Below are 55,412 nucleotides of genomic sequence, written 5' to 3'. Positions count from 1 at the left end.
TAACAAAGTGAAGTGTATCTATCTTTCATTTGAGAATCAGCATGGGCGGGCACACACACACACACACACACACACACACACACACACACACACAATTCTAAGCCAAATAGTAATAAACCAAACCTAGTAACAGTGGTCCAGTGATTACACTCTGTGAGAAGCTGGATTCAACCAAAATGCAAAGGGCCTAACACAGAAAAAGATGCAGATATCAGTTGTCATTGAACGAAATGTTACAGGCTGGCAAGATGGCTCAGGGGGTAAAGTCACCTGTCTCTAAACCTGACAACCGGAGTTCAATTCCAGTCCCCATGGGATGGAATGAGATAATGGATTCCCTCAAGCTGTCTTCTGGTCTCCAATGCCTGCCCCCCACATATATACAGTCACACATAAATAAGTAAATATGAATTAAATATTTTTATAAAGAACACAGAGAACCACAAAGATGGCTCAGCACACAGAGCACTTGCTGATGATTCAGTTGACCTGAATTGGGATCTTAGCAGCCACATCAGGTGGCTCACAGCTACTTAACACCAGTTCCAGGGGAAGCATAATGGCCTCTGCAGGCAGTGCTCACACACACACACCCATACATACACATACACATACACACACACACACACACACACACACACACACACACACACATACTGACACACACAATCACACACATGCACAGACACACACTTCACTCACACACACTCACACACACATTCTAACACATCCACAGACACACAAGCATTTATACACATACTACACACACACACACTTGCATGCACACAACAGCATACTCACAAACTCACACACATGCTTGCAAATAAAGCACTCACACACACATTCAAACACACATGAATGTATTATGAATTCTAATTGGTCTTTTGTTTTTGTTTTTGTTTTTGTTTTTCAAGACAGGGTTTCTCTGTGTAGCTTTGCGCCTTTCCTGGAACTCGCTTGGTAGCCCAGGCTGGCCTCGAATTCACAGAGATCCACCTGCCTCTGCCTCTGCCTCCCGAGAGTGCTGGGATTAAAGGCATGCGCCACCACCGCCCGGCTCTAATTGATCTTAACAGTAAAAACCTAGAGACAGATATCAAGGTAAATAGTGAAAGATCAGAGAGACAAAGGGGCAAGCCTCAGTCACCTCTTAGCTCACCTACTCCTCAACCTGTCTCTGCCCACCTTATAGTCCTCTCTCCAACCAGCAATATCACTTCCTGTTTCCTTCTCCCTAGTGCTAGGATTAAAGACTTGTGCCTCCCAAGTACTGGGATCAAAAGCATGAGATCCCAAGTACTGGGATTAAAGGTATGTGCCACCACTACCTGGCTTCTGTGGTTAACTAGTGGCTACCTCTGCATTATGATCTACAGGCAAGCTTTATTTGTTAGAGCACAAACAAAACATCAACACATTCCCCCCTTTTTGTCTAAAATTAAAAAACAAGGCTATATCTAATATATGAAAAACTATATACAGTATGTACAATAACTATATATAATAAATATAGGCAATAAATACATCAACAATGTCTAGTCCATTAACAATTGACAAATCCAGTGAAAATATTCCATATCTATCCTATCTTGGTGAGTCCAAAATGTTGTACCTAATTCACTTTCTATTCTAACTTGCATTACCAAAACCAATTTTTAACATCTCTCAACTTTATACACTTTACACCTCTTTAGTGAATTTCTTTTCTGAATCTGGTAACAAGGAAAACTATAACTATAAATATGAAGACTTCAACTCCATCAGAGACCTGAGAAGGAAATAATATTACCTAAGTAAGCAGCAAGTGCAAGCAAGGAACTTCCAAAAAATGTGACAAATGACAGAAACAGCCAGCTGCCTGGAAAGTCATTCAAGCTTCCTTTGCAACATCCGGGAATCCGTCTTTGACCTACAGGCCTAGAATATCTGACAGACTTGAACCAAATTTTCCCAAGTCCCATCCCTGAGAAAATTCCTCCCAGAGTCCTGGGGAAGACACCACATTGGTGTGGTGTATCTGAGGGAAAGGAATCTTCATGCACCTTGCCCTTTTGTCCATTTACTTTATTCTTCTATGACAAAATTCTATCTATACAGCTTCAGTTCCATCCTGACTCTCAGTTCTTCTCTGTACCTACTTTTTCTGTCCCCTCATAGCCCTGGTCATAACTAATCCCTTATGCTTTTGATCTCATCTTTGTCCCATGTTCCTTCATCCACCATCCATCTTTTCTTCCTCTTCTCCTCTCCTGACCTGATTCACCTAAAATCTACAAGAAACTTGTCCTTGCTCCCCACTCCTCAGCCTGAGCCATTCTGCCTTAACATCTACAGAATCTCTGCCTTCCTCTCTTTGGCCATGCGGTTCTGTCTACCATCTACTGAAAAACTACCTTGTTCTTTCTCTCCCAGCCATGCATGATTCTCTCCTTGGAATCCTGCCTCACCCTTCACTTCACCTGGATATGCAAAAACCTTTGTTCTCAGTCAATAGTTCTGGAATGCCATTAGACCTGAAGGCAAGGGATGGTCTGAGCTATTCTGTCCCTGCTAGTCTTTCATAGCTTTATTTTGGGCTGGGCCTACCTAAAGGAAAAATTTGTAAAAGGCAGATACTCATTCAAATGCTAAAAAGGTGGTGCCAGGAGCTCAGAGGAAACAGGCTCTGCCTATATGACTTTATCCAAGTACTGGCCCAAGCAGGGTGCTCATACATACACATTCTATGTATGGTGCTCATACATAATTCTATGGAAATTATGAGCACAAGAAATTCATAGCAAGGCAAAGCTGAGTATTAAAGATATATAACACCAAATATTCTGTGATAAATGGCTTCACTTTTGACAGACCCTTGGTTGGTCAAAGTATAGCTTATTATATACAGCTGGACTCCCTATAACAGATTCTTGTGGCTTGTCACAAGTCTTATCTGTGAAGCAGGATATTCTGAAGTACTGATTGTCCTGCCTTGTGTTGGCTGTGAGACCAAAATGAGCCATCTTAGAAATAAGACCAAAATGCTTTCACCCTAAAACTAAGGCCTGAGATATCTCCTTTTAGGTACAGGCCATGAGTTACTAAAACAAGTCAGTCCAGATTCCAGAAACCAGGAAGTGTAAAAGTACAGAGTCACAAGATATTCACGAGGTAATGCCTGCCAGACTATGGAATGTCCTCTCCCTGGTTTCCAGGGTAACTGACCATAAAAATGCCCCCACCTGAGGGCAGCCAATAAGAAATGGTGGTGGGCAACCACTCCCTTAGAAGTAATTTCTAGAAGCCCCTAGAAGCGAGCCAATCAGAATTGTACCTGTACTAGCACCCCTAAATGATGTAACCTTGTGATTTTTCCCTTTAAAAACTGAGCTTGCGGACAGGCAGGCGCTTCCTCCAGCCTCCACTGCATTGGATGTATTGGACGAAGTCCCTGCCTAGGCTTGTATTGCTTTTGGATATCCAGAATTAAACCTTGCTTTTGCATTCCGGCATGCTCGTCTTTGGTGGTCTCTCTGGGGGTCACGATCTGGGCACAACATTGGCAAAATTCCACAGTCCTTTCTTTTGTGTCTTACTTGTCCCATTTGGACAGCAACTGTCAGTAGTCCAGGCAAGGGCACTTTCTTGCCCAGTGGCTCTAACTTTTGCCACAAAAAAAAGTAAACTTCATGTGGAATTTCTTCAATGCTATTCATCTTCTATGAAGTAGATTGCTGTTGCCAGGAGCAGACATGTCTCATCGTCAAAAAAAAAAAAAAAAAAAAAGAAGAACCTATGCTATTAAAACATCTTAAATGCCGTATTCTGTAGATCTCTCAAGTGTTTCAAGACTACTTGTCTATCTAAAATATCTCTGTTTGACCTTGAACATACCAAACATGACTACAAGTTTGATTGTAGTAGATGACTAACTACTAACTTGCATTTCCTTATTATCCTAAATAGTTTGTAATAAAAATTTCAAGGACTAGAAATTTGTATTATGCTGTTAAATGAGTTGTATAGGTACAATACATTAAACAAGAGTAGAAATGTATGTATTTATGTTCTAACCACAATAATCTCAAATTTTTATCACTGTACAAGCTAATGTAAAATATTTAATACTAGTAGTTCCTTTTAAAAAGTAGCTTCAATAATCTACCTTTTTATATTATCATATCTATATACCCTTTTTTAATTTTCAGAATAGATTCAATAATCTACCCTTTATCCTATCATTTCTATAACCCCCCTTTTTCCTTTTTTTTCTAAACAAGAAACCTGAATCTTCTCTCCTTTGTTCAGCTTTTTAAAAACTCATTACCAATAACAACTTGTAACCAACCACCGTAAACAATGACAAATACCCATAACCCATTGAAAGACCAAAAACCACCCACCCCACCTCTTGAGAATGTGGGCATCATGTTCTTAAAATTACCTCCTGCTGTCTGGGGGTGATGACATCTTTAAGAGACTCTGAATAAAAATTGGATTAACTATCAAGTCCTGGGAGAGCTAGCTGTATCATTTATTGTCCAGTCTCTGCATAACTGGAAAATGCAGGGCTTATCTCAAGTCCTGGTTAGAACAGTCTGTGAGGCTGGATCATTTTAGTTAGCCACCTTAAAATTGTCCTGAGCAGTTTGTAGTCCAAAGACGATTTTGGGGTGATGTTTTTCAGCTTAGTGGTGCTATCATAGTCCTGGTGGAAATGTCATTGTGGGGCCCCATCATCCTTTTGAAAATTTCAAAGGTCATTGTTAGGCATGGTCATGGTTCACTGCCAAAATCTTAAACATTTTAATTGTCATATTCAGCAGATATCAAAGAGGCTAAAGGATCAATATTTGTTATGTACATCCAAGTACAAAAACGTAATTCCTAATTACTTGATAGAGACTCAAACCCAAAATAATGTACAGGAGGCTAGAGGAAGCCTTTTTCTAGAATTAGTTAGTTTACAAAAAATAAATCTTAAAAGTTTGGGGTTAATATTTATACTTTAGGAAAAGCTTTAAGGAGTTAACATAAAAACAAAGGATTATGAGATTAGCAGCAATAAATAGTCCTTAATTTTTGTTTTTCTTCTGTCCTATATCAGGTGGCTCTTCTGACACAAGACAGAGCTTTTTTTACTTTAACAAGTATGCTTGGGTTTAGAGAATGAGAGAGCCACAGTCCAACTCCAAAGCCAGCCTTAAATTCCAATTGGACTGGGACTACAAAATACCATTTGCATGATATGTCTGTAGAGAACAGCAAAAACAAACATTTAGGAAGTTTTATGAAATTTTATCCTGTTGGAGATGTGATATACCAATAGGCCAATCTACTGTTTTTCTTGGGACAACTTTTCTGGATGATTTGTCCTTTATCTTCACATGTCTCATTTTTCAAGTGGTCTTCAGATTTCTTCACTGGATGTCTTCATTCTCCTGAAAAGACAAAAACAAAGCCCTTCCCCAGCCCTAATTTTGGGGAGGTTCCCTTTTGGCAAGTTATATCTGATCAAATGAGAAGCATTTGTTAGTCATATAAATTAGTTTAGATTGAAATGTCATGCTGTTTGATGAACTATCACCTCTTCTAAATCAAGAGGTCTCCCTTGTTGAAATGTAATCTTTATCATATTTGCTTTATGGTTTCTCCTGAAAGTTTTGTTTATATCTTCTATAGCTGTTCTGTCATCCAGAGCAGTATGGCTTTTTTTTACACTAGGCATTGGGTTCTTTAATTGCTCTGGGAAGGAGTTTCCTCCATGATGACAGGAAACAACTAAACCAAATTTGACATGGGGGCCTGCAAGAGACCCCTCAAGGCATTTCCTGATGGCAAAGGGTTACCTTGACTGTCCTTTGTTGATCTACATTTATTAGTCCAGTGTCTGCCTTTGCCAAACTTTCCACATACTGCAAATGGAAGGGGTGTTCTGTTGGGGTTATTCCCAGAAACATCAATGTTTATAGGAATGCTTTGTTTACAATCCTTTTCTAGGTGACCTTATTTACCATAGTTGAAATATCTGACATTCAGACACATTGCTCTCCCTTTATGCTGAGGGGAGGGGCTTGGTCCTGCCTCAACTGAGTGTATCAGGCTTTGCTGTTCCCCTATGGGAGGACTTACCCTTTTGGAGGAGAGGATGATGGATAGGTAGAGGGAAAGGCTGTGGGGTGGGAACAGGAAGAAGGATGATAGGGGATCTGTGTATGTAAAATGAACAAAATTTTTCTTTTAAAAGAAACATCTGGCCGGGCGGTGGTGGCGCACGCCTGTAATCCCAGCACTCGGGAGGCAGAGGCAGGTGGATCTCTGTGAGTTCAAGGCCAGTCTAGTCTACAGAGCTAGTCCAGAACAGGCTCCAAAGCTGCAGAGAAACCCTGTCTCGAAAAAAACCCCCCAAAAAAGAAAGAAAGAAAGAAACATCTGACATTTAGATTTTTTTCTTCAAACCCCAGGAAATCACCTCTCCTATCCAAGCATCACCATGATAAAGAGTCAGTATAGATTGTTTCTTGTACCAATTCCTCCAAGTGTGCTGATCTTGCCTCTAATGGCCTAATTACGCTTTTGCATTGTGCAGTAGCATTTCAAAAGCCAGAGATTCAATTACTATGTGTCTAGCTTCTGAATTTGGTATAATTCTATTTACTGCTGAAGTAAATATTTGTAAGAAATCAGTGAAGGTTTCTTCTTTTTTTTTTTTTTTTTTTTTTTGGTTTTTCGAGACAGGGTTTCTCTGAGTAGCTTTGCGCCTCTTCTGGAACTCACTTGGTAGCCCAGGCTGGCCTCGAACTCACAGAGATCCACCTGGCTCTGCCTCCCGAGTGCTGGGATTAAAGGCGTGCGCCACCACCGCCCGGCGGTTTCTTCTTTTTTGTTTTTGACTTTTGGAGACAGAGTTTAACTGTGTAGCCTTGGCTGTCCTGGAACTCACTCTGTAGACCAGGATGGCCTTTACCTCACAGATATCCACCTGCCTCTGCCTCCCAAGTGCTGGGATTAAAAGTGTGTGCCACCACTGCCTGGCAAGTGAAGGTTTCTTTTGGGCCCTGTATAACTTTAGTAAATGACTCAGTTTTCTTTCCTACTTCTGCAGTTCTGTCCCAAGCAATCAAGGCTGCTGAGTGGCATAAAACCAGGTTGTGGTCATCATATAGCGATTTCCTTTGTGCATTATCATAATATCCCTCTCCAAGATGTTGGTCTTGGGGGATCTCCATATCTCTTACATTACTTTGTTGTTCAATGGTCTTAACCTCATCTTTCCAACTGGTCCTCCACTTTAACTGACAGGATCCAAGACTGCCATAAACAAGTCTCTCCAGTCTTGAGGGATAAGTTGACCATGAGTTTAACATCTGCTTCACAAAAAGGTGAATGCATGTCATATGAAACTATCACTTCCTTGAATCTCCTCAAATCTAACAGGAGTTACGCAGGAGTCCTTTCAGATATCTATCATTTGGCAGTTCCTGTAAGGCTACTTGATAAGTGAAGGTGGCTGTTTGAAAACCTTAAGGTGTCCTCTCTAACCTTATAAGGCAACGCTGAGATTGGTTCTCCTTAAATTCCTTTGTCTGGGTCTGAATACCTCTATAATCTGTTTTAATCATTTTTTTTCTAAAATTTTTATTGGCACTCATATTAACCAACTTTTTAAAATATTAAACAAAAATGTTCAAACAGATAATGTTTATAATTGACATTACATAAATGTGGTGATATATTGCTTGTAACCTAAGAAATAAAAGCTTGTGGAGATCTGAGGACAGAGCTAGCCACAGAGTTAGTTATAGAGGTAAGACAGTGGCAGAGATCTCCCTGGATCTCTATGAGTTCAAGGCTATGCTGGGTTACCCAAGATTAATTCAGTCTAAAAGAGAAACAGCCAGGCAGTGGTGGCCCACACCTTTAACTCCAGCACTTGGGATCACACACCTTTAATCCCAGAGCTAGGATATCTGAGACTGAAGTGATATGGTTGGGCAGAGAAAGGAGTATAAGGTGGGAGGAGAGAGGAACTTGGACTTTTTCAGGCTCTTGCAGGCTGAGGAGTTAGTGAGTTAAGAGGTGACTTGCTCTCCTCTGATCTTTCAACTTTCACTCTGATATCTGGCTCCAGGTTTTTATGAAGATCAATTAGGATTTGTGCAACATCTGGCATCTTACTTTTGGGGCATGAAATTTAAAAAAAAAAAAAAAAAAACCTGCTGACCTGTGGTTTTGCAGCTACTGGCACAGGCCAATGCTACAAGCAGCCAGAGTCTCCACTCTGCCTGGGTTGAAGTCCCTACCCTGCCAGCTAAGTTTTTGTTGCAGCCTCTCTGCAGCAAACTCCATAGGTTTTAGGCCTCCAAATTCCAAAAGAGTTAGCCAATTTCACACATTACTCTGTGCAGACAGCTGACTCCAGAGGTGCAGGCCCAAGCCCAGGCTCAGGCCCAGGCTCAGATCAAACATGCCAGAATTAGCTGCTTTTGCACCTTCCCCTACTGGCTCTTTGGCTTCTCCCCTCTTTCAGTGTGTCGTGGCTTTCTCTGGGCCCTCCTTTGGCTGCTGCCACACCGTCATCTGAATCGTCATTGTCAGCAGATTTGGTGAGTCAATTGGGATTTCTTAAAGTGGGAAATTAGTGAAAAGAGAGTTTTTTCCTACATTAAACAAATGGAAAACACTATTACAATGGAAGAAGTTTGATCTCTGTTTGATAATACACTAGACAGTCTGAACATGGAACAATTAAATGAGAGGATAATTAAGTTAGATGAGATTGATGTAAAGTCAATTATAAACATTATCGGTTTGATCATTCTTATTGTATGCCTGAAAAAGTTGGTTTATATGAGTGCCAAGTTGGTTGGTTAGAGTGCCAAGACACAAGCCTTAGAAAAACATATTAAAACAGATCATAGAGATATTCAGACCCAGACAGAGGAATTTAAAGGAGAACCAATCTCAGCATTGAGTTATAAGGATACAGAGAAACAGCCTAAGACTTTCAAACAGCCAACCTGAATTTATCCAGTAACTTTGCAGAAACTGTCAAATTAGCCATCTGCATAGGAGGTGAAAGGACTCCTGTACAAATGTTAGATTTGAGGAGATTCAAGGAAGCAATAGTCTCATATGGCATGATTTTGTCTTTTGTGAAGCAGATGTTTAATTTGTGGTCAACTTGTAATAGAATTACCCCTCAAGACTGGGGAGATTTGGTTACAGCAGTCTTAGGGGCTGGTCTCAAATTACAATGGAACACCTGGTGGATGAGGCTAAGACCATTGAACAATGAGGTAGGCCTAGAAGTATGAAAATTTCCCGAGATCAACTTCATAGATTAGACAATTATGTTTATATACAAAGACAATCTTCATATGATGACCACACCCTAGCTTTATGCTGCATGGTAGCCTTGAATGCTTGGGACAGAATTGAAGAAGTAGGAAAGAAAATTGAGTCATCTACCAAAGTTATACAGGGCCCAAAAGATACCTTTACTGATTTCTTACAAAGACTGACTTCAGCAGTAAATAGAATGATACCAAATTCAGAAGTTTTACAAATAACAATTGAATCTCTGGCTTTTGAAAATGCTAATATACAATTCAAAAGGGTAATTAGGCCATTAAAAGCAAAGTCAGCACCCTTGGAGGAATCGATTGGAGATACAATCAATATTGAATCTCATGATCATGATGATGCTTGGATAGGAGAGGTTATTTCCAAAAGTTGGAAGAAAAATCATAATGTCAAATATTTCAATTGCAGTAAACAAGGTCACCTAAAAAGGGACTGTAAACAGGGTGTTCCTAGACACAATGTTCTTTCAACAAAACAACAAAACGCCCCTTCTTTCTTGATTATGCAGAAGGTATGGCAAAAGTAGACATTGGACTACTGAATGTAGATCAACAAGGGACAGACAAGGTAATCCCTTGCCTTTGCTGTTGGGAAATTCCCCAAGTGGCCTCTCCCAGTCCCCCATGTCAAATTTCATTCAGTCCTGGCATAACTGGATGTCAGCATGTAGAAGACTGCAAATAGATCCATATCTGTCACCATGCACATAACTCAAGTCCAAGTGTATCAAAGACCTGAACATAAATCCAGTTACTCTGAACTTGATAGAAGAGAAAGTAGGAAGTAGTCTTGAACACATTGGTACTGGCGATCACTTCCTAAATATCATACCAGTAGCACAGACACTGTGGATAAATCAACAATTAATAAATGGGACCTTTTGAAACTTTTGTAGGGCAAAGGACATGGTCAATAAGACAAAATGACAGATTACAGAATGGGAAAAGATCTTCACCAACTCCACATCTGACAGAGGGCTGATCTCCTGAATATATATATAAAAGAACTCAAGAAACTAGACATCAAAATACCTAACAATCCAATTAAAAATGGGCTACAGAGCTAAACAGAGAATTCTCAACAGAAGAATCTTAAATAGTCGAAAGACATTTAAGGAATTGCTCAACAACCTTAGTCATTGGGAAATGCAAATCAAAATGACACTGATACACCATCTTACACCTGTCAGAATGGCTAAGATTATAACTGAAGACAGCTTATGTTGAAGAGGATGTGGAGCAAGGGGAACACTCCTCCACTATTGGTGGGAATGCAAACTTGTACAGCCACTTTGGAAATCGGTATGATGGTTTCTCAGAAAATTGGGAATCAACCTTCCTCAAGACCCAGCTATACCACTTTTGGGCATATACCCAAGGAATGCTCAGTCATACCACAAGGATACATCCTCAGCTATCAGCATTATTTGTAATAGCCAGAAACTGGAAACAACTTAGATGCCCCTCAATTGAAGAATGGATAAAGAAAGTGTGGTACATATACATAATGGAGTACTACTCAGCAGAGAAAAACAGGACATCATGAAATTTGCAGGCAAATGGATGGAATTAGAAAAAAATCATCCTGAGTGAGGTAACCCAGACTCAGAAAGACAAACATGGGATGTACTCACTCATAAGTGGATACTAGATGTAAAGCAAAGGATAACCAGACTGCAACCCACAACTCCAGGGAGGCTAGCTAGTAAGGAGGACCCTAGGAAGGACATATGGAACACCCAGTGAAGGAGAAATAGATGTGATCTATGTGAGGAAATTGGGGATATGGGGGTAATGGAGAGCAAAGGATGGAGGAAGAGAACATAGGGAATGGGAGGTTCAAGCTGGAACAGGGACAGAGTGGGAGAGCAAGGAAAGAGATACCATAATAAATGAAGACATCATGGGAATAGGAAGAAACAGAGTGCTAGGGAAGTTCCCAGGAATCCACAAAGATGACTCCACCTTAGACTACTAGCAATAGTCGAGAGGGTACCTGAACTGGCCTACTCAGGTGATCAGATGGCTGAATACCTTAACTGTCATGATAGAACCCTCATCCAGTGACTGATGAAAGCAGATCCACGGCCGGGTGCCAGGCCAAGCTCCAGGAGTCCAATCGATGAGAGAGAGGAGGAATTCTATGAGCAAGAGATATAGAGACCAAGACTAAAAAAAGTACAACAACAACTAGCCAAACTAGTGGAAACTCATGAACTATGGACCATGGAGCCCCAATGGTACTGGACTAGGCCCTCTGGATAGGAAAGACAGTTGTTTAGCTTGAACTGTTCAGGGGGCCCCCAGGCAGTGTGATTGAGACCCATCCCTAGTGCATGAGCTGGCTTTTTTGGTGCCTAGTGCCTATGGTGAGACTCTTTGTGCCGACTTGGTGCAGGGAGGAGGGGCTTGGACCTGCCTCAACTGAATGTACCAGGCTCTGCTGACTCACCATGGGAGACCTTGCCTTGGAAGAGGTGGGAATTGGGGGTGAGTTGGCGGGAAGACTGGGGGGCAGGAGGAGGAAGGATGGGAGAATCTGTGGTTGGAATGTAAAATGAATAGAAAATCTCTTAATATTAAAAAAAAAGAAAGGGGAGTCTCAGCTAAAATTGCACAAGAAATAAAGCTATCCACAAGCCAAGCCATCTCACTTACCCAAAGTATGATGAATGCAGTCTCAACTTGGCAGTTTGGGTTTTTTCCCTGCAAAAAGGGATTTAACATCATGCATGATGCTTAAATGTTCTACCATTGAGCTATATTTCCCAGCAGTATTTGTGCTGTTTACTTCCATAGAATTGAATTATATATAAAGAAAACATGGAGACGCAATACTGTATATTAAAGGAATGCTCCAAAACACCTGGAATCTCCCATCTACTGACATCCTTATTGAAGTAACATGTACTTTTTTTAAAACAGGGTCTCAGACTGTAGCTCAGGCTAGCTAACTTAAACTTCCTACGTAGACAACATGGTCTTGAACTTCTGGTCTTCCAGTCTCTACCCCTGTAGTGCTGGGATTAGAACCACCACCAGGCCCTGTTGTGTGATGTTGATGATCCAGCCCACATCTTTGTGCATACTAGGCAAGTACTCTCTCAGGTGAGCTACATCCCCACCCCAGAGCACCCTACTGTACTTATTTTTGATTAATAAACTTTGTCGTCTGACAGCGTTACACGTGTATCTGATGCATTCTGACTAATTCCCCACTCTCTCTTCCTTCACTTCCACCCTCGTCAGCCTCACTTCCTCCCCGCAAATCTCTTTCCCATGTTCGTGATTTGTCTTGTGTCCTGCAGACTTTGACTAGTGCGGTCTGTGTGACTGTGGGTTTAGAACTGTCCGTTAGAGCCTGTGGGGTCACCGCCCACCAGTGAGCACACGACTGAATACATGGCCTCCCGCTCTCCTGGAACCTGCGAGGTTTCAATAATGTTCGGTAGTAAGTGGTGAGGTCTGTCTCCTTCTCATGATGACCCCTGTCACAGAGTGAATTTTGGCGGGTAGAAGGAGTACAGGAAATTGGGTTTTGTTGTTGTTTTTTCCCCCTAGACATAGTCTCATGTATCTGAGGCTGGGCTGAAACTCTCTACACAACTTTAAACTTTCTCTTTGAACTTCTGATCCCTCTGCCTCTACTCACTGAGTTCTGGGATTACAGAAGTCTGCTACCAATTACGTGGTGCTGGGGATGGAGCCAGGGCTTTGTGACTGCTAAGCTGTCACTCTACCATCTGATTCTCATCACTACTCTTAGATTTTCTTTTTTCTCAAACAAAGAACCAAACATCAGTGGTCTCAAATAAAAATAAAAACTTTGAACAATACATCAGCTATATTGGTATGCATAACTCACACACTGCATGATTTACCCATTTACAGTGTAATTTTCAATGATTTTCATTATGGTTTGTTTTTTTTTCTTCCAGAGCTGAGGACCGAACCCAGGGCCTTGCGCTTGCTAGGCAAGCGCTCTACCACTGAGCTAAATCCCCAACCCCTCATTATGGTTTTATATGGTTCTGTAAAGCTACACAGCCAGTGAACTTTAGAACATTTTCATCACTCCAAAAGAGCTCCCCTAACATTTACTAGTAACTGATCAGAGGGATTTTAACAGACATACCCCAAACACATACACACACCACCCACTTCATATTAGCTTTCTCGACACTTTTTATTGAGAGGCATAGCTGTCAGGGGACACTTACCAGCTTGAGTCTCGTTTCCTCACTCTGTAAAACATGACCTCATTGAACCATGCTGAGCAGCTGGTCCACTGGGACATACTAGACCCGGCCACCACTCCTAGCTCAACTTGACAGGTCTGAATGATGATTCTATTACATAGTGGTGACTACTGCCCAGAATATTCTCACAATCTAGTAAGGGGATGCAAGAAGACCCTCAGTGGTGGGCTAGAGGGAAGGAAATGATATATGTGTGGGAGTCATACCTTGGGGAAAGCGATTTTATTTGTTAGGGTCACAGGTGAAGACAGATTCAAAGGGACTATTTTTTGCTGAGTTGAGTTGTGAAAAATGATAATGGGTCTTTCATGGAGTTACAAAGATATTCTGTAAAGGTCTGCGTGCAGATGGATGGAATTATTTTAGCTTTATATCTCACATTTTTTAATGAAGCCAGCCTTGATGAGAGGGCATTTCATGTCAATGAATTTGTTTGAATTTCTAATAAAAAACAAAGAACCTTTGGTCTTCCTGAAATGACAACACTCTTTATTGATTCTGCAGAGGATGTTAACTCACAGGAGGTCAAAACAGGGTGTGAAAGAACTTTATGATCTGTCAAGGTGAAGAGGATACCAAAGTCCAGGTGACATAGAGGTGATTTATCTACTGGCTGGAGCCCTGGCCCCACCATCTTCCCAGGGTATAAACACTGCAGGCTGCAGCACCGTTGGGCAGAAGGGAAGCCCTGCAAAGGGTAGCACACACAGCTGGAGGGAGAACACAGGGGGTACACTGCTGACAGACCAAGTTTGGTTCCCTGGCTACAGAGGGTTGATACATAAAGGGCAATAATGGATTTCATGCTATTTCTCTTTCCAGGGTGTATGGAAATTGGACGTTGAGTGCTATAAAAAGTATGGAAAAATATGGGGGTGAGTATTCTGGAAAGTTCTGTGGAGTTGATCCTTTAGGAAGATGTACTCTACATGTGCAAGGACAATGCCAGTCCAGGACTGTAGTCATGCACCTCTCTGTTGTATGGTGATGCCATGTGTCATTAAGTACCATGGCTCCCAGGTCTAATTATCTTCAGAACATTGAACACTGTGACTTTTTGACAGGCTTTAGTGTTCCATGGACTCTGGGCCTTGTGTTTTGTTGCTTTGGTTTGGTTTTGAGACATGGTTTCTCTGTGTAATAGCTCTGGTTGTCCTAGAACTCACTCTGTAGACCAGACTGACCTGGAACTCACAGAGATCCACCTGTCTCTGCCTCCTGAGTTCTGGAATTAAAGGTGTGAGCCACCACCATCTCCAGGTAAGACTTTTGACAGAAGAGTATATCATTGTGTCCTGTCTAATTGAACAGATTTTGGAGATCCAATGTATTTAAAAACCAAAGTGTTCTTCCTTGGATCTACATCTTCAATGGTTCTGTAAAGCGGCTGAGTCAGCAGCAGGAACTGTTCCTTGTCATTGATGCTGGAGTTTGGGTAGATCTTTGGAGTGGGTGTCATCATATGCTAGGAGACACAAACAAGTGGGAGGAGGCTCTGGCTCTTCCTGCCTCTTCATCTCTTCTCCTCCATCCTCAGACCACAGGCCTGAACACAGGGTCTGCTGATTTGATGTAGCCCATAAAGACCATGTCATTCAATGCCAATAGCAGGCTTTGCTGTCTGTCCAATGGCCCTATGTGAATGTCTCCTTGCAATATTATTGCTTTTCAACATTTGATCATGTATTCTCAGCTTTTCACTGACCTAATATCATATAATATTAATAATTAATTAATTAATTAATCCATTTATTACTATTTGTTTATTTGTTTGTTTGTTTGTTTGTTTGGGACAGGATCTCTTTAAGTAGCCCTAATTGTCCAAGTCCTGGAATTGTAGACCAGTCTTGCCTTGAACTCAAAGATATGATTGCTTCTGCTTTCTAAGTGCTGGGATTAAAAGTGTGTGCCACCATGCATGGCACTAATATTGTTTTTATATGAAAAATTTTGCTGATATTTTTCATTAGTTTTGTGTGTCTGTGTCTGTACCAACGAATTTAATTGGATTTACAGAAGCATGAGAGAGCAAGAGGTTATTTACCCTGACACAGACTTCTTGCCCTCCCCCAGCAACTGCTTCCTTTTTCCTTTTTTGTTATACTTGTTTATTTATCAGAGAGGGCATGTGTTCCCTGGCGCACATGTAAACGTCAGAGGACAACGTGTGGCAGTCTGTTCTCCATTCCCCCGTGTAGATCCCAGGGGCTGAACTGGAGTTCACGGGCGTTTTCCTTCCCATGCCAGGGTTAGCTGTGTGTAAATCCTCAGGCAGGCTCAGGCCCCTGAGCTTCCTGCTGCGGTGTTGACAGTCAAATCACCCACAGGGCCTGTGGAGGTCACCCCAGCTGCAGTGAGTTCCAGACCAGGGAAGACAGCACTTTGCAGCTCTCCTCTCCCCGCCTGGCTCTCAGGGTCTTTCTGCCCTGCCTGCCACACTATCTGAGTCTTGGGGAAGTTGGTAATGGCGCCTCATTGAAATTCTGTGTTTTCATTGTATCAAAACTGAAGGCTGGTGCACTCTAGCCAGTCATTCTACCACCAAGCTATAGCCCAAGCGGAGAATGAAATATTTTAGTATTTTTAAGATTATTTTTTAATTTAATTATTTAAATTTCAAAGGATTTTTTACTTTAAAATTATTTAATATTGATACTAATATTTTATTTTAAGTGTTTAATTATTAATGTTTACTATAAAATTTTATTTATTTACATTTGATTTCTTTATATTTTATATTCTTTAGTGTTTTGCCTGCATGTATGTCTTTCTGAGGGTGTCAGAAGCCCTGGAACAGAGTTACAGACATTTGTGAGCTCCCATGTGGGTCCTGGGAACTGATTCCAGGTCCTTTGGAAGAGCAGCCAGTGCTCTTAGCCACTGAGCCATCGCTCCAGTCCCAATATTTTATTTTAAACATCTATTTCTATTACTTTTAATTATGTGCATGTGTGTGTGTGTGTGTCTGCACATGAGTGCTGATGGTCATGGAAGCCAGAGGCATTGGATCCCCCTGGAGCTGGAGTTGCAGCTGTTGTGAGCCATCCAAGTGGGTGCTAGGAACCAAACTCAAGCCTTCTGCAGGAACAATATGTGTTATTAACTATGGTGCCATTTCTCCAACCCCTTACAATATTTTCAATATGCAAATATCAGAAAATGATATAAGCAACTCTCATATATTCACATCTAGACTTAAAAATTCCATTTGTTGTGTCTTATTATGATGTCATTTGGAAGTGTTGTTGGGTGTTTCATATTGCTCCAGACACTTAAGTAATGAGAGTTACTCCAAAATTTAATTTAGGCTCCCTGGCAGCAGGGAGGAACAGTTTCTGTGAACTGAACCTCGGACCTCTGTTCAGAAGCATATTTACTGAGAGTACAGGAAAGTTGTGTTTGGGGTACAACAAGTTCCTCATGTCAAAGTCCCCTTGATTTATTCTACATGTTCTCTGAAGGAAGCCATCACACCCCTGCAACCTCAGTCCTTATTGTGCACTGTCTGCAGTACCCAATAATTCAAGACCTCCAAGCATGCCTGGACAGTCTTGTGACTAAAGTCATGCAACAGATGGAAAACCCCTTCAGAAAAACAACTCTATCACAGAAAACAGTCACTGTTCTCTACTATGATTTCATCAAGGTCTAGGTACCTTCAACAACCAACTAATACATTCTGCTTTTTTTTTGGAGCTGAGGATCGAAACCAGGGCCTTGTGCTTGCTAGGCAAGTGCTCTACCACTGAGCTAAATCCCCAACCCTACGTTCTGCTATTACCCTAGATACACTGAGAAACAAATTTTTCATTATAATGTTTATCCAGGATACAATGACTCTATTAGATTCCCACTACATTTCCTTTTGTTTAAGCTGTTTTATTACCTTCAAGATTATGCAGTCACACAGTGAAGATACCCCTTTATGTATCATATTGTCTCACAGTCTTAGATAGATAAGCCAGAATACATTTTCCATCCAGTAAAATTACTACAGTGAAAACAAGTATAACAAATTTTAGGATAAGAAATCTATTAAAATGAAGCACAGTGGGGCTGGAGAGATGGCTCAGCGGTTAAGAGCACTGGCTGTTCTTCCAGAGGTCCTGAGTTCAAATCCCAGCAACCACATGGTGGCTCACAACCATCTGTAATGAGATCTGGCGCCCTCTTCTGGCCTGCCGGCGTACACGCAGGCAGAACATTGTATACATAATTAATAAATAAATCTTAAAAAAAAAATGAAGCACAGGATTGAATGAAGCTAAGGGATCTGCAATGCTTTCCATGACTTCTATTCCGGACACATCAGATACCTCAATTGAAAAAGCTTCCTTCCTTTCTTGTTGTAAATCATCAATCATTTGAGAAGAATTAGGGTGATCCAACAAATGCATTTTAACCCTTTCTAATCATGATTGCTTTCATTAACCTTAAAGATGTAATGCAATAAGATGTCACATTCTAATCACATTTTAATTTAATATGTTCCCTCAGTGTCTCTAACTGATCTCCCATTAGGATACAACTTGTCTCAAATCAGCTGTTTCATTGACTACCTAACTGTCTATTCTATTTTGCTGAGCCCAAATTCTGCACATGTTTATGCCAGTCTTTAATAAATTCAGCAGTCTGAATTTCCTTATGAAGGGCCAGTCCAGCTGACACAGTAGTAGCAGTTAATGCAATAATTCCCATAACCATAGCACCAATCAATCCAATCATCTTATGAGTTCTTCTTAATATTCTCTCAGAGACTTTCTGGACTAGAATCATTACAGGTTAGCATGTCATGGCCTCAAAAACTTCACTGGCATCCAAACTGTTAGCCTTGCTCCAAGAATGTATAAACATTCAGAGGTGACATCTAATGACATACTAGCATTAATGCAAGTATGAAGAGTACCGTGTTCCAAGAGATGCTATAGTGATTAGGGTGCCATTGTTTAGGCCCTTTCAGTAATACATAAGGTAATGGTACACGTGCTACAAAGTGGTGACTTTGATTTCACCTAAAGGACAAAGTTTATGTGCCATCATTAATATTTAACCTTCCTTTCCATAGTTTAAAAGGATGTAAGGCACTTGTTCATTTCTCCAAATAAGTCTGAACTGAATTGCCAAAATACCACATAAAACTGACATCCCAACACCATTCCATTGCATAGGTTCATCAAGAGTACAACTAATTTCTCTAATTCCATTCAAACCATACCTTTGCCATCTCAATTCTGAGTGAGAATACTTTCCTTGTGGGAAGCCATAGGGGCTTCAGTCAATGACTTTTACTTGGGAGATATTAATAAGTGTAGCTGGAAGTTTTCCTGTGTCTCGGTCTGCCGGCAGTCAGGACAAATTTCTCCCACTCATGTCCCCCAGACAAACACACAGAGGCTTATATTAATTATAACTGTTTGGCCATTAGCTCAGGCTTTTTACTGACTAGCTCTTACACTAAATTAACCCATAATTCTTATCTATATTTAGCCACGTGGCTTGGTACCTTTTCTCAGTTCTGCCTTGTCATCTTGCCTTTTTTGTGGCTGGCTGGCTACTTCTGGCACAGCCTTCCTCTTCCCAGAATTATCCTTGTCTGCTTATCCCACCTATGCTTCCTGCCTGCCACTGGCCAATCAACATTTCATTTATCAACCAATCAGAGCAATACACATTCACAGCATACAGAACAACATTTCACAGCACAACATGACTTGGGATGTCTACTCCCATTCCTCAGGTCCCATGCAGGCCTCCATGGCCCACATGCAGCAGACACCTGCCTTCCCAGAAGGCTGTCTGACCTGTACATCAACACCACCTCTGTGGGTGGTTTTAACCCCTTCAAACTGGGCTCTGGTTGAAAGCAAGAGCTTCCAGTCCTGGGACGGGACAGGCTGATGACCACCTTGATGGGCTGTATACGTGCAGGCTTCTTTATCTGATTGTACTCATCAGTGAATGGATGCCTTTAGCGTTCTAAAATGTTTTGGTTCATTACTGTATACTGTGTTCTTTCATTTTCTTCTTTGTGGTATGGTGGTTACAGCCCAGGGCCTTGCGAATGCCTTTAGCCTTTTCCCACTCTTCGTTTGTTTTTTTGTTTGTTTGTTTGTTTTTTGGGGTTTTTTTTTGTCATTTTTGGACACAGTCACAAAAAGTTGCCCAGACAAGCTGTGAACTTGGGACCCTCCTACTTCTGCCTCCCAACTAAATGGGATTACAGGCTTGAGCTAACAGCTCCAACCGGTATTCTTTGCTTTTTAAAATTGTTACAATTTGTGGATGTATGACAGAGAGAGTCTGTGTGTGTGCAGGCCTGGCAGCAAGTGTCTTTATCTACTGAACCATCTTGCCAGGCCAGTGTTTTTCATTAGTGCATATTAACTGTCTAAAATGGGTCTCCTTATGACATTCTCATACATGTGTACAATGTACTTTGACAATTCTTACTTTATGTCACCCTCTTTTTTGTTGTTGTTTTGTTTTCTTTTTCTTATTTGTTTGAATCAGGGTTTCTCTGTGTGTCCCTGGCTGTCCTAGAACTTGCCTTGTAGACCAGGCTGGCTTCAAACCCACTGAGATCCACCTGCCTACCAACAGCTGGGATTAAAGCACGTACCACCACTGCCCAGCTACTGTCTCCTTCCTCCCTTCTATTGGTCCCTGAACTGCCCAAATACTCTCTTCTACATTCATGTTGTCTTTTCTTCACATCTCTTTTCCACAGATCAGAGAAACAACCCCTCTTCCAGACACTAGCTTATTTTAAATCAAATCCTCTCCAGTTTCATCCATTTTCCTGCATAGACCATAATTTTGCTCATCTCTGCCTTAATCCTTGTTCTATTGGTGTGAATAGACACCATGAGAAGACAATTCTTTTTTTTTAAAAGAATCATTTATTTAATAGGGGGCTTCCTTTCAGTTTCAGAGACTTAGTTCTTTAGCATGGCAGGCATGGTGCTGGAGACTTGTCGTGGAGAGCTACATCCTGATCCATAGGAAGAGAGAGTGACCTGATGTGGCATTTTAAAACCTCAAAGTCCAAACCCAGTAACACACTTCCTCCAACAAGGCCACACCTCCCAATCCTTCTAATCCTTTCAAATAGTGCCACTTCCTATCAACTAAGCATTCAAATACATGAACCCATGGAGACCATTCTTATTCAAACCAACACAATCTCCATAAGTAACCCATAAGGTTTTGGGTTGTTTTTTGTGACAGGGTTCTCTCTGTATCCCAGGCTGGCCTGGAACTCGCTATGTAGTCCAGGCTGAACTTGAACTCACAGAGACCTATCTGTCTCTACCTCTTAAGTACTGGGAGCAAAGGCATGCACCACCACACCCAGTATAACTCATAAGATTTTAAAATGCCAGTATCACAGAGCTGGAGTTGGAGCTCATTTGGAAAAAGGCTTACCTAGTATGTATAAAGCCCTGAGTTCAATCCCTAGCAACTCATAACCCAAGCAAGGCTGCAAATACACTAATCCTCAGGAGGTAAAGACAGAAGGATAAGACATTCAAGGTCACCCACTGCTACATAATTTTAGGCCAACCTGGACTATATGAGATCCCATCTCAAAAAAATAAGCCACAGGACTAGAGAGACAGTTTAATCTACTTGCAGAGATCCTGAGAGTTGGATTCCAAGCCCTCATGACAGACAGCTCACAATTGCCTATAACTCCATCTCCAAGAGGATCTGATGCCTCCGGCCTCCATAGGTACCTTCACTTACATGCACATACTCAGCTATACATAATTTAAAATAATAATCTTATAAAAACAAAAATTGAGGCAGAATCTGGATGGGTGCCTCCCCATCCCCACCAGTCAGGTCACATTTAAAGAACAATAATCCCATAATCGATGGGATGATCTGTGTGTCAGAAGCACATGGCAGGACTCAGCAGTGCATCATACTCAGTTTCGGAGTGGACAGGCAATGGAGTGCTTCACTGACGTGGCTGAGGGGAGCCAGGCCACAGAGACCTATGCATATCTCTCCCCACAGAGCCCAGAAGGGTTCTCTACCCACTTTTGGGCCTCCACTCCCTCAATGTCATCAGCCTCCAGACTCATGCCCTAACACTAAACCACTCTAAGGAAAAGAATTTCTTCCTCACCCCCACACCCTTCAGAATCTCCCAGAGAAACATTCTGATTGGCTCAGCTGGGGTCACACATTTCATTCCACTCTGGCCAAGGAGATTAGTTATGACCCAGGTGGCATGAGTGAGCTACACTCCAGTGACCAGGGAGCTAGGATCACCTAAGAAGCCAGGACTTCACACCACAGACACAGGGCAGAATAAGCAGGCAGTCTTTTCTTCTTTATTGATTTACTCTGGGTGTTTGTGTGTGGTATATGCATGCCGTGTGTGTGCACATGTGGGAGGGAGCACATGCACCCGTGCAGGTGTCTTCCTTGATGATGATGATCTGCATCAGCACCATTTGAACAGAATCTCTCCCATCATGGAGACCAGGCTGGCCAAAAACTCTGAGTTTCACCCGGGTCTGCCTTCTCAGCACTGGGATTAAAGGTGTGCACCACCACACCTGGCTCCATCTTATTTTTTGAGACAAAGGCTCTCACTGAATATGGAGCTCAGCATTTCTGCTGGAGTGGCTGAGCAGTGAGCTCCAGGTGCATCAGTGCACCTGGTTTTCACACGGGTGATGAGGATCAGGCCTGAGCAGGTCCTCAGACTTCAGCAGCAAGCACTTTACCCACTGAACCCTCTCCCCAGCCTCAGATCGGATTTTTTAAAAAACGTGTGTGAGTGTATGAAGTGTGTATGTCATGTGTGTGAGTGCATGTACACAACTGCCACAGCACTCATAGGGAGGTCAGAGGACAACTTGGATGTCAGTCTTAGCCTTCCATCTTGTGTGAGGCAGGAGGTGAGCTTCTGGGGATTCTCCTCTATCCAATGAGGTTAGAGACACTGGTTATATGTCCAGCTTTTCTTTGGTGTGGGTTCCAGGGATTTGAATTCAGGTTTTCACACATGCACAGCAAGGGCTTTACTCTCTAGGTCATATCCCTGAGCCTTGATCTTAACTGCTGAGTTAAGATCTCTCCAGGCCCTTTATTTTATTTTTTTTGTTGTTTTTGTTTTTGTTTTGTTTTTCGAGACAGGGTTTCTCTGTGTAGCTTTGCGCCTTTCCTGGAACTCACTTGGTAGCCCAGGCTGGCCTCGAACTCACAGAGATCCGCCTGGCTCTGCCTCCCGAGTGCTGGGATTAAAGGTGTGCGCCACCACCGCCCAGCCTCTCCAGGCCCTTTAGAATAGCTGTAACAACACCATACCCAACACAAGTACTTTCAGAAATCTTTTTTTAATTTATTTACAATGCATAATTTATTCACAGAGATAGGATTTTTTTATTGTGTTTAAAAGCATTTGAGGCCCGGCATGATGGCAAATGCCTAAAATCAAAACACTTAGGAGGTAGAGGCAGGAGACTCAAGAGTTCAAGGTCATCCTAGACCACACAATAGGTGTAGGGAAAGGGGATTGGCTAAAGAAACCCACCCTGACCCTGGAGCCCAGAACTAGGGAAAGAAACACATCCTGGATCTGGGACCTGAGCCCAGAACAAGGGAAACACAGCCTGGGTCTGGAAACTGAGCCAAAGAAAGGAACACTTTATCCCCAAACCCAGAACCAAGGAAACATACCCTGACTCTGAAACCAGTACCAAAGACATACTCTTGGTCCCTACAATCAGAGCCAGTGAAAGAAATGTGCCCTGGCCTTAGAATTAGGAGTCAAAAAGCTAAGAAAGGCCAGGGAAAGAAACTGGCTCAGATCAGAGCCATCTCTGCCCATGGCCAATTGATCAGTGAAACCAACCAATCACAGAAAAGGAAAGTAGCACTCTGGCCCTGGAGCCCAGAACCAAAAGAAACATTCTTGGTCCCTAGAATGAGAGCCAGTGAAAGAAATATGCCCTGGCCTTAGAATTAGAGTCAAAAAAAAAGAAAAAAAGAAAAAAGAAAAAACACATACACACAAGAAAGGCCAGTGAAAGAAAGTTTGGCTCTTAAATCAGCCATCTCTGCCCCAACCCACAAAACTGACCAATCCTTGAGCAGAAGAAACTAACCAATCTTTGGTTGACTCCACCCCCAAGAGATCCTATATAAACCACCCTGCCTGGTCAGTTGTGAACTGTTCTCTCCACCCTGGCAGAGGCAGCCACTCTCCTGAACTCCTCCTTCCCAAAGACATCTCTTACTCAAAAGTTTTGGGTGTGAAGATCTTCATTTGCCAGTGCAGACAAGAACCTTGCTGAAACATCCCTCAGGGGACTGAGCAAGGTGGAGCTGAACAGAACAATAGCACTATATCTCAAAACAAATAAACAAAAAAATCAGAAGAAAATAGATTATCCCTCCTAGATACCCAGAATAAATATATTTTAATTACTTAGTCTTATTTTTGTGTATATGAATGTGTCTACCTGTGGAAAGGGTGTCAGATTCCCTGGAGCTGGAATTGTAAGCTGCCTCATGTGGGTTCCAAGAACTGAATCCTCTAAAAGAGCAGAAATTGGCCGGGCGGTGGTGGCGCACGCCTTTAATCCCAGCACTCGGGAGGCAGAGCCAGGCAGATCTCTGTGAGTTCGAGGCCAGCCTGGGCTACCAAGTGAGTTCCAGGAAAGGCGCAAAGCTACACAGAGGAACCCTGTCTCGAAAAACCAAAAAAAAAAAAAAAAAAAAAAAAAAAAGAGCAGAAATTGATCTTAACTGCTGAGCCATCTCTCCAGGCCCTTTAGAATAGCTGTAACAACACCATACCCAACACAAGTACTTTCAGAAATTATTTTTTTTATTTACAATGCATAATTTATTCACAGAGACAGGATTTTTTTTTCTCTGAGACAGGGTTTCTCTGTCTGGTCCTTGCTGTAGACTAGGCCAGCCTTGAACTCAGGGAGATCTATGTATTTGTCTTTAGGAAAGTGCTAAGTTTTAGGCCTCCTGAAGGCCTCTCCACCATCGCAACAAACCGAATCAGAACGAATCAGGAAAAGTCCAGGTTTAAAGGGTAAAGCACTCCTGGGCTATTCCCCAGCTCCACAGAAGAGAAGGGGATGAGACTGGAAGAACCACAAGTCTGTTTTCAGGGATGCCTCTTATATATCCCCTGAGGGAGTCCTCCTGAGCCTCTCTGTGAGAGGAGCTGTGTTTGGCGGGCTTTGAAGAGGTGGGTTTAGGGAAAGAGATGGAGAAGGGAACCAAAGTGGGTCTCCCACCAGACTCCTTCCAAACAAAATGTGACTGCTGATTTCATGTGTTATCCTCACTGAACTAGGGAATGCCCAGATAGTCAGTACAGTCACTTCCAGGTGTGTTTGTGAAGGTGTTTCTACAAGGGAATAGTGGTTAAACCCATAAACTGTACAAAGATTTGCTCTCATAAACACCAGAGGTACAGCAGTTCACTGAAGGTCTGTGATAAAGGTCTGCTATAATCTGATTGTGGAGCTCGGGAGTGTGGGTGAAATCTCCCCTGAATGGAAGAGCAGATAACTAAGCCACAAAGATAAACCAGTTGGGTCAGCTTCTCATCTTTGGTCTGGTGAGGCTCCCACTCTGGGGGTGGACACATAGACTGGGATGACATCATTCACGAGGCTCTCCATGGGCTGGACCCAGCTTCGAAGATACTGATCCAAAGCCTAGATTTCCTGTAAAAATTCTTCAGAACAAAGCTCAAGAATTGGGTATGGCTGGGCACATTTAAGAAAGTCAGGAGTCAGGAGCAGAGGCAGGAGTTTCACAAGTTTCTGGCTGGCTTGAGTTACATAGCAAATTCCAGGCCAGTGTTGGCTGCACAGTGAGGCCGTCTCAAATTAAACACACACACACACACACACACACACACACACACACACACACACACACACACACACACACACACACAAGGCATGCAGTCACTTCAGAAAAGTGTGTAAAGGTAACAGGGCTCTCAACCCACTCACCAAGAGGCTGTCAAAAGCTCTTTGTCAGAAAACAACAACAACTTTGCTTACTCCCAGTGGGATACAACCAAACAGGATCAGACATCTGCAACCAAGAGACAGGACAGGGTGGGGGAGGCCCCACCCTCTGCCTCCAGGAGTCCTCCCTCAGGGCGAGCACCCCTCAGACCCAGGTCCTGGCAGACAATGCTCAGCCTCCATCACTGTCAGGACCTGGGCCACTGAGCATGTGACAAAAATCTGCTTGCACTCCCGGGTTCCATCTAGGCGGCTGGGGGTCTAACTCGATGGAGGATTGTCAAGGTGCCGGGTCCAGAATGGGATGTTTTGGATGTCCATGGTCATCACCCATGGACTTCTACACCTGCCCATCTTCACTTCACTGGACCTGGAGTCTGGTTTGCAGTCAACTTCCTCATCGTCATGGCCCCAAGTGCCTCAATTCCTCTCAATTCCCCAGGCCCATAGACCCTGCGGCCTGAACTCCATGCAGTTGTTCTTCACCCAGGCCCTCCCAAACCTGCAGAAGTTGTTCCATTGAGTGAAATAGGAAAAAAGGCCCTAGAGCAAACCAGAAATCCTACTTGTTAGTGATGAAGCAGGGGAGGAAAAAGCGAGGGAAAAGGTGAATTGTTCATATTGATATTTTATTCAGAAACAGTGGCTGTCATTTGTGGGACACTTAAGCTGACTGGTCACTAATCCCCACGCGCCTCTTTTACTCTTCTACATGCCGGGTACAAAGAAGCACACAAAGGCAGGGGTTGCACCCTGCACCTCAAACCAGAGCCCAGGCATCTAATGAGACTAATGAAGGGCAGTGGGAGACTGCGCATTTGTAACACGAGCAAAAGAGGCAGCTTATACTTTACACCTCGTTGCCAATTTACAAACGTGGGTGAAATATAAAGGACTTGTCCTTTCCAAGTAAAGAGTGAAGGGAAACATCAGCAAATTAAATTCCCGTGCTCATTATTTTTTTGTTTTGTTCGTTTTAAGAACTATTGTAGTCTCAGAATCATTGGCTCTTATTCTCAAGGGAGGACACAAACGTTGAGACAGATGCCAGTTTGGTGACTCCAACAGTAAACAGTTCCTACAATTCTTTAGTCAGGTCTCCAAATTCAGGATCTCCATCCCCTAGACAATTCAAGTTTTAACAGCTAAATGTTCGTTCATTCATTTTTTTTTTCTTTAACTTCTGTGAATTGGTCTTCGTACCTATGTTTATATTAACTTTGGGGGAAATTTCATTTTATATTTTACTTATGTGTGTGTGGAGAGCAAATATACCACAACAGACTTGCTGAGGCCAGAGGACACCTTGGTGAGGGTGGTTCTTTCCTTACACTTTTCTGTGGGTTCTGGGGTTAGAAATTAGGCCATCAGGCTTTTGCAGCAAGCATCTTTACACTGAACCATCCTGCTGGCCCAATTTATGGAGGTTTTAAAATATATTCGTGTGTGTGTGTGTGTGTGTGTGTGTGTGTGTGTGTGTGTGTGTGTGTGTGTACTTACATGCATGCAGGTACCCACAGACTGTCAAACACCCCAGAGCTGGAGTTAGCCTGAAGTTGTGAGCCACCTGACACAGTTGCTAGGACTCACATGTGTGGTAGCACCTACCTTTAATCTCAGCACTCAGGAGGCAGAGCTAGATGGGTCTCTGAGTTCACGGCCAGCCCAGTCTACATAGTGAGTTCCAGGACAGCCAGAGCTACATAGAAAGAATCTGTCTAGGAAAAACAAAAACAACAGAAAAGATTTATTAAAAGATTGTTTATGTGTATGGTATTTTGCCTGCATCTACGTCTGTGTAACACACGTTTGCAGTGCCCATGGAACTCAGAAGGTGTCAGATCCTCAGGAACTAGAATTATAGTTATGAGCCACCACGAGGGCTGGGAACTGAACCTGGGTCCTGTGAAACAGGAGCAAGTGCTTGTAATACACTGAACCATCTCCCAAGCCTCATTTTTAATAATTTATTTTTAAAAATTGTACTTGGGTGTGTCTGTGCATAGCAGGAATGTGGAGTCTAGAAATGGAACTGGGGTCATCAGACTCGGCAGCAAGCATCCTTACCAGTTGACCCATCTTACTGGCCCCATGAACTTTTTGAGCTCTTACTATGTGGCTGGTACCCTTTACATTTATCTTTCACTGTGCTTCTATTGCATAGGCAAGTTATATAAAATCTCAAAAGTGACACTTTAATAGAGTTGAGCGAAGCCCATGTATGTCTACATCAAAGCACTCATTAATAACTTGCAGTTCTCTTTATTCCTTGGATTAATTCACTTGATTAGGTTAACTGCCCACATTGGCTAGCACTGATGTTATACACCAGGCAACTAGATAAGATGGCTGGAGGGAGCCATATTTTCAGATGTGGGAATGTCACTACACTTTGCTGAAGTGACTATCTAGGGCATCCTTTTAACTTCCATAAACCTAAGTGGGACTGGAAATGTAACAAGAGCAGAGCATTTGCCTAAAGAAGCCTGGATTCAATGCCATTTGAGACTTGGTGCGTTCAGTTGTTCACATCTACTTCCTAGGATTTTTTTTTCCCTCTTAGAATTCCCTTATTCAGCACCTTCACATGCCAGACTCTTGCCACTTTCTGTTTCGATTTGAGGCTACTTCACATGAATTCATACCTACTACTGAAACCTGGTCACAGCAGGGGAGATCATGTGAAGGCCTAGACCTGACTTTACAGGCTCCATCTTAGGGAAAGGGCCACCATCTCAGACCACCTGCTGTACTCAGTTCCAGGAACAACCTCAGGAATGTGCCATGGCAACTTGAACAGATACAGGGAAGTAAAGTTTAACAAGATTCAGATACTCCTGCAGACATCCTGTCTGCAATTTATGGCCCTTGACGATATCTAGATAATCCTATTGAGCAGCCCAGATAATCCTGCTCAGCAAGTTGTGGTTCCCCGCCAAAAAGTCTAATCCAATGGTTTCAAAATGTGGTTTTGCACCCAAAGTCTAGACCAATAGTTTCAAAAAATCACCTTGCCCCGTATCCCTTCTACCCAATCCCAAGCATGTAATTCCCGGCTTGTGGTTTTTCCCTATAAAAACTCTCTACACCTGGGCTCATGGCCGCCACATTTCCATCATCTGCTGTGCAGTGGCCCAGGTTGAATCCTTAGGTGCTTGCATCGGAAACTGGCTCCTTGGTGGTCTCTGGGGGTTTCATGAAAGGAGTACAACAGTCACAGGCCCAAGAATCTGTTACTGCTGTCTTACAAAATGGTCCTGTTGTCAAAACATTGTATACATGTATGAAATTCTCAAGGAATAAACAATATATTTTAAAATAAACTTTAAAAGTTGGTAACAAGGGCTTAGTGCATAAGAGCATTTGCTGCCTTCCCAGAGGAAATTCAATTCCCAATACCCACAGGGCAGCTCACAATTGACTCAACTACAGTTCAAAGGGCTTCAACACCCTCTTCTGGCCCCAAGCATTGCATCAAACGATGCACAGACATACCCAAAGATTTCTGTCTTCAATCCCAACACCTGGGAGACAGGAAGGGTGGGTATGCCAGCAGGGACAGTATAGTGAGACCTTGGGGTTTTTTTGTTTTTGTTTTTGTTTTTTTAAGACTTATTTACTCATGTATTTTATGTATGAGTTCTCTGTCTTCACATCAAAAGAGAGAATCTGATCCCATTACAGATAGTAGTGAACCACCACATGGTTGCTGGGAATTGAACTCAGGACATCTAGAACACTCAAGTGCTCTAACCACTGATCCATCCCTCCTTCTTCCCAGAGTCTGTCTTTAAAAAAAAATGCATTCTCATTGTGGTGTTTTGAATGAGAATAGCACCATAGAGCTTATATATTTGAATGTTTGGTTGCCAACTGGTAGACTATTTAGGAAGGATTAGGCAGTTTTGGAGATGTCTCATTGAGGTCAGGCTTTGAGGTTTCAATAGCCCATGACATTTAAATTAGCTCAATTCCACTGCCTCCTGCCTGTAGATCAGGATAAAAGGTCTCAGCTACTGTTCTAACACCATGTCTGGTCTGCCTACAGCCACATTCCCCACCATGATGATCGTGGACTCACCCTCTGAAACCGTAAGCAAGCCTCTAATTAAATGCTTCCTTCTCTAAATTAGTTGCCTTGGTCATGGTGTCTCTTCAGTGATTGAACTCTAACCAAGACATTCATTTATAAGGTTTGGACATTCTACCCTTTTCATTCAACACACTCTTCCATGGCTCCCTACAAGTCTTTCTATCATGTGCACAGGAATCAAGCTTGCTTACCTATTTTGCTCCAGGTCAAGAGTTCTATGTCCATCAGCTAGTTTTGGCCAACAGAAAAAAAAAAGCTAAGAACAAATTTGAAAAGCTGAGAAATGAACAAGAGAAAATGCTGATGGGGCAGGGACGTTTGGGCAGGAGAAAGGAAATTGTGTGTTGGGGGGGCGGGGGAGGTGACTGGTAATCCATTGTGTCAAAATTATCTTAAGTCTACCAATTACTTTCTTTGGAATCCTTTGTATCAGCTGGAGCTAACAATACTGAATCACTAGGGATAACATAGGCAGAGCTTCCAAGAAAACCCTGTGGTCTGGGAATCAGCCATAACACACCCTGAGACATTAACTTGCTGTGAGACCCTAAGATCTTCAATCTCTTTGCACTTCAGCGAATCTGTAATAGCCCAGCTCTCTTGCAGAACTATGGTGAAAAGCAAGCTTGAATGCATATATAAGAGTGTGCATGCAGTAAATGAAAACAAATGAGTCAAGTGTCCAGCTAAGATTTCTTCTCTCCCTCCCCAAAGACCAAAGACTTAATAGAAACTCACACTGTCATTATACCAACTAAATGTCTACTTGAATAGACAAGTTACTTCAAGAACTATTTTGGCATTCTTTTAAAATTTGCTTTACCTACCAAAACATTCTTAGTAATCATAAATTGTTTGCTTGTATTTTATGTCCTGAAGCATCCCAGCTGGATCAACACTCACTCCAGGTGCTAGAGACCTGGTTCTGTGGTTAAAAACATTGGCTGCTCTTGCAGAGAGCAGGATTTTGATTCTCAGCACCCATGTGGTGGCCCAAAAGTATCTATAAGTCCAGTTTCAGAGATCTGATGTCTCTGCTGGTCTCTATGGAGATTCACTTCTTATGAGTGAGTCTCACAGAGGAATTTGCTGCAGGCAGGAAGGTGAGGAATTCCAAGTTGCCCACTGCTTCCGGCCAGAGCCACTAGGCTCGGTTCAAAACAAGAGTCTAAGAGCGTTGAACACACCTTTATTCAGGTAGAAGTACAAAAGCATGTTTCTAACCCAAATGCATACATGTGATTTTTACAGATTCTGCTACTTAGGGATAAATCAATCCTCTGCCTCAGTCACCACAGGTGACTATTGGTCTCTATAAGTAAGAGTATACAAGTTTGATAGGGACAAAAAAAAAACATGCATTTTTCATTTGCTTTTACATTTAAATCAATTTGATATATGTCGATTTTCTTGCCTTGATGACATCAACACTACGCTTGCTGATGGCAAAGAAGTAAAATACAGTGGTAAGACTATCCTAGAGGTTAGCCACAAGGTTTACAGAGTGAGCAATTTATTTTAGATATTGGTTGAGGATCCTAGTGAACATTACAACATCTGAACTATGGAAGCCTCAACTGCTTGATTGACAACTAGAATTTTAAATAATACTTTTCTTATTCATAAAATGTTATGAATTTTAAGATGAAAAAAATGCTTTGACACCATGTAAAGAATCATGAACTCTATGTAGTATAGGGCAGGGACCCTGAACTCAACACCTGTGATCACTTCTATAAATCAAAACAGCCATGATCTTTTATATGGCCTATAGATTCTATTAAAATACAAAAATAAAATCCAGGCACAGGAGCGCATGCCTATAATCCCAGCTACTTGGGAGGCAGGAAGATTTCGTGAACCCAGGAAATCAAGGCCAGCCTGGGCAACAAAGTAAGACTGCATCTCAACACAAAGTATGGCAATGCACAAACGATTATGCACAAAGCCCTATGCTTCAAAATACTACCCTGGGTTGATGAAGGGAGTGGAGGGAGACAGATAAAGAAGCAATCCTAGTGGTTACAAGTTTACCAGGAACAGACCTGCCACTCTCTTGAAATACTATCTAGATACAGCACTAAGAACAGCAACATCCTTATTGGAAGGCTGTATTTTCTTACAAAGTTCTCTGATTTGTGTGTTCTTTGTTTCCCTATCAAAAGCAGACCTGAGCATTTTGTTGGCCTTCAATACAGGCATATAAAAGATTTCTAAACGTACACATACATGCAAAGTAGGCACTGAATGAATGTAGCTAGACCACCAGGAGTCTTACTGGCTCCCTGATGTCCTTGTCATCTCTTTTAGAGGGCTGTGGATGCAAACAAGGCAGATGAAAACTCGAGCATTACTTGCAAGTGTTTGGGTGCCTGCCACAAACTCGGGAAGACTGAATCCTCCAAACGTGGATGGCTGATGTGGAAATACAACTCTTGAAAGGAAGCTTCACCACAGGAGAGAAGATCCCACAGAAGAGCAGTGTCAGCTAGTGAGAAGCTTACAACCAGGACATCATTTAAAGACGCCTGTGAGAATGTAGAAATCAACAGGAAGCCAAGGGTGTGGCTATGGAAACAACAGCATGTGGGGTCCTCAGAAAAGAATAGGCCCAAGTCTCCACTGCTTGACATTCAGGACAGTAACAGAGAAAGCTCACGGGGCTACTGTCAGAAGCTCTGTCAACACTGGTACAAAGACAGCATCCTAGGCAAGCTGTGAATACGAATCACTTTCAAAGAAAAAATGTTTTAATGTGTATAGGCCAAACTAAAATAAACTCACTTAAATGTGTTCTATAAATAAAATACTCGTACCTTCTTAGAATACTTTTTTAAGGATGCTGTGAGAAAATGCATTCACCAATTGCCTTCTGGATTCAGTTATTCTACACTGAAAAGACTGGGACTAAATAAGAATAATTACACACAGAAGTAACCATTTTCTCTCCAATACTTTGATACCGGATAAGGCCTGAAACAGAGTGCTAAGTTTCACTGTTTGCATTCTATCAGTCTCATCTGGTACAGATGTTCTGATCTGACCATTTCATCATATCCAGATTCTCACCTGGTACATTCTGATGATACATGGACCCCTGCTCACAGATTTGCCACATTTACCACACCCAAATGACCTCTTGGACATAAGATTCTTTGATGTGAGCAAGCACTGGGATATGACTGAGTTTCCTCACATACACCCCTACCTTCACAGGCTTTCTGCATGGCACAAACGTGACACTGAACCAACAAGGTAGTTGACAGATGGCTTTTTCACATTTGAGAGTGGAATTTTACTCCAGTACAAATTTTCCAACTGTGACTAAGGTATGAAAATAAGCTGAAGAATGTACCACGTTCTGTGTATCCTAGCACTGATTTACAGGAGCCAATGAAGAATTTAACACCAAAATACTTCCTAATACTCATCTCATTCAGCGGGTTTCTCTCTGGTATGATTTTTCTGATGCTGTCCAAGGGCCGAACTGACTGACGACGTTAACAGTTATTACACGTCTGACTTCTGCGGTCAGTTCTCACATACTGAATGAGGCCTGAACTTGACTAAATGTCTCCCCAAGTTCATTGCATTCATAAGGTTTCTCTTTGGTATGGACCCTTTCATGTTGGATGAGGTGCGCTCTCTGATTGAAGCTCTCTTCCCATGCATCACAGTCAAAGACTCTCTCTCTAATGGGAACTTCTTGTTGCAGAGTAAGATCAGAGTTGTGACTAAAACTTTCCTCATAATCGTTGTAGTCATATGATTTCTCTTTCCTGTGCATTTTGTGGTGCTGAATAAGGCAAGAGGTTTGGCTGAAAGCTTTCCCACACTCATTACATTCATGCAGTTTCTCTCCCGTGTGAATTCTTTGATGCTGAATAAGATGGGAATTCAATCTGAAGTCTTTCCCACATTCAGTACACGTGTAGGGCTTTTCTTGGAAACGGATTCCTTGCTGTTTCACATAGGCCAGCCCACATTCATCATACTCGTAGGACTTCTCTTGATGATGTACCCTCTGATGTTCAACTAGATATGAGGTGTGGCAGAAGTCACTGCCACACACGGTACATTTACAGGCCATGTCCTTGTGAGTTCTCTGATGCTGAGTAAGGTGCACGCTTCGGCTGAAGACTCTTTCACAGCTGCCACACTTGTAAGACTTGCCTTTGGCATGAACCTTCTTATGCTGAAGCACATCTGAGCTCTGGCTACATGACTTCTCAGGTGCTTCACAGGATTTATCGGACACTTCACATTTGTAGGATTTCTCTCTAGTGTGTATTCTCTTATGTCGACTAAGACTTGAGCTCTGACTGAAAGATTTCTCACATTCCTTACATTTGTAGGGTTTTTCTCTTGTGTGAATTCTCTGATGTCTAGTAAGAGCAGAGGCCTGATGGAAGGTTTTCCCACATGTATCACATTTATAGGATCTGTCAGTGGTAGGCATGTTCTCCCACTTATTAAGGTGGGACAGATCCATTAAGCTTTCTTTATAGTCACTACTCTGAAAATTCTGTGTTAGATTTATGGGTTCTTGTTCACCAATAGCGGGGCTCTGGTTGAAGTTCATGTCATACTTACTGTCATCAATGGTCTGGATTCGAAGAACTCTCTGATCTGCATCAAGTGTTGAGTCTAGACTGAAGCTTTTTTCAGGTTCGCTGTTCTTCTCACTGGTGAAGTTTTTCTTGCTGATTGTTATTTGTCTAAACTCTCTCTCCAGAAAGAGAAATTTTCTTAGAATCTCCTGGAGCCTTTCTAATCTGTCCTCAGATTTATATACCTCTCTGGTCTCAGGAACTTGGGCAATATTCTGTTTGAATTTTCCTACTCTCACTTTGTATGAATGTACTTCTTCCGAAATTTTCCGCTTAGGGATCAACAGCTTGTTTTCTTCTCTGGTCTCTCCATCTAATACAATATATAAATAGAAAATACAAATGTAATCTATACCCTGTAATAAATAAATAAAAATAGGAGGAAACTAAATAATGTAGTATCCTCAAATATAAGCAAATTTTATTTACTTCAAAAACCAAGCACAAAATTTCAACAGCAGATGTAAGGGCCAAGAACAACAGGAACAAGGTGGGACAGAAATGGATCAAAGGATGATACAAACAGGCTATTTCAGCAAAGTAAAATAACAGGCAGTAAGACATTTCAAAGAACAAATATAAAAATGGGTTAAAAATGTCCTGTAACTTAAACTGGGACCTAGCATACTAGTATGAAAGGAATTAAAATGTAGAGATAGCAAAGCTTTGTTGAGTATGTGTTGAGTATGAGCTCAGCCAGAACTTGGCTAAACACTTGTACTAAACACTTATACTTTACATCTCCACTGATTCATCTGACAGGTTCTGCCTTACTCACCTGAACAGTCATCTCTTATGACTTCTTTATTCTTAGTTTCCAGATCAAAGACCTGTAGATCCTGTTCCCGCTGGGAGAGCCCATCAGGCTTGGAAATTGGAAATCCTGCTCACAGAGAAGGAAATGGAATATGGCAACTTATCCCCAGATGCTACACTGCCCTCTTTCCTTTCTAGTTACAGTTAATACAGAAGATAAGTTCTGAGAAGACATTTGTCAGGAAGACCTAGAGAATGAAGAGGACAATGTCCTCTAAGGAGTTCAGATTTGTGCTCTGGTAAAGGGTATGCCAATGGGAGAGTTTGTAACTTGGAAGCTGCAACTTACATTTAAATATAATTTAGGGAATTCGTGCATGGGTGTATATCTGTCTTCACAGAAGTTATCATTAGCATTCCTGTTGGTGTTAGACCTGGTCTACAAGTACCAAATTGTATCCTCAAAATATAATCCAACACCTGCTACACAGTTAATTAAGGTATAGCAGCAAATCAGTAATAAATAAATATAGCAAAAACCAGTAAGACAGACAAGTTCAATGAAGAACACCAAAACAGGAATCATTTCTGATTATCTTCAGCACAATAGGGTAACAACTGAAACAATTTACAATATAATTCTAATTCATAAGACTTTAAAATCCCCAACATATTACTTCAAGGGATAGACAGATGGCAGAGTGGTTAAAGGCACTTAACTACTCTTCCAGGGACAAGTTTAGTTTCCAGCATCCACATGGCAGCTCACACTGGCTATAACTTGAGCTCCAGGGAAGCTGAAACCCTCTTCTGGCCTCCCTGGGTACCTGCACTCATGCACATACCCACATTCAGACACATACATATAATTTAAGTTAAAGGACAGCCAGGGCTGCATAAGGAGACATTGTCTCCAAAGACAGAGAGAGAGAGAGTGGCAGCTGTAAAAGAGTCTTCATGCACCTTACTCAGCATCAGAGAATTCACAGGGACATGGCCTGTAAATGTACCGTGTGTGGCAGTGACTTCTGCCACACCTCATATCTAGTTGAACATCAGAGGGTACATCATCAAGAGATGATGGCTGTCCTGGAGCTCTCTTTGTGGACCAGGCTGGCCTCGAACTCACAGAGATCCACCAGCCTCTGCCTCCTGAGTGCTGGAATTAAAGGCGTGAGCCGCCATCGCCTGCTTTTTTTAAAGGATTCTTTCCAAGCAGTTATGAAGTAGAACCTAATTGTTCAGAAAGTAACATTCTCGGGATTTCTAACCTAAGTGATGAGACAGAAAAATATTTTCTAGTTATTATGTGTAAAATGTTACTATTTTTCTGATGACCATTCTCATACAACTGCCTTTCATGTCAAATATCTACTGTGTCCAAATGTATTTGATTTAAATCATCATTCTAAATAAATACGACAGATGATTCTTTTTTTTTTTCGTTTTTCGAGACAGGGTTTCTCTGTGTAGCTTTGCGCCTTTCCTGGAACTCACTTGGTAGCCCAGGCTGGCCTCGAACTCACAGAGATCCGCCTGGCTCTGCCTCCCGAGTGCTGGGATTAAAGGCGTGCGCCACCACCGCCCGGCAGATGATTCTTAAAAAAAGAAAAAAGGCATTGTCTCAAAACAAAACAAAATTACTGAAGGAATGGAAACGCTTATTTACCCTGATTTGATCACTGCATATGATAAATAAGCACTGAATTACCATAATGTTCCATGAAACTGTTCAAATATCTTGACTTTTAAAGAAAAAATGAAGCAATCTGGTTCAATGCACACGGGAACAAAGGGCATGCTACATCTTCATACCAGATTTAGCTTCTACTCTTACTTATTTAACAAGCATTTATGGGGTACCTCTTATATGAAAAGCATAGTGGGGATAGAGAGCCCAAGCAAAAGGTCCAATCCATCTCAAACAACTGAAGGACCTCACCTTCTAAATACAGAGACAACCATAAATACTAACTACAACATGCTACAGTAAAAGTGTAAGTAAAACAAACTCTATTGCTGAGAAGACTCCTTACTTCTCCCTCTCCCTCTCTCTGTGTATGTACGCGCGCTCTTGGGCACAGAAAGAATCAAGGAGCACATATGCAAAGTTTGGCTTGAGTCAGTAATCTCCAAAAACTTATCTATATACTTCATATCTAATGTATTACTTGTTCCCCTTATCCTAGTATATCACCACATAATGAGTGGTGTTTATAGATTCTCAAAAATGGCTTAAGGACCAGGTGACTTCCCCATCACCTGAGGAACTGATAATGACAACGTGGTACCTATACACAATGTAATTTTATTCAGCTATGAAGAAAAACGAAGGAGCTGAGAGATGGCTTAGCAGTTAAACAGAGTGTACTGCATTTACAGAGGACCCGAGTTTGATTTCCAACACCTATGTCAGGCTGCTTATAACAGCCTGCAAAACCAGCTCCAGAGAATTAGATGACCTCTTGCAGACTCTAAGGGCACCTGCACTCACACCTACTTTGTGTGCATGCACACACAAAGTAAGCCTTTAAAAACAAAAATAAAATTTGTAGAAAAATGAAGCTAGAAATGTTACATTGAATGAGGTCACCCAGGTCCAGAAGTTTGCAATTTTCAGATTTCTGTGTTTAAATTGGGAGCGTCTATACAAACAAGGAAGCTAAAATGGGGGGGGGGGGGGTAGTTAAAGGAAATAAAATAGTGCAAACAGAAAATACTGGAATTAAAAAGGTTTAAATGTGAGTAGAGGAGGGGTGGGGTGGGTTAACATAAGGAGATGGGAAAGATGATGTATATAAAGGCCATATGGAAACCTATGACTTGTAAGCTAATTTAAAAATGGGGTGAGGGGAGGACTTTAATCCCACCACTGGGGAGGCAAAGTAAGGATCTCTGTGAGTTTGAAACCAGACTGGTGTACACAGCAAGTTCCCAGCAAGCCAGGTTAAGGGAGGTATGCTGCATGGGTAGATGATATTGCTTCCCCAAACCACAGGTAAATTAAATAAAGTCCCGATGACAGGTGTGCAATATCTGTCTCCCTATGAGTTATTGGTTGGAGAGAGGCCCTCCAAAACCATACAGAATATTGCTACTGCCCTTGGCTTGGTTGCCCCCCAAAACTAAATATGGCTCTATTGCTGAAAAGACCACACTGGTTTCAGGACATAAAGAAATCAAGTTGACAACTTCATCTTTGCTGGCCAGTTTTCATAGTGCCAGAAGGTGCTATGCAGGATACTGGGGAGTAAACACCAATGGTCTTATCTAACTGTGAACCCTTCAAGCTACCATACCTCCCTGCTAGGCAAGGTGTGCACTGACACAATAACATTACATCTGTTATGGGGATAACCTAGCACTTCCTCATTGAATTTGAGGCTTATTCTAAAGAACAAAATGTATGCCTGGTACTGGAAACCTGGCCAAAACTCACAGCTGATTATAGACCCTACTTCTGTTTTGCTAATTGGACATGGTGTCAAACTGTCTCCTAAATATGCTTATACTGGGGCTGGAGAGATGGCTCAGAGGTTAAGAGCACTGACTGCTCTTCCAGAGGTCCTGAGTTCAACTCCCAGCAACCACATGGTGGCTCACAACCATCTGTAATGAGATCTGGTGCCCTCTTCTGGTCATACATGCTGTATACAAAATAAATAAATAAATCTTCAAAAAAAAATGCTTATACTGACAAATTAGTGCTGCTTTCAGCTGTGGTCAAAGAAGCTTCCATATGCAGTAGGCAACTGTTGATGCAGAGTCTAACTAGTCAGAGTTGAGAACAAGTGATCACTGAGTGCTAACCCTAAAGATAACATCTGTATCACCCCTCCCATGACTCAAGAAACATCATAGAAGGGGTGCAAGTAGGGGGAAAGAGTGCTGTGAAACAAAGGCCATTGCTTTCAGAAGCTCACAGCAGCAGTGGTTGGTTACCTACATAAGACTGGGCCCATTGCCAGGCAGTGGTGGTACATACCTTTAAGCCTAGCACTCGAGAGGCAGAGGGAGGAGGATCTTTGAGTTCAAGGCCAGCTTGGTCTACAGAGTAAGTTCCAGCCAGGACTACACAAAGAAACCCTGTGAAAGAAAGAAAGAAAAGAAAGAAAAGAAAGAAAAGAAAGAAAAGAAAGAAAAGAAAGAAAGAAAGAAAGAAAGAAAGAAAGAAAGAAAGAAAGAAAGAAAGAAAGAAAGAAAGGAAGGAAGGAAGGAAGGAAGGAAGGACCAGGCCCATCAATCAACATTCCAATATGAATAGGAGAGGGACTCAGAAAGCCCCCTCTCCCTGGCTCAGCAGCTAGGAGTACTGGCTGCTCTTCCAGAGGACCTAGGTTTGATTTCAATTCCCAGCACCCATTCACAACTGTCTGTAACTCCAGTACCAGGGGATCCAACACCTTCACAGACTTACATGTAAGCAAAACACCAACGAACATAAAATAAAAATATGGCCGGGCGGTGGTGGCGCACGCCTTTAATCCCAGCACTTGGGAGGCAGAGCCAGGCGGATCTCTGTGAGTTCGAGGCCAGCCTGGGCTACCAAGTGAGTTCCAGGAAAGGCGCAAAGCTACATAGAGAAACCCTGTCTCGAAAAACCAAAAAAAAAACAAAAAAAAAAAAAACAAAAATATGGGCATTATCAACACTAATAACCCTTCAGGGATAGCCTGAACCATTAATCTTATATCCTGCCCTTCTTTTTTTGTTTGTTTTGTTTTTCGAGACAGGGTTTCTCTGTGTAGCTCTGGCCATCCTGGAACTCTCTCTCTGTAGACCAGGCTGGCCTCAAACTCAAGAGATTCTCCTGCCTCTGCTTCCCAAGTGTCTGCACTTCTTTTGAATAACACACTTAAAAAGTTTATAGAGTGAAAACTTTGTACCCAAATGTCAACATAATAATGGCATCCACTTTTATTTAAAAAGGGAGGGGGCACTTGGGAGACTGGAGAGATGGCTCAGATGTTAAGAGAACTTATTGCTCTTGGAGAGGACCCAGGTTTAATTTCCAGTACTCATGGTGGTTCACAACTGTATATAACTCCAATTCCAGAGGATTCAATACCCTCTTCTGACCTCCACAGGCACAAGCATGAATGTGGTATACATGCATACAAGCAAAACACACATAAAATAAAATGAATTAATCTAAAAAAAATAAATAAATTTTTAAAGGGCATTTAGCCTGGAAAATATGAACCTTGGGAGACCAGGTGAGAGCTAATAAGATCAGAACAGATACATGAACAGCATGCACTGTTTCTGAATCCCAACTGAGGGTTTAAGTAGTCAACCATCCTTAGACACTTAACTGAGATCTTTCATGTAAAATCAAAATACTGCTGAGCTACATTACAGCAGTTGCTTCCACACATATGGATTGAGTTTACATCCCTGGCATGGCAAAATAATATTCATAGTGTAAAAATGTGACATGAGGGACAAACATTTTAAACTCAGCCATTTATTTATTTACTGCTGTCTAGTGCAAACACTTAACAAAGGGATTAACCTTCTGGTGTCTGTGACAAATAAAAATACAGCCATGGGAAAAACATGAATGGAAAGGGAGACTAAGTCATGGATTGATTCATAAAGTTCTTATGTTATAACCCTAAACACTAAGGAAAATTAGTAAACATACATAACCTTACACTTCAAATGGAATATGGTGACCCACAAAAATAAAGTTAATTCCCAAGGATGTTAAAAATGGTTGCTAAGAATATGCTTGCTTGGACAGGCAGTGGTGGTACATGCCTTTAATCCCAGCACTCTAGAGACAAAAACAGGCAGATCTCTGTAAGCTCAAAGGCAACCTGGTCTACAAAGCGAATGTCAGGACAGTGAGGACTGTTACAGAGACCCTGTCTCCAAAAAAAAAAAAAAAAAGCCGGCTTGATCACAAAAGCAAGCTGGGTAGGACAAGAGGGTTTCTTGTGGTCTGTGGGTATGCAGGTATATGTGTCCTTTGTGTGTAAAAAAATGACAAGATAAAATGAGGTAAAGTTCCACCTGGTAGTATATCATACTATAAGCTTGTGTTAAACTACTCAAAAAGTACACAAGTTAACTGTTGGAAATTCTGTATTAGGTAAAATTAACATTAGTTTACAATTATATATAGATCATTTTACAATTTACAAAGCTTTTAAATATACAACCATTTTGATGCCCTATACTATTTAATTTTTGTGCCCCCCATTTCCCCTCCATCAAGGACACAGTTAAGAACACTTAATTAGGAAAGCTAATATAATTACATCAATTGGTATGGTACCACAAAGAATCAGAGGCAAGAAGACAGAATTTTAAAGGAAGGATAAAATGATACCAAACACGAGCAAAGTGGGGTGCGGGGGAGAGACACTGTGGACAGGCTATACTCACTACTAGAAAGAACACACAGCATGTGCTCCCTGCTCTAAAACAACAGGAAACAATGATAACTGAAGAGATAGGGTTAGCTTTGTGACTTCTCACACAAGTAGTTGACCACCAAGTGTGGTTTATGAATGAAATGAGTTCCAAATGCATGTGGTTTTATGGAAGGCTTGCATGTTAGAGATTCACCAAAGGTCATTTGGGGATCGGCAACTTTACATAATGGTGGCATCCCAAGGAACATCTATTCCATCAACCAAATTTAATATCTTACAATCTTGGAAAAGGAGTTTCCGTGCAGGGACGAGCACTACCGATGGAAAGCCGATACCTGGGCCATCTCTTGGTGATTCCTGCCGTAAGGACTGCAAGTGTTTCTCCAGAGAAAGCACTTGCCTGGGTATGACTCAGGGCTGGGCAGGAATTCACACAATGAATCCGGGTGGTGGGAAGGCGGAGAAGTATGCCTATAAAGATCAAAGAGCCAGGAATGGAAAACACACTAAAAAAACCTCCCCAAGAAGTAAACTGCCTCCCCACAGGTAAGAAAATTTCTTAAATCCAACATGAAATCAAAAAGGTTAAAAAAAAAAGAAAAGAAAAGAAATGCCCTAGGTGCCACCAAAAAGAAAAAAATAGGTGGGGGAAGTTTAACTATAGACATAAATGCACAAGAGTGCATGCAAGATCAAAGACAGCCCCCCCCCCCCAAAAAAAAAAAAAAAAAAACAGGGAGGGGGAAAAAAAGAACAAAGCTCACATCAAGGAGATTGCCAACAATCCTGTCCCTCCCTTCCCCCACCCCACCCCCACAGGTATTTCTCAATAGCACTACAGATTGCCTAATCCCAGGCATCCTCAAAACAACAAAGAAACATGATTTAAGGATTTAGCCCACCTAGTATGGGATGTCTTGAGCCTTCTGCTACATAGGGTATGGTTGCTTAGGATTACCATCTAGGTAATGCACTATAATGTGTAATACCCACAGTGAGTCACGACTTTAAATGAAGTCTCTCGATTCTGCCTGTCTGGAGATGAGTTTGAAGATCTTAAAAAGCAAGAAAGTACTCAACAAGAGAGATTTCAGTCTTTCTTTTAAATATGTGTTTCTTTCTTGGGAAAACCTCAGATACAGGGCACAAAAGATCAGAACAGAGTGTTTGGCGAGGGGTTGGGAAGATCCTTAAGACTCTCATTAAAAAAAAAAAAAAGAAAGAAAGAAAATGAAAAGGTGAGAACTTAGCTAAAGCTCAACCAAGTTTCTCTTTGCTAACAGGAAACAGATGTCCCACAAAAGCAAGAGACATGACCTGGGGAAGAGTAGAAGGTCTCCTGATAACACAAAGGAACCCTAAATTAACCCCCGAGAGGAAAGGACCTCAAAGATAGAGGGCTGAGACCTAAAACCTGAGCATACTCCACTGACCATCTCAAACACCTACTCAGAAACAAGGAAGACATCTAATGGGTAAATTGAGCAACAGGAGGGTCCTTACCCAGTGAAACCACGTTTCCATAATTCTCTAACATCACTTCTCTGTAGAGCTCCCTCTGAACAGGGTCCAGGCATCCCCATTCCTCTCGAGTAAGATGCACAGCCACATCCTCGAATGTCACAAACTCCTGAAATAATAATTCTGGCTGCTTTCAGGAATGGGCTACTATAGCACCATGGCCAGCGAATGATGAACATGACACAAAGGGCATCTAGTGGCTATTTCTGTTGTGGAGGAGGGAGAACAGACTAGAACCTAGAAAATAAATCCCTTAAGTGCCCATATCACAGTGTCATGGACAAAGGTGGTGGTGGGGAGACAGAAAAATCTGTGTCAAATCCAGGTCTCTGAAGAGGATCTGTTCCCAAACTGCTACTGAAAAGACTCCAGGCAAGTTTAACAAATGGGATAAAAGAGAAGCCACACTCAATCAGCAACAAGAAACCCTGAGGAAAAGCAGAGGGTCCCTCAGCTCACCTGGTACCTGGCTGTCAGGAGCGCAGCTGCCTGGTCTCCTGGGCTTCCCTCATGGGGAAGAGCAGGCACCTGGGGAACAGGTGGAGCTGAGGGAGGAGAAAGGAGCCAAGGGTGAGAGCAGCCCTTCCACAGGGCTCCCTTTTCAGAAGATACTTCCCCTGCCCGAGGTGTGGGTGGCATCCTCCTTCACATCACCATTGTAGTAAAGCCAACAAACATTTACCAGGTTTCAGGTATATCCACTCCTCCTTGGTAGCTGTTCCTACTTACATATGTTTAGGACTGTGATATGCATTTTACTAGGAATCTCACTTTTTCCTCGACATAACATTCCTCCCAAGGAAGGCTAAGCATTACACCTGTGGGTCGATGAGCAAAGCAAAGCATAAAGACAAATAGTGTTTCCTGGCCAGCCTGGTCTACGAGTGAAAAACGTGGTCTCAAAAAAACAGAAGCAGCAGCAAAGAGAATGCTGAAGACATAGCTCAGGGGGTGGAGTGCTTGCTTGGCATGCATGAGGCTCTGGGTTCGATCCCCAGCACCATGTACTGGGTATGGTGGCCCATAACTGCAATCTCAGCACCTGGAAAGTGGATGTACAAGAATCACAAGTTCAAAGTCATCAAGTTCATAGGAAGTTCAATACCAACTTGCACTACATAAGACTGTCTCAAAAAGAGTTGAAGGGGACAAGGTGTGGTGGCACAAGCCATTAATCCCAGGACTCAGGAGGCAGAAGCAGCAGGATTTCTGTGAGTTCAAAGCCAGACTGGTCTACATAGTGAGTTCCAGGACAGGCACGGCTATGTAGAGACAGCCTATCTCAAAACAACAAAAAAGTTGAAGGACTTGAAGTGATTTATCCAGGGTCAGGGTTTTAGCAAACTTCTGATATTTTCCCAGATACCATTTACTATAAACTCCATTATGCCTTTTGGTTGTTGGTGTTGTTATTGGGCACTGTTCTCTGCAACCACTGTATGAGGCTTTCAAGAACAAGGAATAGTCATGTTTCTTCATAATCCTTTACACCCTCCAACAATGCCCCCACATCACCCTCCACTTAATGGTACTCCATCTGTGCTGCTAACACACAAGTGACTTCAGGCACTCACATTGGTCACAGAAATCTAAGATATAGTTATTACATAATGAAATCAGCAGCTAAGTATAGTAAAGAATGCCTACAATTCTAGGAGTTGGGAGGCTGAGACAAAATTCATCCAAATCGTGGGCTGGATAGTACTAGGCCAGTCAGGGCTACACAACAAACCTTGTCGGGGGAGGTGGGGGAGGACCGCCAAACCTACCTATCTAATACACGTATGTGAATGTACAGTTAATTTGTAACATCTGTGCATTTAAATAGATACTGTGCTCAAGCGAGAGATTAAATGGTTGCTTTCTTGACCAAAATTAGATTATTCACAAACTGCAGTTGCAACAGAATGGCAGGTAGCAAAGCTCACTAAGTCACAGGAAAGGAGACACAAAGTGAAGGGCACAGAGGGAGGGAAAGGTTCTTTCTGAGTCTACGAGGAAGCAAAAAGCAGGTAAGGCTAGTGAGATGTGGCAAAAGCAGCCTGTCTTAAAAACTGGTCGGGCTGTAGTGACAGGAATGAAGCCCACATTTTCGAAAGGACAAACAGCTAGGGCAGGACGGAAGACTAGCCATCCTTAACAGAGGGGTCCAACCCAGGAAGGAATGCCATCTGTCCCTCCGTCCAGTTCTTCCTCTCAAGGCCTCTCTCATACCAGGCCCAAGAGTTCCTTAATACTCCCATTCTCCTGAAAGTAAGTGTTGTCTCTGCCTTACCCCCAGGGAATCCCTGCTCCATCTCCGTGTCCTGCAGAAACTGAAGCTCTGGGGAAAGACATTCAGATTGGCTCTCCAAAGGCTGAAACTGGACCCTTGGTGATCCTGCTGCCTCGTGGGATATTTCCTCCATCCCTGTTCAAGAGGACAATGACCATCACTGCAGGGTGAGATTAGGAGAAATTACTTAATAAACTAAAATGTCCCACCATCACTTCACAGTCTTAGTACTTAGCAAACTATTTTATATATGGGTAGATAGTTAAGAAAAATTAGTTTAAAATCAATTTAAGACCAGCCTGGTCTACAGAGCGAGTTCCAGGACAGTCAGGGCTACACAGAGAGACCATGTCTCAAAAAACAAACAAACAACAACAAAAAAAAGGGTACTCGATTCCAGGTGTCACTGTCCACAAAGCTAAGTTTCTCTAAATGCAATTAATTAAAGTGCATGGTAATTTGGGTCCAAAAAGGGAAAAAAAAAAAAAAAAAGGTCATTAACAGTTACCAAAATAAACAGCAAAAGGGAAAAAAATGGGAGCTGAGGATGCATACAACTCAAGGTATGAGTACTTCCTGGTATGCACAAAGCCCTGACTTCAATCCCTAACACCCCCTCCCCGCCACAAAAAACAAAGGGTACCCATTCAGTTTCAAAACTTAACATCCAAATTGTACGGTCTAAGAATTCGGTACTATTCAGACTCTACTGTAAATCCCCAATCTGTGGTATTAAAATATATATCTCGCTGGGCCTGTAATCCCAGCTCTTGGAAAATGTAGGCAGGAGCTCTTGTTCAGGAGTTCAAATCTAGACTCCTCAAGGCTGTCTCAAAAACAAAACAAACAAAAAACAGTAGATAGCCTTTAAAAAAAAAAGAAAGAAAGAAAAGAAAATCAACCAGTACAATAGCTTAAATCGTTCCATAAGGCGTCCTAAGAATTTAGAGGTTCAAGTTTAGAGCCAGAGAAACACGCCAGTTAAGATTACTCATTGTTTTTCTCAAAAGCTTCGGAATTATGTGGTAACCGGTCAGGCCCTTCTGCATTACTCAACGGGCCCGATGAAGAATGACACAACTCACTTTGGAGACGGACCCTTAGGGCAGGCTGGTCGGACCGCCAGGGTGCAGCACGAGGAAGAGCTGCGATGTGCCTGATGTCCTTCAGAGCCAAGGACGTGCAGGGTTCCGTCCACCTTCCACCACCCTCCGTGACGCTCCCGGCCTGTTCGCGGGCCTCGCCCAGAGCCGCTCTCCATCCACTTCCCTTTTAGGGGACGCTTTCGGTCCCCAGAGGGCGAAGCGGGCCCACACACAAACCTACCTACCGCCGGGGCCCGGCCGCTGGGTTCGCCACCACGAGGCCACCACGGAGCCACCCCGGCTCCCCGGGTTTCGCGACGAACCCAGGCTAAGGAGAAAACAGGGCCGCGCGAGCTCGGCCCTCCGCGCGCCCGGGCTCCGGGAACAGCAGCCCGGAACGCGGCGCCTCCTGCGCGTCTGCGGCAGGCCAAACAAGCGGCCGCTCCCACGGCGACGCGACAACGGTTCCGGGGGACTCACCCAGGGGGAGAGGCGGGCCCAGCGACTGTCCCGTCACGGAGACTCTCCTCACTGAGCAGCGCCAGCCTTTCCGGGGCCACTCTCCACGGCCCCGAGGCTGGCGTTCTGCGTCACTTCCGCTGGCGGAAGTGCACAGGAGGGCGGCTCCCGATGAGGTTCCCGGATGAAGAGCCGAGCCCAGGGCTTCTGGTATGGGGCCCGCGGGATCGTTAGACGAGGCCTTGGTTACTTTTTTTGCTTGGTTTTTCCGAGGCCTCCCGAGGTCTCACGACCCTCCCTGTTGATTGGGGTGCATCTTACATCAGTAAGGAGGGCGACAGATGTTGGAAAAGAGACCCCGGACTCGTCCCTGTCACTAGCCGCAGGGAGAGTGCACAGGATTCTGGGCAAAACGTGGAATAACACTCATGCGGCCTCCTTCAACCCTCACAACCCTTATGCCCAAAACTGGTTTGGGTGGGCCTTGTTTCTGCTAGGAATTCTACAAAATTGCCCACAGAAGGGGACTCCCACAGAGCTGGGGCTTCCTCCCGGACTGGGCACCAACCACACCCAAACACATGCTTTCACAGAGAGATCTTTTATTAAGCGGGGGAAGAAAAGTTAAAGTGGCTGCTTTCTGACTCAGGCAGAAAATAGCAGCAAATGATCTTGCGGGTGTCATTTTGAAAAGGAGGAAAAGAGGAAGTCTGTGTTAGGATGGGCTAGGATGTGATGGTAAAGGAGATAGGAGGTGAGGGGGAAGGGGAAGGGTAGAGGGGTATTTGTCCCTGAGGGACCAAGAACTGCCTCTGGATAGAGGGCAAAGAGACGAGGCCCATAGACAAACGGTGATTTATAAAGGTAAGAGGGGGAAACCCTGTGTTAGGATGAGGTGTTTAATTTTAATTGGGCGTGTTAATTAAGCATCCAAAGGGGGCTTCTGATTGCTGGACTTTAATACTTTGACAGCTGGACCTTGGTAGTCAACCTCAGGAGGAGGAAGTGGCCAAATAAGGCAATAGACCTTGGTGTCTAGCTTTAGGAATGTGACCTAATGGTTTTCAGAAAGGCAGAGGGAATGGGGGAGAAGGGCAAGGCCTGCCAGAGCCATGCTCGAGTGGGCTAGTGTCCCGTCACTAGGTGTTGCCCCCCTGGGAAAGAGCGAACGCATTTTTCCCAAAAGGATTCACCCGAGGTCACCAAGATTTCCCTGCCAGGCTGTGCTCTGAGATTCCCAACCCTTCTCCTCCTTTGCTTCCCTGCCACCATGAAGTGAGCAACTTCCTCATGTAAGCTCTCTGCTGCTGTGGGCTGCCTCACTATAAGCACAAAAGGAACAGATTTAACTGAGGATTGTCTGAAGCTGTGAGACATAAATGAACCTCCATTCAAAGTCAATTATCTCAAATATTTTTGCCATAGTAGGTGCAAGGCTAAGACTGCCATAATTTTATTATGGTGTCCCTGGAAAGAAACCAGTGACGCCCAGAATCTTGTAATTTATAATCTTATAACTACCTAGTATTTGTGTAGTACTGCTACATAAATCAAGTATTTAAAAATACTGCACAGGGAGCCAGTGCAGTAGAGGCGCATGCCTTTAATCCCAGCACTTGGTAGGCAGAGCCAAGTGGGTCTCTGGGAATTCAAGGCCAGCCTGGTCTACAGAGCGAGATCCAGGACAGGCTCCAAAACTACACAGAGAAACCCTGTCTTGGGGGGAAAAAAAAAAACTGTACAGGGGCTGAAGGGATTGCTCGGTCTTTAAGAACATGTTGCTCTTGCAGAGGACAAAGGTTTAGTTAGTTCCCAGAACCCAGACTATGGCTAACAACCCTCTGTCACTCCACTTCCAGAGGAGGATTTGATGCCCTCTGACTACTAGGAGCACTGCATACCCTTGATGCTCAGATATTCATGCAGGCAAAACATTGGAGGCAGAGGCAGGCAGATCTCTGAGTTTGAGGCCAGCCTAGTCTACAGCGTGAGTTCCAGGACAGCCAGGACACAGAGAAACCCTGTCTTCAAAAAGACCAAAACAAACAAGCAAACAAAAAAAAGCACTTAAAATAAAAATAAGTCCTCTTCAGCCTGGAGAAATGGCTGAGCAATCAAAAACCCTAACTTCTAAAAAAGAAGACCAGAGAGCTCAGTTCCCAGCACCCATGTTAGCTCACAACTACCTGTAACTCCAGATCCAGAAGATCAAATGTTCTCTTCTGGCCTCTCTGGGCACACACACACACACACACACACACACACACACACACACACACACACAGAGTAAATAAATATATAGATAGATAGACACACACACAGAGTAAATAGATAGATAGATAGATAGATAGATAGATAGATAGATAGGTAGATAGATAGATAGATAGATAAATCTTAAAAAAAAAAATACTGCCCACAGTGTGAGCTCCACCTGAAAACCTAGCACTCAGAGGCAGGGGCAGGTGAATCTTTAGTTCCCAGCCTAGTGAGTTCCAGGCTATACAGAACTATGTAGTAAGACTCTGCTCAAAAACAACAACAACAAAAAAAACCTAAAAACAACAAAGAAGAAGAAGAAGAAGAAGAAGAGAAAGAGGAAGAAAGAAGAGGAGAAAGAAAGAAACCAGGCCTCAGAGCTCATAATAGGATTTTTAAAAAGTGAGTGCATGCGGGATTGAGGATTTAACTCAGTGGTAGAGCGATTGCCTAGCAAGCAGAAGGCCCTGGGTTCAGTCCTCAGCTCTGGGGGAAAAAAAAGTGAGTGTATGCATGTGTGCATGTTCATGGGGAGCTTTACATGTGTCATGTCTATGCAGGTATGAGTATATGTGAGTATATATATATATATATATGAGTATATATATATATATATATATATATATATATATATATTGTGTGTGTGTGTGTGTGTGTGTGTGTGTGTGTGTGTGTGTGTGTGTGTGTGAGGATGACATGGACATTATTCCTCAGGCACTATCCACATTTTTTAAGGTAGATATCGCTGCCCTGAAGCTCACCAATTATGGTAGTCTAACAGCAAGCCTCAAGGATCCTCCTGTTTCTGCCTCTCCAGTACTGAGATGATGTATCACCTGACTGGGATGACACATCACCTGGCTGGGATGACAAATATCACCTGGCTTGCTTTCTTTTTCTTTTTCTTTTTTTTTTTTTTTTTTTTGAGACAGTATCTATGTAGCCCTGGCTGTCCTAGAACTCACAGATCTCTCTGCCTCTGCCTCATAAGTGCTGGAATCAAAAGTGTGGCCTACCACACACAGTGAGGCTTTTGTTTTTAATGTGGGTTTTGGAGATTGAAGTTCGGTCAGTATGTTCTTGCAAAGCCTTTATCAACTGGACCATCACCCCAGCTGTCACTCTGTCACTCTTGGTTTCATCTCAAACCCTTTCCCCTCCTCACTGCTGCTTTGCTTCTTAATATCAGCTTGTCTGGGCATCTCCCCCCTTTTCTGATTCCAGGAAGTAAGCCTTTTCTTGGAGACAGTCTCACCATGTAGTAAGTAGCCCAGGCTCTCTGGAACTCACTGGATAGCCCATACTGGCCTTTACTCAAGATCTTTCTTCTCTGCTTCCCCAGTGCTAGTTTTATAGGTGTGCAAGGAAGTGAGTCTTAATGCTGGCCTTGATACCACCTCCCTAGTCACCAGGTTTATTGGGGTATGGGCATGTGTCATAATCCTAGCTCATGAGACATGGAGGTGATCCACTGGGATATGTTTATAGGATTTTCCCTTGCTCTCAGAAAGCATGAGGAACGGGAGTGACTTTGGGGTTTTTGGTTTGGATTTTTGAGACAGGGTTTCTCTGTGTAGCCATGGCTGTCCTGGAACTTGCTCTGTTGACCAGGCTGGTCTCCAGCTCACAGAGATCCACCTGCTTTTGCCTCCCGAGTGCTGGGATTAAAGACGTGCACCACCACTGCCCGGCAACATCGTGTTTTTAAACTCCTAAATGTCTTTGGAATGACGAGGCAGGCAGCCAGGGTAGCCGTGCTTCAAGCCATGGGCAGCATCTGTAGCAAAAGCAGGTGGCTGTGTACCACTGACAGGCAGCAAAAATGACACACCTAGCTGGAGTCTGCGGCAGTTCCAGCACTTGGGCAGCTGAGGCATGAGAGATGCCACAAGTCTGAGTCAACTTGGGGTCCATAGTGAATCCTAGGCCAGCCTGGGTTGTAGTGAAACCCTGTGTCAAAGAGAAAAGGGAGTTTAAGCAAGATGGCTCAGCATGAGAGAGGCACTTGCACACACACCTGAGCCGATGACCAACCAGATTGTGTGAGGAAAGGACTGTTTTTTGTTTTATTTTTATTTATTTATTTATTTTGGGTTTTTCAAGACTGGGTTTCTCTGTGTAACCCTCGCTGCCCTGGAGCCTCTGTACACCAGGCTGGTCCCGAACTCAGAGATCTGCCTGCCTCTGCCTCCCAAGTACTGGGATTAAAGGCATGTGTAGTCACTGCCTGGCTGAGAAGTGACTCTTGAGATTCAATATAAAAATAGATGGGCCAGGCATGGTGGTGCATGCCTTTAATCCCTGCACTCCAGAGGTCTACCTAGAGAGTTCCAGGCCAGCCACGGCTACATAGTGAGAGCCTGTGTAAAAATAAGTAGATAAATAAATAACACTAGAGATATTTTAATTTATATGCCTGGGTCTGGGGAGGGGGTATGTGTATGTGAGCACAGGTGCCCAGGGAAGCCAGAAGAAGGTGACAAGATCTCCTGAAGCTGGATTTACTACAGTTGTGAGCTACCTCACATGGGTGTGAGGAGCTGAACTCAGATCCGTGATAAGACTCCGATGCACTCTTAACCACTGAGCCATCTCTCTAGCCCTGGACAGCAAAGTAACTAAGGCAGGTTCTTTTTTTTCTTAACGTAATTTCTTTATTGGATCTTTGGGAATTTCACATCACGCACCCCAATTCTGTTCATTTCCCAGTTCCTCCATACTGCCCTTCACCTTACAGCATCCCCCTCCCTAAAAGAAAATTAAAAAACAGAAAACATTTTGCTCCTGTCTTTCCTGGCTCTCCAACATCTCTTCATTCATCTTAGTGACACTGGGAGCCTCAGTGTGTCACACAGTAGACCCTTTTGTCTATCAGCTTTACTTGCAAATGTTCACTGCAGTGTGTCACTGGTCTGGTTCAAGGCTTCTGGTTCCTGGTACACCATCATCACTGGACCCTCTCCGAAACTCCTCTCTCGAATATCCCTCGGCCACCCTGAGTCATTGAGATCCCAAGGGTATATAGTTCCGCAGGACCAGTCTCTTCACATGCTTCAGTAGGTCATAGATGGGGTAGATGTTAGGGTGGGCCAACCCAAGGTCCTGGATGTGGGCCTGGGTGGTAGTTGAGCTGGTCAGACCTGGCCGCTGGGGCTGCCCTCCTTAAGCACAGGGCAAAGCCAGCTCTCCCAAGCTAAGGCAGGTTCTTAGCACAACAGATTTAACTCTAGTTTCTTTCATAAGCAAGATGATACTGTTGACCCAAGGTTTATTGATCTAGACCTAGTGATGAGTTTGTGCTAAGCCAGTCACCCTCTCATGCTCAGTGATACCAGAATACTTGGAATAATCGTGAGCAAGCCTACAGTAGAATATTATGTTGCTGTATAATCAAACTCATCATTCTGCTTCTCCGAGAGTTAGGAAAAAATCAAACAGCTTGTAAAGAGGTAAACTGCCTTTGACATCTATTCCAGAACACACATGCTCTTCAGTTTGGGGTTCCTCCTTGATGTCCCCTAGTTTACTATCTGATAGATTTTCCATATCCTTTGAGCTCACTATCCACAAAGCAAGTATAGTTTCCTTATTTTCCACTCCTGCATCATTCTACTTTCAAGGTGTATCTCATAAGGGACTTGGCAGATTGGCCTGGGGTGTGTGTGTAGTGGTAGTGGTAGTAGAAGTTGTTCTTTCCCTCCTCTGGAATTTCTCTACGTTCTCTTTCCTCCTTAACGTCTTCCTTAATGTTCCATTGTTGTGGGATATTTGTACACCATGTGAAGATGTATTGCAGTGATTGGTGTCATAAAAAGCTGAATGGCCAACTGGGCATGGTGGCGCACACCTTTAATCCCAGCACTCAGGAGGCAGAGGCAGAGGCAGAGGCAGTCAGATCTCTGTGAGTTCAAGGCCAGCCTGGTCTGCAAGTTCCAGGACAGCAAGGGCTACACTGAGAAACCCTGTCTCAAAAAACAAACAACAACAAAAAACAAACAAACAACAACAAAAAAAAAAAGCTGAACAGCCAATAGCTAGGCAGCAGGTACAGGCAGGACTTCTGGGCAGAGAGAGGACTTTGGGAAGGAAAAGGCGGAATCGTCAGCCAGACTCAGAGGAAGCAGGATGGGCAGTATAGAGTGAGGTAATGCCATGTGGCAGAATGTAGATTAATATAAATGAGTTAATTTAAGTTATAAGAGCTAGTGGGACAAGCCTAAGCTAAGGCCGAACTTTCATAATTAATAACAATTGTCTGTGTCATTATTTGTGAGTTGGTGGCCCAAAGAAAAATCCATCTACATTCCAGAGCTACTCTCTCTGATGAAGTTGTAGCATGGTACAGAACAAGGGTAGAAAAAAGTGAAAACATTTCTTTAATTTGTCTTAAATCAAATCAAAGAACAAGGTGTTGGAGCAATGGCTCAGTGATTAAAAGCACTTAATATACTCTTGCCAAAAAACAAACAAAAAAAACTGAGTTCAATTTCCAGCTGTTGGTAAACTGAGACCCACCCACACGTGAAAGTTAGAGCAAAACTTGTGAGAGTCAAATCTCTCCTTCTACCATGTGGAGTCCAGGGATGAAACTGAGGTCATCAGACTTGGCAGCAGGCATCCATCTTACTGGCCCCATGAACTTTTTGAGCTCTTACTATGTGGCTAGTACTCTTTACATTTGTCTTTCACTATGCTTTTAAGTTATATAAAAATCTTAAAAGTGACACTTTAATAGAGTTGAGCGAAGCCCATGTTGTCTACTTTCAAAGCACTCATTAATAACTTGCAGTTCTCTTTATTCCTTGGATTAATTCACTTGATTAGGTTAACTGCCCACATTGGCTAGCACTGATGTTATACACCAGGCAACTAGATAAGATGGATGGAGGGAGCCATATTTTCAGATGTGGGAATGTCATTACACTTTGCTGAAGTGGCTATCTAGGGCATCTTTTTAACTTCCATAAACGTAGGTGGGACTGTAAATGTAACAAGAGCAGAGCATTTGCCTAAAGAAGCCTGGATTCAATGCCGTATGGAGACTCAGTGCATTCAGTTGTTCACATTTCTGTCCTAGGATTTTTCTTCCCTCTATAGAATTCAGCACCTTCAAATGCCACACTCTTGCCACCTGTGTCTCAGGGAAAATGAATGGACAGAAAAAAGTGTATTTTATGTAAGGTCTGAGGATATGAAAGCTTAAGTAAGTTGTAAAAAATGTTTTAAGGTATGTAAATGCAAGTTATAAAGGTCCAAGAAAGTGTCTTAAGGTGTGTAAATGTGATTTGTAAAGATATAAAAAGGGATTTAAGATATATAGAAAAATGCAAAAGTTTCAGATTTCTTTCCCTCTCTATGCTATTGTTGTGTTGACTTCAAAAGTTCAGGGTTTTAACATTAATCAGTGGAGTTCCAGTAAGCTACTAACCTAGCTCCAGTAAGCACTGACTACTATTATCATAGTCACATATTAAATTTCCTTTGGTTGTCTGTAAGTATGGACTCAAAAGTGCTTCTCATTTTGCTAAAAACATCTGTCTAATCTATATATACCCATATATATTTTCTTCTGGATAGAGGAAAGAGTGTTCATGTTTTTAACCCAAATCATTTTGTGTCCCCAAGCTTCTACTGTGATTCAAAGGTGTAAGTCTACAGCCTTTTATACAATGTGAATTTCAGCACAGATTACAAACAGTGGTAATGCTAATATATCTAAAACTCATCTTTCTGTAAACTTAAAAAAGTATTGTAAGCTTTGGGGAATCAACTTAAATCCACCTCTCACAGGTCAAGTAGACTCCAGATAAGTACAATCAACCAACAGCCTGCTTCCCCCACTGGCCTGTTCTGCTTATTCCTGTGGATGGGATCTCCCCGACCCCTTCGCTGGTCTTGGGATTCCCTTCCCCCAACTACCAGAACCATGGGCCTAAAGTTTCAAATACACACCTAAGAAAAAGATTCCCCTAAATCCCTTAACTTTACTTTCTGTCCCTAATATATATCTGTTCCAACAACCTGCTAGCTCCAGGTGTTCCCTCAAAATCTGCATCCAGGACTGCTTCAAAGCAGCTAGCCTCAGGAGGCCCAGCCTCGCAGATGCAGCCTGTACTTCCCTAGCCCCAGGTGGTCCTGCAGAGGCTGGACAGTGAGTGAAACAGCCTGCTTTTCCCAGACTTGGCCAGTACCCCAGCTTTCTTGAGTTCCCAAAGATGTCTATGCTCCCAGACATCAGGAAGCAGTCTAAACAGCACAGCACCCCCATTCCTGCCTCACCAGTCACCCCTTCCTATTTCCTCACCTTTTTTTTTTTTTTTCGAGACAGGGTTTCTCTGTATAGCTTTA

General features: G+C 42.8%; 1 protein-coding gene across 16 annotated transcripts; it reads right to left on the bottom strand.

The window, feature by feature from the left end:
* Positions 1–30,888: 30,888 nt before the first annotated feature.
* On the bottom strand, positions 30,889–46,960 carry Znf655 (zinc finger protein 655). 16 transcript variants are annotated; one of them, XM_052754445.1, is made up of 6 exons: positions 46,830–46,959; positions 45,265–45,424; positions 42,972–43,098; positions 41,869–41,939; positions 35,108–35,212; positions 30,889–34,642 (listed from the first exon to the last, which is right to left on the bottom strand). In XM_052754445.1, exons 2-6 carry the CDS (start codon positions 45,395–45,397, stop codon positions 33,258–33,260), a joined length of 1,821 nt encoding a protein of 606 aa, XP_052610405.1. In that variant the 5' UTR covers positions 45,398–45,424; positions 46,830–46,959; the 3' UTR covers positions 30,889–33,257. The 16 variants fall into 16 exon arrangements, with proteins under 16 accessions (XP_052610405.1, XP_052610408.1, XP_052610406.1 ...); XM_052754448.1 differs by having other exon boundaries at positions 45,265–45,399; positions 46,830–46,957; XM_052754446.1 differs by lacking the exon at positions 46,830–46,959 and adding an exon at positions 46,591–46,823.
* Between the last annotated feature and the right edge of the window lie 8,452 nt (positions 46,961–55,412).

Source organism: Peromyscus californicus, unplaced genomic scaffold (assembly GCF_007827085.1).
Source record: "Peromyscus californicus insignis strain IS unplaced genomic scaffold, ASM782708v3 Scaffold_2__1_contigs__length_46816999, whole genome shotgun sequence".
Classification (NCBI taxonomy): Eukaryota; Metazoa; Chordata; class Mammalia; order Rodentia; family Cricetidae; genus Peromyscus; species Peromyscus californicus.
This window is presented reverse-complemented; position numbering and strand designations above follow the sequence as displayed.

Coding starts and splice junctions, on each gene's coding strand:
- Znf655 (XM_052754445.1), bottom strand. CDS start 45,397: ATGGAGGAAATATCCCACGAGGCAGCAGGATCACCAAGGGTCCAGTTT. Junction 41,940..42,971: donor TGGAAACGTGGTTTCACTGG/GTAAGGACCCTC, acceptor TGATCTTTATAG/GCATACTTCTCCGCCTTCCC. Junction 34,643..35,107: donor CATAAGAGATGACTGTTCAG/GTGAGTAAGGCA, acceptor ATATTGTATTAG/ATGGAGAGACCAGAGAAGAA.